Source organism: Scylla paramamosain, chromosome 2 (genome assembly GCF_035594125.1).
Source record: "Scylla paramamosain isolate STU-SP2022 chromosome 2, ASM3559412v1, whole genome shotgun sequence".
NCBI classification, from domain to species: domain Eukaryota; kingdom Metazoa; phylum Arthropoda; class Malacostraca; order Decapoda; family Portunidae; genus Scylla; species Scylla paramamosain.
The window spans coordinates 9,017,637-9,089,725 of NC_087152.1; the positions used below are offsets into that span (position 1 = coordinate 9,017,637).

The 72,089-nt window shown below is 41.1% G+C and overlaps 1 protein-coding gene across 1 annotated transcript; it reads right to left on the reverse strand.

Moving 5' to 3' along the window:
- Positions 1-46,486: 46,486 nt before the first annotated feature.
- LOC135106889 (myb-like protein H) lies at positions 46,487-51,640 on the reverse strand (the record flags this gene model as incomplete). Its single annotated transcript, XM_064016268.1, has 2 exons — positions 46,487-47,281; positions 51,547-51,640. Coding segments are annotated over 2 exons (450 nt in total), but the record flags the coding sequence as incomplete, so codon positions are not given.
- Between the last annotated feature and the right edge of the window lie 20,449 nt (positions 51,641-72,089).

The window sequence follows — 72,089 nt, forward strand, 5'->3', positions numbered from 1 at the left end:
TGCTAGAGATGGGATACCTTGCAGCGTGTCACTTCACCTGTGTACCGCCGGACAGGTAAATATTGAACAGCCTGGGAGACGGAGCCAGACACCTTGATTAACCCTTGTGGTGTCACTCGTACAGGTGTTTCTTCATTAATTATGTGGGTGAGGACTCTTTCTCTCTCTTTCTCTCGTGTGTGTGTGTGTGTGTGTGTGTGTGTGTGTGTGTGTGTGTGTGTGTGTGTGTGTGTGTGTGTGTGTGTGTGTGTGTGTGTGTGTTCTTTCTCGCTACATGCGAATCTCTTTGAATCTGTGAGTCGGGTACACCAAACCTGTTCCCTCGGGGCCACGAGCCTCATGTTTGTCGCCTGTTCGTTTGTCTTTGGTTCCTGTCTTTCCCTCCAACTTGTGTACTTACCTCCTCCTCCTCCTCCTCCTCCTCCTCCTCCTCCTCCTCCTCCTCCTCCTCCTCCTCCTCCTCCTCCTCCTCCTCCTCCTCCTCCTCCTCCTCCTCTCCTCTCCCCTCCTTTCCTTTACTTGCTTTCACCCATTTATTCCTGCACTTGCTTACTCTCTCTTTTGCTTTGAACTTTCCCCCTCTTCCAGCCAAACTGTTCCCCTCTCACTTCTCGCACCTCTAGTCCTCCTCCTCCTCCTCCTCCTCCTCCTTTTTGCTGGTTTCCTCTGACCTCTCCCTTCTACTGGTACTTCTCCTTCCCTTCCTCTCACTCTCCTCTCTCCATTATCCTGCGCCTCTCAGATTCAGGCGTGACCTGGCTTTCTACACGAGCCAACGGAGGCCAGGGTTAGATGAGAGACAGGCATTGGCACCTGACCCTTCCATCTGAGCCTGCCAGGGGACGTGAAGCTGTGAGGATGTGAGGTTATGAGGGTGTGAGGTTGCCTGCCATCGTTACGTGAAATGAAGGGAATAAAGTGAGAGTGTGATTCTTTGTGTCAAGTGAAGGGTGGGTGGTGGAGTGTGTAGGCGTTCTAGATCGTTATGTCCCTTATTCAGAAACGCTTTGCTCTCTCACCACGACTATTTTCAAAGGCCACAGAGATGATTAGCCTGGTTGTCAAGAGTGCTTCTCCTGGTAATAATGTAGAAATCTTGTTGATCTGTCACTAGAACCATGTAACTTCAACTAGAACCGCGTAACTTCAACTAGAGACTTTGGAACGTAGTGGAGGTGCGGCGCAGAAGTGTTTCAGAATGTGGTCCCACGTCAGAAGAGAGGGAGTGTTTGACGGCGGGGATTTTACGGCTGAAATGAAGGGAGCGTAAGTGGACTCGTTAGACGGAATCTGGGGAGCGAGAGTGGGCTTTGTCAGGTGAAGGGAGGGGAGTGCGAGGAGCGGATGCCGTAAAGTCAAATCAGGGAAGTGTTCGAGGGTCCTCATCCCCTACTCCACGCGGGCGGTGATAGGGTCTCCTTTGCTCCCTCCACCCACGTCCTCCCCGCCGCCCTAGATGTAGTAGATGTAGTAGTAATGAGACGAAGAGAGAAAGGGTAAAAAGAAGAAATACAGGACGGATTGAAGAAGGTGAAACTTGGAAGAGGAAAAAAAGAGATACCAATACCGAGAAGACAGGATGATGTAATGGTAGAAGCAGCAGGAGGAAGAAGAGGGGAATTGTGGTAAGAGGAGGAAGAAGAAAAAGCAGGACAGATTGAAGAAGCTGAATACGCAGGTATAGTAAGAAGAAGATAACGACGATAAAGACGCCGAGGAAGAAGAAGAAACATGGTGAATGAAAAATGAACATGAACATGAAAAATATATACTAAATAGAGAAAAAGAGAAAAAAAATATTGAGAATGAGGAAGTGGATGTGGAGGAAAGGAGATAAATGAAATGGATGATAAAAAACGGAAATAGAAGGTATACTAAATGGAGAGAAAGAAAAAAAGGATGACAACGGGGGAAGAGGAGGTGGAGGAAAGGAGGCGGAAGGGAATAAAATAGCGTGGTGGTCCCCTTTTGGAATCCGTGTCGTGCATTAGGCCCTCCCATAAGGGTAATTGCAGCTCGTATCTGTAATCTGATGAGACCTTAGTTCATTGCAATGTAGATTAAGGTGCATTAAGGGAAGGCCCCAGGAGTGTTGTAGTAGGCGACACCCCTGCAACAACACCAACGATGCATACTCTCTCTCTCTCTCTCTCTCTCTCTCTCTCTCTCTCTCTCTCTCTCTCTCTCTCTCTCTCTCTCTCTCTGTCAGTGGCTCTGGTGAAGGAAGGGGACAGTGTGTGCCACTATTAAGTAAGCCTCTGGTGGTGGTGGTGGTGGTGGTGGTGGTGGTGGTGTTTGAAATGAAATTATGGTAATGATTTAGTGATTGAGTGTTGTTGTTGTTGTTGTTGTTGTTGTTGTTGTGGTTATTATTATTATTGTTGTTGGTTGTGGTGATGGTGGTGGTAGTGATAGTAGTGTTGTTCATCATCATCATCATCATCATCATCATCATGACGACAACGATGACGAGGATCACGGTGATGATTGGTAAAAAACTTTGAAATCATGCACTTTGAAATATTAAAGGTAGGAGGACTCTCTCTCTCTCTCTCTCTCTCTCTCTCTCTCTCTCTCTCTCTCTCTCTCTCTCTCTCTCTCTCTCTCTCTCTCAACCTCGTGTTTAGCTTGTAACAACTGCAGTATTTTCCTGCTTTGTCCTGCCTCTCACCCCTGCCTGTCTCACCTCTCACGGCCCCCTTCCTGCCTCACTACTGTAAGCTTCTCTATTCCCTTGCTTCCTCCACTCCCCTGTCTCCTCCCCTTTACTCCCTTGCCTCCTCCCCATCTCCCTCCTCGGCCTCCTCCTCTGCGCCTATCACTGTTCGAGATGTGCGCATTCCTCTCCCTTTTCTACGAATGTAATTGAATTTATCGCCATCACTCCTGGGGCAAAGAAAAATGAACCCAAATGTGCTCTCTCGTTGTGTCTCTGTCCTTCCTCCGTCTTCTGTGTCTCCTTTCTCTCATTCCTCTCATTCTCTCTCATGTTTTTTTTTTTTACTGTCCATCTTGTTTTCATTCCTCGTTGCTACTTTTATGGCTTTTTTCCCTTTGCTATTCACCCGCAAACTTATTTTCTTTTCCTTTTTCTTTTATATTTTCATGTTTTTTTTTCTTTTTTTTTTACGATATTGCTAACTACATTTTATTAGTACCATTTTTTTTCTTATTTTCTCTTTTTTTATGTTCTTGTTCCACTTTTAATCGACATTTTATTATTAGCAGTAGTATTGTTAGCTTTCGTGCCCATGAGACAAAAAAGACTAGGGAAGAATCAGTAGAATATTCAAATCCAGCAAGATTGGAATGAGTGCACAGAGAAGGTTGTACTGTAAGGGAGTAGTGGCGCCGGCTGCATTGCATGAGGAAACACTGAACATGGGAGCAGAAGAAGAAAGGAGTAGCAGGAATGTAATGAAAAATAAGGTGCTTTTGGAACAGCTGTGGAATATTACGTATGAATCGAGTAAGGGATGAGGAAAGGTAATAATAACTACAACAACTACTACTGCTATTACTACTACTGCTACTACAAAACTGCCACTACTACTACTACTACTACTACTACTACTACTACTACTACTACTACTACTGCTGCTGCTGCTGCTGCTGCTGTTGCTACTACCAAAACTACTACTACCAGCTCCAGCTCTCTCTCTCTCTCTCTCTCTCTCTCTCTCTCTCTCTCTCTCTCTCTCTCTCTCTCTCTCTCTCTCTCTCTCTCTCTCTCTCTCTCTCTCTCTCTCTCTCTCTCTCTCTCTCTCTCTCTCTCTCTCTCTCTCTCTCTCTCTCTCTCTCGCATGCCAGAAGTGCACACTCGGTAAGTTTCATGATGCTGTTTACACTCGTTATGTTTGCTGGAACGCCTCACCTTCCCACTGAAGAGATTACATCACAAATAATAAGCAAATTCTTTATAAAACCCCGCCTCTGTAGAGCAAGTATGTATGAATGAGTCTACCGAGAGGAGCACTTCTAAACTAAAAGCCCATGAAATATAAAATAAACGACAAGTGTGTAATAAAATGGGGAAATGTATAAATAGTTAATGTATTCTGTGCCTGAACTCTACACAGGTGACTTAAAACACCTGTGCGAAATACTTGTTACAGTTACGTTTATATATTTACTGGGAAAGCTCTGTTTCATGTAAGATCTTTATTGGTATTGATAGAAGGTCTGTATTTTTAAACGTTTCGGCGCTTCTCCGTAACTTCTAAAAGGCTGTAGTGGAGGTTATTAGAACTTTCAAGTGTGTTTTCTTGATTCCAGGGATATTTTAAATAGTATTTTGCATTATTAATAAGAGAAAAAAACTTTCACAAGAACCCGAGTAATCATCTTTGTGGCGTTTGAAAATAGTTCTGGTAATAGAACAAGCTGTTTAAAAATACAGGCTTAACCAAGTCTTTCTTCAGTCCATATGTACGTTTTGGTCGTAACCTTAAGAGAGAAAATATCTTCATTGTAAATAGATACGATAGAGGTCAGTAGAAATAATGCAAGAAACCTTTGTGTCTAAGCCCCGTATTCTTTGGTGTTTTGTTTTTATTTAGGACTATTTTCAAAGGACACAGATAATTATTTGTCCTGATATTTTTTTCCCTCCCGTTATTGATGCAGTATACAAGAATCATATTTTGAAATGATACAGCCTTTCTTTCATAAGGACAGTTTTCTAAGGCCACACGGGTTACTAGTCTGGTTCTCATGTGTATTTTTCCAGTGATGGTGTAAAGTTTTGTAGAAGTATTACTACATGCATGAAAACACCACTGATAATAATAATAACTCTCTTTAGAGTCCGTTACAATTGTCGAGATAAGACGCCGAAACTTTTAAGAATACGGTCGTAAGTCTCTGGATCACGAGAGGGAAAAATTATGTATAACCTGTCGGGATGTGTAGGACATTTGAGTGAAATTAATTCTCGTGAGCGATATTCCGATAAAAAATATTTACGGGCATGTCCTTTAACTTAAGAAATAGTCTGTCGTGCGTCCGTGGATAGAAATATACTTTTAAAAAATGACACATTAATCCAGATTAATCCATCAGTCGTTTTACTCTGTAACCAAGATTACCTTGGTGTGATTGAAAAATGTATGTTGTATCCTCTTTCTATTCATCTATCTGTTTATCTATCTGTCTGTGGTTGAGTCTGTCTATCTATTTATCTGACACAATCGCCTTCGAACAAAGGGTTAAACGGAGACCATCAGTATATTTTTTTCGGACATTCGAAGACAGCTGTTTTAGAAAATGGCCAGCTTTCGAGATGACTTGAACTCAGGACCACACCTTATCACCAAGTACGAGCACAGACCACTGGGCCACCGCCACCCCATGAGGCAGATTGTAGGGAATTTAGTATTTCATATCTCTATTTATTGTTATTTTTTTCTATTTATCATTCTTTTCTTGCATGCGTTCTAGTTTATCCACCATTCCATTTTATTGTTTGGTCTTGTGTAGAAATGTGTAAAAATAGACTTCAAGAGATGTTTACCAAGCAGTCAGTCGCTTTAGTTGAGTCGCCAGTCTTTACCGAACATAGCCTTGATGTGGAAGGAAAATATGTTTTTCTATCCTCTTATGCTTACAAAGACATTTAAGAAGAGATCTTGCGACCAGGTTTCATACAAAGAAATATTTTCACTCGTGTGTTCGACGAGATTTGCATGATGTATGGCCAGTGAAAAGCAGCTTCCTTATGTCTCATTTCATCTTCAATTTTTGTTAATTTATTACACTGAAGTCAATTTCTGTTATTGCTATTGCGAAAATTATTTGTAGACGCCTGAAATTGCATAAGAATACAAACGTCAAAAAAAAATTTGACAAAAGTAAAGATGTTGTCGAACAAAGCATTTTATAAAACTAATCAAGGTGAATATTACGAAGGTTATTTTTTGATGCCTCAGATCTCTTAAGAATACAAAAAATCACAAAGATTAGGCAGCAGTGAAGTGGGTGTCATTGCAAAACAAAGCACTTTGTAAATTAAAAAATTCGAGAGATAACAAATTCATAAAGTTATTGTTGAATATATATACTTTTTATTTTTATTTTTTTTATTCTGCACTATGAAAAATAAAATGAGGACAAAATAATTACTAAACAATTTGGAAACAATTAGTTCCCTGACATTTATAATCAACTGGTTGCCTTAGTCTGGAATTTATTATCTGTATATTTGTATTGTTTTGATAATTTTGAAGTAGGTTATTTTTTTTTTCATATCTTCGTCTTCCTTGTTATCGTTCATTTCCTCCTTCTCCTCCTCCTCCTCCTCCTCCTCCTCCTCCTCCTCCTCCTCCTGTCCTCCTCTTCCTCCTCCTCCTCCTCCTCCTCCTCCTCCTCCTCCCTCCTCGCGCAACCCAACCTCTCCTCGCGCAACCCAACCTCTCCTCGCGCAACCCAACCTCTCCTCGCGCAACCCAACCTCCATGTGCAACACTATAAAAGCTTGCCTAATCAACGCTCGCAGCCTTAGAAATAAATTTTCAGATTTAGAAACCCTGGCAGCTGTAGAAAACTACCACATTATTGGTATTACTGAATCTTGGCTGAACTCTGCAAACAGAGACTTTCTTGCGGAATACAACTTGCCAGGTTATGAAATGTTCAGCAGTGAAAGAAAAAGACAGGATAGGTGGCGGTGTATTGCTGTATGTAAAAGCCAGTCTTCAGCCAACCATACTAAAAACCGAAAAGATTAACAATATAGATTCAGTCTTCTTGCATTTAAGAGTACGTTCTAAGAAAACTGCTATAGGTCTTATTTATAGGCCTCCGGTTCACAATGTTTCCTCCGATAAGAATTTACAAGATCAAATCACTGAAATAAGTAACACTTTTGATACAGTCATCTGTGGAGACTTCAATCTACCTGTTAACTCATGGGAAATCCACTTAACTCTCACTCTGGTCACGACTTGTATAATAATTTATTAGAATGTTCCCTAAAGCAACACGTTCAAGGACCCACACGAGGTGACAACATATTAGATCTTGTTCTTTCAACAAACGATGACTTAATATCTAACGTTAATATTGGTCCTGAATTTAGTACAAGTGACCACAAGATTGTCTCCTTTAACATCAACCTTCAAGCATATAAGGACATTGTTAGCAACGAAAAAGTTTTCATATATAAAAAAGGAGACTACGACAGACTCAGGTCAATTCTTTCTGTCGCAGATTGGAACGCTGAACTTGGCGAAAGTAACATTGAGGAATCATGGGCGAAATTTAAGTACATTTTAGAAGATGCTGTGAAGACATGTATCCCTATGCGTAAAAGACGTCCATGCAAGAGAAATAAACCTAAATGGTGGACAAACAAGATTGAGTCACAACTACTGCAGAAAAATCGTGCCTACCGTAAATATTTGTCCTCTCAGAATGAGGCTGATAAACTAGAATACGACAGACTCCGACGCGAATCAAAAAAGCTCATTAGACAGAGTAAGAAAAATCTAGAAATGTATATTGCAAGCATTGCTAAATCCAATCCCAAAGAATTTTACAGTTACGTTCGAAATAAAAAAGTCATTACATCTCACATTAATCACATTACACTAGATAACGGTAATTTTGTCACCGGAGAAACTCAGATCGCGGACACACTGAATGATTATTTTGCTTCAATTTTTACAGAGGAAAATACTCATACAATCCCCGAACCACTCCTTATGCTCCACAACATAACCCCCCTTAAGTGTCTGCGTTTTTCATGAAAACGAGATAATCAAAGTAATTGATAAGATGAAAACTGACAAAGCCCCCGGCCCAGATGGTATTGCACCACGTGTCTTGAAAGAAACTAAATTCCAAATTTGTAAGCCCCTTTCGTTGCTTTTCACCAAATCATTTAACTGCGGTAAGGTTCCCGAGGATTGGAAGTTAGCTAACGTTACCCCTATAGAAAAGAAAGGCGATAATTCACTTCAAGTAACTACAGACCTATCAGCCTTACATCTGTAGTATGTAAACTAATGGAAACAGTAATTCGCAATAATTTAGTGAACTTTCTAGAGGAAAATGATTTAATCAATGACTCGCAGCATGGCTTCCGAAACAGACGTTCTTGTCTAACTAATCTGCTTGATTTCTTTTATGATGTTTTCACCATGTACGACGAAACAAAGGCAGTAGATATAGTGTATCTAGATTTTCAAAAAGCTTTTGACAAAGTTCCCCATAAGCGGCTACTAGCTAAATTGAAGTCACATGGTATAAATGGAAAACTTCTCAATTGGCTTGAAGACTGGCTGTCTGAGAGAAAACAGCGCGTTGTTTTAAATGGTAAATTTTCAAACTGGCGAGAAGTTCTAAGTGGTGTACCACAGGGATCAGTGCTCGGCCCTGTTCTTTTCCTTATTTACGTTAATGATATCGATGAGGGTCTCACCTGCAAAGTATCTAAGTTCGCTGATGATACAAAAATAATGAATAAAGTAGTCACGTCTGAGGATAAAAGAAAATTACAATCTGATCTTGACCACTTAGCCACTTGGTCAGACAAGTGGCAGATGAGCTTCAATGTAGATAAATGTAAAGTGTTGCACATTGGTAATAACAACGATCACACTGATTACTTAATGAACGGTACCGAGCTTCTTAAGGTTAAGGAGGAAAAGGACTTGGGTGTTATAATTACCTCAGACCTCAAGTCAAGTAAACACTGCTCGGAAGTAGTTAAAACAGCAAATAAATTGGTTGGGTTTATTGGTAGGACTTTCGAATTCAAATCCAGAAGGGGTAATTCTCACATTGTTTAATACACTTGTCCGACCTCTACTTGAGTATTGCGTCCAGTTCTGGTCACCCCATTACAGGAAAGATATAGACAAGCTGGAGAGAGTCCAAAGAAGAGTTACCAAGTTGATCCCACGACTGCGGAACAAGCCTTATGAGGAGCGCTTGAGGGAACTCAACTTGTTCAGTTTAGAGAAACGGCGAATGCGAGGTGACTTAATTGAATTGTTTAAGATGTGTCGGGGCTTTGATAACGTAAATGTAAACAACTATCTCGTCATTGACAGTTCCAACACCACTCGAAATAATGGCTACAAGATTATAGGTAAGCGTTTCAGATCAGACGAGGCTAAGTATTATTTCTTTAATAGAATTGTAAATGTCTGGAACTCTCTCCCAGCACATATTGTCGATAGTAACACAATAGAAACTTTTAAACAAAGGTTGGACAATCACCTCGCAGCAACCCCTCATATAACGTACTTTGCGCCTACATAAAATGTTTTTTTTTTTTTTTAGTTAGTTAGTGTAGTGAATAGTATAATTTCTCTTTCATCCTTTCCTATCACATCTTAGCCTTTCCTCCTCCCTATACTCTCCTGTTTTTCCTTCCTTGATCTCTAGTGTCCTCCATCCTCTAACTCTTAGAATCTGTAGTGGTAGTGGTAGAATAGACACACAGACAGCCTCGTTAGGCCCAGTAGGGCTGTTGCTGTCTGTTCTTTCCTTTGTATTCCTTTGTATTCCTCCTCCTCCTCCTCTCTAACTTTTCCCTCCGAGACTTAATCGGCTTGATATTTTTATTTGTATTCTTTATCGCATGGCGTATAACATTTCATAAATTCCGGAGCTCTCTCTCTCTCCCCTTTACTGTGTTTGCAACAATAGGATCTTGTTCTGATCATTACTTTAACCATATATTTTTATGTATTCTTTGTGTAACTATGAAAATGTATTTGTGTTAGGACGTGTTTTTAATTAATATTCTTAAGTATACTAGTGGTAGTCACAGTATTACTATCATTATTATTATTATTATTATTAGTAGTAGTAGTAGTAGTAGTAATAGTAGTAGTAGTAGTAATAGTAGTAGTAGTAGAAGTAATAGTAGTAGTAGTAGTAGTAGTAGTAGTAGTAGTAGTAGTAGTAGTAGTAATGACGTGTATTCGATCGCACAATCACTTTTATGTTTTTTTTTTTTTTTTTTTTCATTTGCTGATATTCATGATTATAACGATGTCGTATTCGATCCCATAATCATTTTAGTACTTTCATTTTCCCGTCAAATATCCTGATGCAGTGATGTAGGGTATTTTCCCTTACTTCTATTCTTACTCCTCTTCCTCTTCCTCCCCTCTCCCAATCGCATTACCTGCCCGTGTTACCTGTCGCCCTCATAAGTAGCTTTTGAGTACCTGTCCCTCACGGCTACTTGAGAAAATCCTGTACTTTCCTTCACTTCTCACGACTTTCTCCTTTTCCTCCTTGTCCTTCTCCTCCCTTTTTTTTCTTTTTTCTTATTTACATCCGGTAAATTTTGTGTGTGTTCATTTTTCTCTCTTTTCCTATGTACTCCTCTTCCTTCCGTTTTTCCTTTCTTGTTCCTCCTCCTCCTCCTCCTCTTCTTTCTCTTGCTCCTATTCTGAACTCTGAATAATTTAACACTCTTCTCTTTCTTACTGACATGCAGAAGGCTTTCTCACACATTCCTCTCTCTCTCTCTCTCTCTCTCTCTCTCTCTCTCTCTCTCTCTCTCTCTCTCTCTCTCTCTCTCTCTCTCTCTCTCTCGACAAGAGACGAGACTTTTCTCCTCTCATTCTTTCCATTTTTTTTTTTTTTTGTCGGTTGGCCTTCAATTTTCCCCTTTTTCCCTCTCTCTCTTTCTCTTGGATTTTTTTCCTTTAATTTGTTCTCTCTCTCTTTTTCTTATGCTCTCACCTTTAGTTCTGACTCTTTGTAGTGTTTTTTCGTTCTTTTCCCCTTTTTCTGTTTTCTTTATTTTTTCTTCTTTTGCCCTTTTCACTTTTTCTTTCTTTTCTTTCGTTGTTTTCTTTTTTTTTCTTTCTTGACTTTTTCTTTTTTCCTTTCTTCTCTTTTGTCCTCTGCTCTCGTTTTCGTCATCATATTTTCTTCTTGAAATTTAATTTTCCTCCAGATCTCTTTAATATATTTCCATTGTTTTTTTTTTGTGTGTGCGTGTCTCAACTTTTGTATCTTTTCTTTATTTTCTCTTTTCATTTTCTTCGCTTTTGTTTCTCTCTTTCATAATTTAAACATTTCATTCTTCTGTGTTTCCTTTTGCACTGTTCCATACGGTACCATTTTTTCCCAAGCTTTTTTCGCTTTTCTTGTCACCTTTTTTATTAATCTCTTTCTTTCACCTGTTTCTTCCTTTCTTCACTTTTCTTTTTCTTTTCATAAAAATCCATCTGATCTTCATTTTTTTACTCTTCACTTTTCATATTCCCAGCTTCAACCCTCTTTTCATTCCTTCTTATTTTAATTTCCTTCCTTTATCCCCTTTTCCTCCTTGCATCCTTTACTACGTCCTCCTACTTTTTATTCTTCCTTTTTTTCTTTCCTCATCCCTCCCTAATTCTCTCTCTCTCTCTCTCTCTCTCTCTCTCTCTCTCTCTCTCTCTCTCTCTCTCTCTCTCTCTCTCTCTCTCTCTCTCTCTCTCTCTCTCTCTCCTTTCTTCATTATTCCTCATTATTCCTTTCTGTCCCCTCGTCTTCACTTCTTTCAATCATTTTTATCTTATCATTCTACCTCCCTTTATTCTATTTTCCCTTCTTATCTTCTAGTTCCGTCCTTTCTACCTCATCTACTTTCATCACTATTTCTTCACACCGTTAACCTTCCTTCCTCCCTCTCTTTATTCTCCATTCTCTTAGTTCCTTTCCATGTATTTCTCCTCCCCTCGCTCCCTTCCTCCTTTACTTCCTTCCTTCCTTCCCCAGCAATAATGGTGATGAAAAGTTCTCTTCCTTTCCTTTTCTTTGTTTTCTTTCCCTTCCCCTTACTTTTCCCTTTCATTTCATTTCCTTTTCTTGTTTTACCTTCCTTTCCCTTCCTTTCCCTTCCCTTTCCTATCCTTTCTTTTCCTTTATCTCCCATTCCCCTTCCTTTCCTTTTCTTTCCCTTTCCTTTCCCTCTACTTCCCTTACTTCTCTCCTTCCTACCGCACCTGCCTGAGTGAAGATGAAGCCACCAGCGTTGAGGGTAAAAATTATTTGCATTCAATCTTACACGATGAAGGAACGATGTGTGTGTAGGCGGAACAGAGAGAGAGAGAGAGAGAGAGAGAGAGAGAGAGAGAGAGAGAGAGAGAGAGAGAGAGAGAGTGTGTAGTGAGTGAGTGAGTGAGTGAGTGTGTGTGTGTGTGTGTGTGTGTGTGTGTGTGTGTGTGTGTGTGTGTGTGTGTGTGTGTGTGTGTGCATTGACCTGTTTTGGAAAAGTAAACACATAAACACACACACACACACACACACACACACACACACACACACACACACACACACACACACACACACACACACACACACACACACACAGGAGCATACAAAAGGTCTTTAGAATGTTTTGCAATGGAATTTTCGTCAAAGTATTTTGCTCAATTTTTGTATTTATTTTTCATATGAGTCAGTTTTCTTTTTTTTTTTCTTTGTTATGCTATTATTTTTAGCAAGTAATATTTCTTTGACTTCTTTCTTTTATGCGAGTGTGTAGGTGTGTTATATTTCATTCGTTATCGTATTTAGTATAAGTAAATAATAATTCTCACTTTGCAGTAATTATTTGTTCGTACTTGATGGATTTTTTTTTCTCTCTCTCTCTCCCTTTGTTTGTTGTGTTATATACGCATACTGATTAAAGTGACTGTACCTGTATGTATGTATACGAGTATATGTCTGTATGTATCTATGTACTTTTTCTTCATCCTCTCTCTTTATGTTTGCTCTGTTACATTTGGTAATTAATTTGACTTAATTTTTGTAGTTTTAATGTATGTATGTATGTATGTACTTGTATACTTTTCTTTATTTCCTCTCGGTTTTGTTCAATGAATTAACATGTACTCCAGCTTTTGCTCTACTCTTCATATACGTAGGTGTGTTTGTTTGCCTTGCCTTGTTATATTTGGTAATTCATTTCACTTTAACTGCATTATATGTGTGTGTGTGTGTGTGTGTGTGTGTGTGTGTGTGTGTGTGTGTGTGTGTGTGTGTAGGTACAAATGCATTTTTCTTTATTCTCTCTCTCTCTCTCTCTCTCTCTCTCTCTCTCTCTCTCTCTCTCTCTCTCTCTCTCTCTCTCTCTCTCTCTCTCTCTCTCTCTCTCTCTCTCTCTCTCTCTCTCTCTCTCTCCAGTTCTTTGTATTATCTTGTTCCACATGTTAAGAAACTGCTCTAGCTCTTATACCTTATCTCTTTATACATAGATGGATAATTAATCTCATTATTGTTACTTCTTTATGTATTTGTGTATTTTTTAAACCTCCATTTTTATTCGTTTCGTGGAGTAACAAGTGGTTTAGCTCCAGTTTTATTTTTCACGAACGTAGCTGAGTGTATTTTTTCTCTATTTCTCTTTTTCTCCTATTTTTTTCTGTTTTGCCTCAGTGTGGGCTTCGTGACCCGACTCCCGCTCATTATTCACCATTTTACTGGCGACCTTCGACCTCTCACGGTTAAGCAATGCACTGCTGGACGGGGCGGACCGATGAAAGGTCGTGTGTGTGTGTGTGTGTGTGTGTATCAGAGAAAGGTAAGAAAATGACTGAAAACTATTGCGTTGCTTTTCGAATCACGTTTTATTTTCTTTTTCTTTTTTTTTAGGTTTTCACTTGCCCTCTTTCTCCCTTTTTCATTCTCTCTCTCTCTCTCTCTCTCTCTCTCTCTCTCTCTCTCTCTCTCTCTCTCTCTCTCTCTCTCTCTCTCTCTCTCTCTCTCCAAACATGCAAAAATATTATCTATGTGATATTTTCCTTTTTTCCCGTACTTTTTCATGTGTGTGTGGAGAGAGAGAGAGAGAGAGAGAGAGAGAGAGAGAGAGAGAGAGAGAGAGAGAGAGAGAGAGAGAGAGAGAGAGAGAGAGAGAGAGAGAGAGAGAGAAACACGTGGCTGACTGAGCAGAACATCCCCACCAGTATCTCTCTCTCTCTCTCTCTCTCTCTCTCTCTCTCTCTCTCTCTCTCTCTCTCTCTCTCTCTCTCTCGCTCTCGGAAGCCGTGCCAACTCATGTCTCCCGTCGTGGAAATTTGCATATCGTCCCGTCCCTGCCTGGGGGTTTCATGCAGATTCCTAATACTTCACTAATCTGGTTGTCGCTACGCCCTGCCTGCCTCCTCTCGTTTTAAGGATCCCGAAGTCTTGTTCCTTCATGTTTTATGGGCCTCTCTGTGCGTCTTCCCACCTCTGTTCCATGTATACTTTTGTCTTTCGTCCCTACTTCGCTCCGTGTGTGTGTGTGTGTGTGTGTGTGTGTCTGTTTACTTGTGTTCGTCTATTTTTTTCTGATTTTTCTTTGTCTTCGTCTTTGTTTGGATCCGTGTCCGTGTGTCTATGTTGTTTTAATATTTCAGTCTCTCTCTCTGTGTGTGTGTGTGTGTGTGTGTGTGTGTGTGTGTGTGTGTGTGTGTGTGTGTGTGTGTGTGTGTGTGTGTGTGTGTGTGTGTTTCCTTTATTAAGTTTTGCTAATATTTTTCTCATTTATTTTGAAACTCGCTTGTTAGTTTATATTCCTTTCTCATTTTCCTAAAACTATTTCAACATCATTATTATTATTTACTGAGTTTGTGAATGAATATAATTTTTTTTCTCTGGTATTCCACGATATTGATTTAACAAAAACTTATTATTAGATTCTTGCAATAGATTTACATACCTTTCCATTACCTGCCCCCTCTCTCTCTCTCTCTCTCTCTCTCTCTCTCTCTCTCTCTCTCTCTCTCTCTCTCTCTCTCTCTCTCTCTCTCTCTCTCCCTCTCGGTCCATACTCTCGCTTATTAGTTTAGTCTCTTAGTTTTCCTTCCCGCGGGTGTGTGTATTATTTTTCCCTCTCCGGCGTGTTCTGCATCACTTTTATTTCCCTCCCGTGTATCCTTCTTTATGGAGAGGCGCGCCCTTGGGAATGTTGTTCATTACTCTCTCTCTCTCTCTCTCTCTCTCTCTCTCTCTCTCTCTCTCTCTCTCTCTCTCTCTCTCTGTTAGCGTCTCCTCATGTCTTTTGTTTTTTCTTTCGTTTTTTCTCCTGTTGCTCTTTTCTTTCTTTCTTGCTTTCTTTTTTTGTTTGTTTCTTGCGTGTTATATTTTTTTCTTTGCGCTTCCTTTTTTGTTGTTGTTGTTTTTTGTTGTATTCGTCGTAATTGTTCTTGTTCTTTTTGCTTATCGTCTCTTCTCCTCTTCTTCTTTCCTTCGTTATCTTAGTATTCTCATAATTTCCTTTCTCGTAATAAATTTCCTCTATACACTGTTCTCTCCTATCACCACCATCACTTCCTCCTTCTCATCCTACTCCTCCTCCTCCTCCTCCTCTTCTCTCTCCTTCTCTCTTATATAGTAATAGATAAACATGTTTCCATTTCAACCTTTCCTATCACATTCCGCTACTGTTTCTCCTTCTGTGCTGTGTGTTGCTCCTTCCTTGAATCTTGGCTGTCCTTTTCCCTGTAACTCATAGAATCTGTTGTGGTCAGTGGGGCTGTTGCTGTCAGTTTTTTTTTTATTTATGTTCCTTTGTGTTCCCCCCTCCTCCTCCTCCTCCTCCTCCTCCTCCTCCTCCTCCTCCTCCTCCTCCTCCTCCTCCTCCTCGTTCAAAGTCCATTTCTCCAGTCAGAATAATCCCTTTTCCAGGCAAGGGTAGAAGGGGATCCATTGCAACACGCCCTTCACTCACCCCTTGTCCCACCCCATCTCTCTCTCTCTCTCTCTCTCTCTCTCTCTCTCTCTCTCTCTCTCTCTCTCTCTCTCTCTCTCTCTCTCTCTCTCTCTCTCTCTCTTCACCTCCTAATCTCTCTCCTCCTCCTCCTCCTCCTCCTCCTCTTCCGTCACCCCTTTCCTAAGCCATCCCTTCTAATGGTTATTTCCGGCGCCTAGCCACCTCCCTCACCTCATCAGTCTTAATCGACATTCTCTCTCTCTCTCTCTCTCTCTCTCTCTCTCTCTCTCTCTCTCTCTCTCTCTCTCTCTCTCTCTCTCTCTCTCTCTCTCTCTCTCTCTCTCTCTCTCTCTCTCAGCATATGGATCAATCTTGTTTTGTGTGTTAGAACCTCTTAGAGAGAGAGAGAGAGAGAGAGAGAGAGAGAGAGAGAGAGAGAGAGAGAGAGAGAGAGAGAGAGAGAGAGAGAGAGAGAGTATTAAATAAGTACCCAAAGAAAGAAAAGCATGAAGGGCAGAAAGGAAAAGAAACAGTAACTCAAATACATACATGTAGAAAAATCTGAAGAAACAAAGGACGAAGCAAATCAGAGAAAGAGAAGAGAGGGAGGGAAAATAGCTGAGGAGGAGGAGGAGGAGGAGGAGGAAGGTGTAAGTGCCCCTGACTTCATTATAATGTTTGCTCACCCCACGAGCCCTGGCATCTTTCTCCCCACGCGTGCAAGCAAGCAAGAAGAGACCTGTTGCTTCTTCCCAGGCGTGCTTTCCCTCTCTCTCTCTCTCTCTCTCTCTCTCTCTCTCTCTCTCTCTCTCTCTCTCTCTCTCTCTCTCTCTCTCTCTCTCTCTCTCTCTCTCTCTCCTCCTCCCCTCCTCTCATTTTCCCTATATCCCAGTACTCCTCTTCTAACTCTCTCTCCTCATCCTCTCTTTGTTTTTGTTTGTTTTTTTTTTTCAAGCAGCTTTGCCTTTTTTTCTTTCTTTTTGGGTGTTGTTGTTGGTGATAGTGGTGATTGTGTTGTTGTTGCTGGTGATAGTGGTGATTGTGTTGTTGTTGTTGGTGGTGGTGGTGGTGATTTGTGTTGTTGTTGTTCTTGTTGTTGTTGTTATTCTGGTTCTTCTCCTTCATCTTTTCTATCAGTTATTTCAAATTTCTTTTCCTTAGGTACTTTTTTTTTATTTGTGGTCTTCTGTTTTGTCTGTCTGTCTGTCTGTATGTATGTATGTATGTATGTTTATCTATGTGTCGGATTTATATTCCCTATGCGTCTGTCTGGTATTTCCTTATCTGCCTCATTAGTGTTTGTCGTTATGTCCTTTTCTCTGTCTGTGCATCTGTCTGTCTGTCTGTCTGGCTCTCCTCTTGTCTGTGTATGTGTTATTAACCTTCCCTCCCCCCCACTCTCTCTCTCTCTCTCTCTCTCTCTCTCTCTCTCTCTCTCTCTCTCTCTCTCTCTCTCTCTCTCTCTCTCTCTCTCTCTCTCTCTCTCTCTCCACCCTTTTCATCCCTTATCCTTTATCAGCCTCTTTTGATGCCCCATTCCCCTCCAGTTGTCTCACCCACTCTTCCCTCTTCACTCTTCCTCTAACCCATTCATTGCTTATCTCCCATAATCCTCTCACCTCTCACCTCTCTCTCTCTCTCTCTCTCTCTCTCTCTCTCTCTCTCTCTCTCTCTCTCTCTCTCTCTCTCTCTCTCTCTCTCTCTCTCTCTGTCATTCCTCTGTTCCAGTCAATTTTATTCTATCCATTTCCTTCTTTACTCGCTCTTAACATTTTCCTCCATTTTCAGGTTCTCACTCTCCATCTGTTTAGCTTTCTCTGTTTCTCTCTCACTTGCCTTTCTGATTTTCTTTTTTGTTCGTTTTTTTCTTTATTTTCTCTTTCTTACCTTTATATATATATATATATATATATATATATATATATATATATATATATATATATATATATATATATATATATATATATATATATATATATATATATATATATATATATATATATATATATATATATATATATATATATTTTTTTTTTTTTTTTTTTTTTTTTTTTTTTTTTGTGTATATGTGGATATGCATGTAAAGTGACCATGCTGTTAATGATGATAACACCGATAACAACAACAACAACAACAACAACAACAACAACAACAACAACAACGACAACGAAAATTGATGAATTTGAAAAAGACAGTAAAATATACTATATTATTATTATTGTTATTATTATTATTATTATTATTATTATTATTATTATTATTATTATTAGTATTATTAGTATTATTATTATATTATCATCATCAAAATCATCATCATCACCATCACCATCACGACCATTATTATGAGGATTATTATAATTTAAAGATTTTTCATCGGTATCATAACATTCATCATTTCATTAGACTCACTATTAAAAGCAATTCCATATTTCCTCCACTACAGTCCTTTTCTTATATCTCTTCCATTAGCAAAGCCCAATATTTTTACTTCAACATTCTCTCCACGTCTTCTAATATTCTCACACCTTTTCCTTGACACTGATCTTGAAAATAGCAAAGGTAACGTTATGGGATGCCTTGATGAGGAAATCTTGGCTCTGGCACTCAGCTGGATTTTAAACACACACACACACACACACACACACACACACACACACACACACACACACACACACACACACACACACACATGATGTTGCCTCAGGTGGTACGGATGTGATTGAAGTCGTCGAGCATTTCCAATTTACGAGAGAGAGAGAGAGAGAGAGAGAGAGAGAGAGAGAGAGAGAGAGAGAGAGAGAGAGAGAGAGAGAGAGAGAGAGAGAGAGAGAGAGAGAGAGAAAACGCTTGCCTCTCCCATTTCTCCTCCTGGGTGTGGGTCAACTGCTAATCACCTGAGGCACGTGAGGTGGAAATACTGGTGGACGGAATTACCACAAGGACAGGTGTGTGTGTGTGTGTGTGTGTGTGTGTGTGAGTGTCAGCGTGTGCGTGTGAAGGAGAGAGACTATACCCCACGCCTCAAATTTACCTACCTACACGCACACCACACGCACACACAGACACACACACACACACACACACGCACACACAGACACACACACACACACGCACACACACACACCTGGGGACGCTCGGGGGGTAATTGGCTCCGGTGGTGTAATTAAACAACATTCGAGCTTGTTAATTAGTGGCCGCGAGCTGAGGTGTAATTTGCTTTAAAAGGTTCGTAAAGGGAGGAGTGGAGAGAGGCGAGAGGAGAGAGAGGAGAGAGGAGAGAGAGGAGAAAGAGGAGAGGAGAGAGGAGAGAGGAGAGGCAGGTATAGGGTTGGACCATCACCACCACCACCACCACCAGGAAACCTTTCAACGTGGTCCCGTAACTAATTTATCAGGGGAAATCAAATGGAAGTTCTGCTCCAGCCGCCGTGGTATTACGAGCTGGTGTTGGGATAAAAAGTGGTAATTAAATCACCCCCACACTCATAGACCACATTACGTTATGAATTGTGGAGGGGGTGTTGGGGTGGTGGAGGATGGGGTGACGTGTAGTAGGCTGGCTCCCTCTTTCTCTCACTCTCTCCCTCTCTAGTTCTACCTTTCACTCATATACTGGTTTGTTTTTGTATCAGTATCGCTGAAAGGGTTTGTTTCTCTCTCTCTCTCTCTCTCTCTCTCTCTCTCTCTCTCTCTCTCTCTCTCTCTCTCTCTCTCTCTCTCTCTCTCTCATAATAATAATAATAATAATGATAATGATAATAATGATAATGTAATACCTATGATAACTGCAGGTGATCACATAATGAGTCAAGGAAATATTTATTCATTTCAAGATGTTATCGTAAACAATCTATAGTGACTCATAATATTGCTGCTGTTTGTTGTTCTTTTATATTTTGTTATGCTTGTTTTTTTTTTATCTGTGTATGAGTGGGGAAAAAAATATTTATCAAAGGGAAGAAAAATTTTTAAAAATCTACGACGTTTTTAAAGAGAATATAGTACCCAGAGAGAGAGAGAGAGAGAGAGAGAGAGAGAGAGAGAGAGAGAGAGAGAGAGAGAGAGAGAGAGAGAATATAGCACAATATCCTGTTTATAAAATTCTCCTTTCTATAATTTGTTTTGCACGTGGCTCTAGTTCAAAATTAAAACTATACCTCCTCTCCCCACCCTCCCTCCCTTCCCCGTCCCTCATCCCCTCCTGCCCTCTTGCCCTTCTCTGCCCTTCTCTGCCCTTCTGGCCTTTCCTCCTGTCCTTCCCTCCCTCAATATTTTCTCTATTATTAATTGAGATTCCACTCCTTACTTCTTTCTTCTGTCTTTGGTAACCTGCGTCATTTCCTCCTCCTCCTCCTCCTCCTCCTCCTCCCCTTCTTTTTTTTTATTGTTGTATTTTTTTTTAATTCTTGTTCTTGTTTATCTTAATCCCATTTCTTTGTATTCTTCTCATCTTTTCTCTTCCTGCCCTTTCTCCTTCCTACTGTTCCTTCTCCGTTTATTTGCTCTTATCAGTCTCTTCTTACTTTCTTTTCTCCTATTTCTCCTCCAAACTTACTACTACTACTACTACTACTACTACTACTACCATCCATCAACACCACTACCGCCATCATTATCACCACCACCACCGTCAGCATTACTTTTCCTCCCTCGTCTCTTTCTCAACCACCACCACCACCACCACCACCACCAGGAATGCAGCACGGGGCCAATAGTAATACGCACGTAGGAGTAAGATGCAGCAGCCACTGTCCATTACCAGCCTCAGGTCTTCTCTGGATAGGAATAATAAAGCCTCTTCGCTGTTAATTAATGTGGTGCTTGGTTTTGCCCTTTGGCCTCTCGACTCCTCCCTGTTCTCCACCTCTCTCTCTCTCTCTCTCTCTCTCTCTCTCTCTCTCTCTCTCTCTCTCTCTCTCTCTCTCTCTCTCTCTCTCTCTTTCCCAGCATCCTCTCTCCATCTACTCCTCATATCCTCCGCTTTTCTCTCCACACCTCTACTCTTCCACCACCACCACCACCACCACCACCATCACTACTACCTCTCCTTATGGACTCAGCGTGAAAGTCAACCTTGTAAATTCCTATTAGTGAGACTTTCCTTCACTTAGACGCGATCATAAATGTCTCTAGAATCATTCGGGGAGCTCGCGAGGGCGGCTGAACATTGAGTGCGCAGCGGGAAGAGGGGAGCGGGAAGAGAGGTGTGTGTGGAGGAAGAGGAAAAGGAGAAGGCGAGACCAGGAAGAAGTGGGAGAGGGGAGTGTGGCAAGGAACGTATCAGGGTGTAATTCACGGCGCTGTAGGATTAGTACGAGTATTCCTGGTGCCTGGAAAAGGATGGAAAGGTGAGAGGGAGGGTGGTAGACAGAGAGGGAGGAAGAGAGAAGTGAGAATGAAGGATGCATAAGGAAGAGAAAGGAAGAAGAGGGACTGGAGAAATGGGATATGGAATGAAAAATTGAAGAAGAGGATAGCAGAGAGAGAGAGAGAGAGAAAGAGAGAGTGAGTCTTTACGTAGAAGGGTACAGGGCTCCTGCCAACGAGGAGACGTATATGTAACGTAAGGAAGAAGGTCCGAACACTATTCTGAATTCCTGTACCGTGAAGAACTCAAGCTGTGGTGGAAGAGGAGGAGGACGAGGACAAGGAGGAGGAGGAGAAAGAGGAGGAGGAGGAGGAGGAGGAGGAGGAGGGGGACAGAGAAGAGAGATGAAGGAAGGGGACTGAAAGAGGAAGGTAGGGTTGCTTGGAGCTTGGAAGTGACTGATGTGAACGAAAACTTGAGCTACAATACATGACAAAGTTTGGAATGGAGAAGAGAAATGAAAGGTACAGATGTGATAGGATGGCGGGGGTGATAACTGCAGGGAGGGGTGGCGAATAGGGTGATGAATAGGAATGCGGGGATAATAGATGGATGGGGGTGACGTGGGAGGTTGAGACATGCAGGAAGGGTAGATAGATAGGGTTAAAGAGTGAGGTGTGTGGTGAAGATAGATGAACAGAAGGGAAGGAGAAGGAACAAAAAGGTGAGAGTGGAATAGAGTAGAGAGGAGTAAACATTAGGGGATAAAATTGATAAAAAGACGTGAAGAGGAGCAGAAAGAGGAGGAGGATGAGAAGGAAAGCGGAAAGAAAGGAGGGACGGAAAAGAAAAAGAAGGAGGAGGAGGAAAAGAGATGAAAGACAAATTGAAAAGATGCCAGGATAAATAAGAGGGAAGGCAAATTGGAAAGGGGAAATGCGAGGAAGAAAGGGAAGGAATAGAGGCGAAAGAAAGGCAGCAAAAGAAGAAGGAAGTGAGGGATTTTTGCTGTTTCTCCCCAATTTTCCGCTCCCCCCGCCGCCTGGGGAGAGGGTGTCATTATCCCGCTCGGGGTTAAGAGGGTTTCTGAAAAAGCATCGCTCAAAACTTATTTCATGAAAACTCCTTCTTCGTCTGCGCTGATTTTTCGGTTCACTTTTCCTTGGTGCAGTCGTGTCATTATTATTATTATTATTATTATTATTATTATTATTATTATTATATTTTATTTAATTTCTCTCATTTCTTCTTCGTCTGTATGTATCCTGTTTTCTTTTTATTTTTGTATTCTTTCTTTTTTTACGTCATGATTATCTTCATTGTGTCTTTTGTTATCGTGGTTGTTATTTATTTATGTGTTTTGTTTATGTGTTCTGTCTCATCATTATTTTTCTTCTTTCTTGTTTTCTTTTGGAGTATTTTTGTGGCATTATTATTTTCATTGTCTCTTTTGTCATCGTGCTTATTATTATTTGTTTTGTTGTCTGTATTCGGTCTCGCTTTTATTATTTCTTTGTCTTTCTTTGGATGAGTTTCGTGACGTCATTATTGTCCTAATTATCTTTTTTTGTTATTGTAATTATCATTTTTTTCTTGGTATCCTGTCTCATCTTTCTTTTTTCTTTTCCTTTCTTTTTTTTGGGGAGGGAAGTAGAATTTTGTGATCATCTTTATCTACATTATCACTTCGATTATAATTATTAATATTTATACTCTTGTTATCTTTCCTTGTCTTTTTTGTTTCATTATTGTCATTGGTAGTTGTAGTAGTATAGTGAAAGAGGAGACAGAAGAAGAGGAGGAGGAAGAGGAAGATAGGACGGCCGTGGAGGGCAGATAGAGTTATGTAAAGTTTTTTTTTTTTCATTGTTGTCATCGATTTGTGGTGGTGTAGTGAAAGAGGAGATAGGAGAGGAGGTTGACGAGAAGGAAGAGGAGGAGAAAGAGGAAGACGATGGCGGCCGTGGAGGGAAGACAGAGGGAGTAATGTCCTTTAGCCTTCCATTTCCGCAGAGTAACTTGGGTCCCTGTTATTGGGTTTCCTCCTAACTTGGACTGTAGTTAAGTCATAATGGAGGGAAGTTTAATTTTGAAGTGGTGGTGGTGGTGGCGGCGGCGGCGGTGGGTCGCCTCCTCCCTCCCTTCTTTCTCATCTTGTCCTCTTCCTCAGCTGATTCTTCCTTCCTTTGTACATTAATTTGATTTAGTTTTTCTGTAATGTTTCTCTCACCATCTGTCTCTTCTCTTCTCTCCTCTCCTCTTCTCTTTTCTTCTCCTCTCCTCTCTCTCCTCTTTTCTTTTTTCTCTCCCTTTTCTTCTCTTCTCTTCTCTCTCCCACGTCTCTTTCACCGTCAGAGGTCAGTGTTGCGATCAGTGTAATACATGGATTGCTTCTTAAGGATTCAACACAGGCTTCTTCTCCCCCTGTAATTTGGGTGTACTTTGCGTCTGTTTCGTTTCTTCACGTGCCGTAACACACATGTCGGAGCAGAACGCGAGAAGGTTCATGCACTGTTTCCCCAAGCGTATCATTACATCTCATTATCATCGCAATGTTTCACTTCCTAGGTGTGGAAAATATATACAACCGCACCTTTAGGAGAGGGAACAGATTATCTGGTGTGGTATGCAGTCATTTCTTTTTCATGCTTGTAGTGTTTCTGCTCACTGTTCACGTTTCTTGTTGAGAATGTAGTACCCAGTATGGTTTAAACGCTTTGTTCTCTCATCAGGGCTATTCTCAAAGGACACAGAGGTGATTGTTCGGGTTCCTGTGGGTGGTTCTTTTCTTTTTTTCCTTTTTTTTCTTATCAGTGATGGAGAATACTTCGTTAGACTATCACTACAATCATGAAAACACTCCTAAAACCTCAACAACTTAATCTACAGAGTGTTAAAAGTTGTTGAGATCAGACGCTCAAACGATTGATAATACGAGCCTGTCTCTTGACGCTTTTATGGCACAGTGGTGTGGAATGTTAAAAAGAGAGACAGACGATCAGCATGTAGATAGAAGAAGAAAATGAAAACAACAACAACAACAACAACAAAAACAACAGCAGCAACGAGGAGGAGGACGAGGAGAAAAATTAGAGGTTGAAAAAGTTGAAACTGAAAAAAAAAAAAAATGAAATGTGAAATACTGAACGATGTAGGAATAGTTACTGGTGGTTTTCAAGGATGTGTCCACTGTTTTATTGATCGTTTAACAATTACTCTGCACCATTAGTGGAAAATAATAATAATGAAGAGTCTACTAGTAATTTCTGTAGCCTCCAATTTGGGTAATCCTACTTCCTATCCTTTGTTACCCTGGTCAGTGTCCCTCTCACATAAAATAAAATAAAAAAAATAGAAAATAAGTCCTGGTGAAATAAGACGTTTAAGAATGAAGGAATTTAGTTTATCGAAATGTTAAACTGATAACCAGTAACACTTTATGTTTGTATAGCAGAGAGGGATCTGTGTGTGTGTGTGTGTGTATGTGTGTCTGTGTGTCTGTGTGTGTGTGTGTGTGTGTGTGTGTGTGTGTGTGTGTGTGTGTGTGTGTGTGTGTGTGTGTGTGCCCCCCAATCTATCGCGCCAGGATGGCCTCGCCGCTCACACTGTAATGGCTGCACTAATCGGCACACATTAGGTAATTGAAAGTTTTAAGCAATGGAAGTTTTGTTTTGTGCCGTAATGTTGAATCGTTTATTGCCCCGCGGCGAAATAACATGTACTGTGCTGAGTGTAATTGTATTTGTTATTGTTATTGTCGTTGATGTGGTTGTTGTTTTTATTATTATTATTATTATTATTATTATTATTATTATTATTATTATTATTATCATTATTATCATTATTGTCATTGCTGCTGCTGCTGCTGCTGTTGTTGTTGTTGTTGTTGTTGTTGTTGTTGTTGTTGTTGTTGTTGCTGTTCATTATTATTTTATCATTATTACTGTTATCATTATAATTATTATTATGAAATGTCAACGTAACCAATATTTTGAGTAAAGACACTCAAATCAATCAGAAATATTTATTCAACACACACACACACACACACACACACACACACACACACACACACACACACACACACACACACACACACACACACACACACACACACACACACACACACACACCAGACACAGACACTCACAAATATAACGTAAATACGAGTCTTGATAATACTCCGAACAAAATATATGAAAAAAAAAACATTAAAATGCAAGAATAAATGTACACACTACAATAAATACGAACAAACAAGGCTCTTGTATAATCTTGCTTAATTACACGTATGTACTTAAATTACATACATACATACATACATATATACATACATACACACATACATACATAAATGCAAACAGATACACACACACACATACACACACACACATACACACACACACACACACCCACACACACACACACACATACCTGCATTTGATTATAATGAACAAACCTTGGTAATTCGTGTGCACTTTTGCCGTGTTATTGCTTCACGCGTAGATGTTAAGCGTTGTGTACACGCTAACATACACACCTGTTAATTAGAAATGCAGGTGTAATAATGAAGTGTTAATTAAATCACACACTTCATTCTTTACGTACACCCGTAGAGTCTGTAGGCGGCAGGTGAGAGAGAGAGAGAGAGAGAGAGAGAGAGAGAGAGAGAGAGAGAGAGAGAGAGAGAGAGAGAGAGAGAGAGAGAGAGAGAGATCTGGACGTAAGAAAGAAGAGAAACTGTTAGTAATTATAGGGAAACAGCAATTATATAGATAATAATAATAATAATAATAATAATAATAATAATAATAATAATGATAATAATAATAATAATAATAATAATAATAAAAACAATAATAATAAAGTAGTAGTAGTAGTAGTAGTAGTAGTAGTAGTAGTAGTAGTAGTAGTAGTAGTAGCAGCAGAAGTAGTAGTAGTAGTCATAGGAAGAAGAAAGACAAAAGTAATGTGGCAAGGAATAAAAAGTAAAAGGTGACTAGAAGAAGAAAAGAGGAAAGGAAAGAAAAATAGAAAAGAAAACATATTAGAAGGTGGAATGGAACAGGAGTAAGGAACACGAATGAAAACGAGACAGGAAGCTAAGGGGAGGAGAAGGAGGAAGAAGGGCAGAAGACTGAGGAGATTGAGGAACTGGAGGAGGAAGAGGAGGAGGAGGTGGAGGAAGAGGAGGAGGAGGAGGGAGCAATACAGGTCATGGGCGTGAGATTCCTAGAAGATAATCAAGTCAGCCTTCCATTCGTGCCATCCATCACCAGGCTTGTTCACCACCACCACCACCACTGCCAGAGAGAGAGAGAGAGAGAGAGAGAGAGAGAGATTGACTGACTGACTGACTGACTGACTGACTAGACTGACTAACTAACTGAATGACAGATATGAGAGAAGGAAACGAATGAAACAGTGTAAATTTATGAAGGTACTTTTTATATATTTGAACGGAACGTGAATTATTTGTTAGTTTGCATCTTTATAGGCATATTTTTGTTTATTTGAATATTAATGAGAGTAATTTATATTTTTGCAGGTAAGAGATTAAAGTGCGCCACAGACAACAACTCATCACTACAGTATGTAAGTAATCTGTGTGTGTGTGTGTGTGTGTGTGTGTGTGTGTGTGTGTGTGTGTGTGTGTGTGTGTGTGTGTGTGTCTATTCATTGTTTTAAAAGAATCTGAGGCCATGTCAGTTTCAAATTAATCTTCTCCTCCTCCTCCTCCTCCTCTTTTTACTCTTTGTCTTCTTTCTCCTCCTCCTCTTCCTCCTCTTCCTTCTGCTCTTCCTTCTCCTCCTCCTGCTCTTCCTCCTCCTCTACTCATGACATCCATATGGCGTAATTCTGACATTTCCTATACGATAGTCACTAGATTCTTAAATGATCTGCTGTCTTTTGTTTGTCTATCTGTTTGTCTGTCTGTTAGCCAGTCAGTCAGTCAGCCTGTCAATCAGTCAGTCTGTCAGTCAGTGTATCAGTCAATCAGTTGATCAGTCACTGTATCTGTGTCTGTTTGTCAGTCTGTGTTTATGTGTGTATTGTATGTGTATGTACGAGTATGTATGTATGTATGTATGTATGTATGTATGTATGTATCTCTCTCTCTCTCTCTCTCTCTCTCTCTCTCTCTCTCTCTCTCTCTCTCTCTCTCTCTCTCTCTCTCTCTCTCTCTCTCTCTCTCTCTCTCTCTCTCTCTCTCTCTCTCTTGTAAGCATGATACAATTTTTCCCTTCTCTGTGGTGCGGCGATGAGCTGCACCGACGCCTCTCCCTGGTGATGGGCTTTGCCTGATGTAATTAATAGCAGCTTTTTCCCCTCTAGTTCTGATTAATAATAAAGGATAGGCACTTTCCGCGGCGGCCCGGCAAAGAGGCGATTTTTTTTTCTTTTGTAGGTCGTGCAAAATTATTCTGTGCAATTTCGCATATTAATTTCGGACAGAGAGAGAGAGAGAGAGAGAGAGAGAGAGAGAGAGAGAGAGAGAGAGAGAGAGAGAGAGAGAGAGAGTCTATTTCATATTTTCTCCTACCATTTTCATCATCTCTTCTCGGTCAGGTGGTCAGAAACTGGTAATTAATATTATGGTAATGAGAGATTCATTATTTTCACCAAACCCCGTATTGTTGTAATGTAGGAGGAGCACGGCAGTATAATGAAAAGCATAATGACCACGGGTAATGCCATGCAACAACATTCTGTGTATTGCAGGTGTGGTTGTATACACTTTTTATATATACATAAAAAATACCACTACTTTTTACTTCTGTTACCTCCACCGTCACTTCTACCACCACTATGATTACTACTGCTACTGCTATTACTACTACTACTACTACTACTACTACTACTACTACTACTACTACTACTTCTGCTACTACTGATAGTGCCTAGTCATCAACAACAATATTAATAACAAAACAACAATAACAGCAACTATAACAACAACAACAACAACTAAAACAGCAACAACTACAACAACAACAACACAACCGGAGAGGATTTTGTGGAACCTCATTCCTGCCTTTTATTTATTATTTTTTTCACATATTTTTTCCCACGCCATAAACTTTTCGTCCATGCATTTTTTTTCATCGAGTGGAAGCGCAATGTATATTTATAAATAGATTCTGACTATCAGTGGCGGGAAAGGCTCTGTTTCTTTATACATATTTGCATACCTGTTTTCCGCGACTTTGATTTGAGAGAGAGAGAGAGAGAGAGAGAGAGAGAGAGAGAGAGAGAGAGAGAGAGAGAGAGAGAGAGAGAGAGAGAGAGAGAGGTGGGGGGAAGGAACCACTACCAGCTAGACAGACAAACATCAAGGGAGGGAGGGAGGGAGGAAGGGAGGAAGGGGAAAGGGAGGGAGAGGTACTGACAGACAGACAGACAATGAATATTCAGGGTGAGATCAGTGAGGGTGGTGGTAGGTATTGTCTCTCTCTCTCTCTCTCTCTCTCTCTCTCTCTCTCTCTCTCTCTCTCTCTCTCTCTCTCTCTCTCTCTGTTTGCCCGCTCCTCGCCCGTTCTCAGGTAAAGCAAACACCGCCATGCTCTGAGGGAAAAGGAGCCTGATTTTCAAAGTTTGCATTAAAAACAGACTTGTTTAAACGTCTCTGGTGTGTCAGTGGGGTTTTATCTCTCTCTCTCTCTCTCTCTCTCTCTCTCTCTCTCTCTCTCTCTCTCTCTCTCTCTCTCTCTCTCTCTCTCTCTCTCTCTCTTATCCCTCGTGTTTTTTCCTTAATTTCGTTCTGTTATCTATTTATTTATTCCTTTCTGTTGCTCTCAGTTTCCATTTTTTCAGTTTAATTGTCTTTCATTACGTTGTTTTATCTTTTTTTTTTTTTTAGTATATTTTAATTTCCTTACTTGTAGCGTAGATAGTTTCTCTCTAGTGCTACAGTTAGTGTTATGTTATTAAGCTTATGAACCTTGCTGGAAAGTGATAGACTGTTCAAAGTTTTAAATTCATTTGCGTTTATTAGTTTAAATTTTTTTTGTCTATACCTATATTATTATTGCCTTCTGTTCTCCTCCATCTTTTTTAATATGATATGGGTGTTTTATTAGAGAGAGAGAGAGAGAGAGAGAGAGAGAGAGAGAGAGAGAGAGAGAGAGAGAGAGAGAGAGAGAGAGAGAGAGAGAGAGAGAGAGAGAGAGATTTGGTTTTATCGGCCTCATAATGTTGAATGGAAGCAATTAAGTGTCGGCCATATATTTCATGTTGCTTATGTGGTTGTCACGGTGCTGCATATTCTCTCTCTCTCTCTCTCTCTCTCTCTCTCTCTCTCTCTCTCTCTCTCTCTCTCTCTCTCTCTCTCTCTCTCTCTCTCTCTCTCTCTCTCTCTCTCGTTTCCTTCCTTCCCCCTCTTCACGTTTGCCCGCGTGTTCGAAATAATATCTAAGTGTCAGAAGAGAGATTACAGAAGGATGTTTCTCCCCCTCCCCCTTCTGAGACACAAAATTGTCATGTGTTTCCTGTATCCTATTCTGTTCTGTCCTTTCTTATGTTTATCTTCTTCCGCCACACCTTTCACTTCTCCCCGTAACTTTCACCTGTCACACATACGTAGTTACTCAGCCTGCCGCCTCAGCTTTCGTATTCATGTGGTCTTATTTTCTATGTGCTCTTCCTGTCGTGTTGTGGTGCAGGTTCATTGCTAGCATGTTCTTGTCATGTTGAAGTTTGCATACTGGAGGAGGTTTGGCATATCTAGTCACTAGTGTGTTTTCGTCTTAAAGTTTTCACTATATGATTATCTCTCTCTCTCTCTCTCTCTCTCTCTCTCTCTCTCTCTCTCTCTCTCTCTCTCTCTCTCTCTCTCTCTCTCTCTCTCTCTCTCTCTCATAAGGACCTACTACAAATATTAACTTTTCAAACATTGATTTTCGTACTTTCCTTTAAACATTTACGAGAAAATGATTCCTCTATTTTTTCTTTTTTTCTGTCCATACATACAAAATTCTACAGTACTATGAATTTGCAACCTTTTAAATTTAAATACAATTTTTTAACTTGCCTCTAAATGGTTATCTAATGTGGCAGTGATAAAATCATTCCCGTATTTATATATATGTATATATATATATATATATATATATATATATATATATATATATATATATATATATATATATATATATATATATATATATATATATATATATATATATATATATATATATATATATATATATATATATATATATATATATATATATATATATATATATATATATATATATATATATATATATATATATATATATATATATATATATATAAACAAACCTACGTACAGTACTATAAATCTATAATTTTATAAGCACATTTTTTTATTTTTTTATTACTGACCCCTATACATATATTTCTATAACGCAAAAACTACCAAAACCAACCTCGCATTCTCCATTTATTCCTTTCCTTTCCCCATTCAGCCAAACTTCCACAGTACCATGAACGTGAACAAAGCACAACCACAACAGTACAAAGCGAGCATCAAGTTTACCAAATCACACGCCTTACAATCCTTCCACTCATCCCCTGTAGTAAGCTGCTCAAGTTACGGTCACAAGAATCAGCGAACATGTGTATTATTCTTCATCCATTGTGGTCCAGACAGCCACGGAAGGGTAATGTAGGTGTAAGTCTAATAATTTCTCCATGAGCGTAAGTCACGTCAGGTTAGAGCGTTGGCCTTTCATGGCGTGCGATTTACGATTATGCTTTCACGCCTCATCCACTGTTAGATCACGTCGCGAGGGAGAGAGGGGAGGAATATGTACGTAAATAGCGATGTGGAAGAGGGAGAATGAGATCACTACCAGAAGGAGATGCTTGGGTGAGAAACAGGACGTGCTGCATGAGGGGTTTCTTGTATCGTGTTTCAGTACAATGGAAGTGATGATAATGTAATAGTGTAGTGATAGTACTGATAATAGTAGCAATAACCTTATTTCACCTTGATGCATTGGTATCTTATTATAAAAAGCAACAACAATAAACAAGGATTAAAAAAGGTGTTTTAATAATATAGTAAGAAGAATCATATCTATCCTTTTACACTAGTATCAATATATATATATATATATATATATATATATATATATATATATATATATATATATATATATATATATATATATATATATATATATATATATATATATATATATATATATATATATATATATATATATATATATATATATATATATATATAAAGAATACGGATGTTGCTTAATAATATTGCCTATAAATAAGGTAACAGACAACCAAATCATGATCACCCCTTTAGCTCAGTATTGAATATCATAAACATTTCTCTCGGGTCATCAATCACAAATTAACTCAAACATTGATAAAGGACAATTCAGCCGTGAACCATGAATCAATCCACACAGAAAACAATTAACTATTAAAACCACAAAACATAACATACCAATAAGCTTAGTTTTTATACAAGAGAACTTTTGATCATACGAGAAGAAAATATAAGAGAAATGAGAGAGAGAGAGAGAGAGAGAGAGAGAGAGAGAGAGAGAGAGAGAGAGAGAGAGAGAGAGAGAGAGAGAGAGAGAGAGAGAGAGAGGTGGGGAAGGGAAGTGGCGTGCTTAATAGGCTTACAGACCAGACAGGAGGCGAAAAGAGATGAGACAGAAAAGTTTGTAGGTGGAACTTAGCAGATGTTGGCACAGTGCCGTGAATCATGGAGGAGGGAACGCCTTTGTGCAGCTGTGGACCTGTAATTGGTGGTGGTGGTGGTGGTGGTGGTGGTATGTAGAAAATTGTTGCTTGGGTAGAGAACGGGGATAGATACAGAAGAACCGCTTTACCTACAGCAAAAATAGTAGTAGTAATTGTAGTACTAGTAGTGGTAGTAGTAGTAGTAGTAGTAGTAGTAGCAATTTGGTAGTAGTAGTAGTAGTAGTAGTAGTAGTAGTAGTAACGACATGTAAAAAAAAATTTTGTTTGCGTAGAGAGAAGGAAATAGTGACGAATGCGAAGGACAGCTTTACCTACTGCCATAATGGTAGTAGTAGTAGTAGTAGCAGTAGCAGCAGTAGTAGTAGTAGTAGTAGTAGTAGCAGTAGTAGTAGTAGTAGTAGTAGTAGTAGTAGTAGTAGCACTAGTAATAGTAGTAGTAGTACCTTCACTAAAGTCTTAACGACCACATCTCCAGCATTCCTTCTAAGTCTACCCTGGAAATGACTGACTTGAAAAGGGAAAGAGGAAAGGAAGGAGGAGAGGAAGGAAGGAAGGAAGGAAGGAAAGAGAGGAAAAGGATGGATTTAGTGGAGAAGGAACGAGCTTACGGTGCGAGACAAGGCTGGCTTAATGGTGCTGGCTAGTCCTTAAGTGGTAAGTGGAAAAGAATGTATGGGGAGGGATTAGCCTGTATGTGGGTGTTGGTGGGTGGGTGTGTATGGATGTGACAAGAGCAAGCTGATGGGAGGACAGGGAGTGGACGAGGCGAGTGATGGGCTTTGTTGGGTGGAGATAAGGGGGAGATGAATAGAAAGAAATGGAGTACTACTTAAAAGCATCTTCACGTCTTCATCTTGTCTCGGGTGAAGATGAAATAGAAGGAAGGAATACTTAGACATGAGAGAAGCATTAACTAGAGTGATAAGGATCCTTTTAACTGATTATTTTTCATATTTAACGCTCTCTCTCTCTCTCTCTCTCTCTCTCTCTCTCTCTCTCTCTCTCTCTCTCTCTCTCTCTCTCTCTCTCTCTCTCTCTCTCTCTCTCTCTCGCAAATCCCTAATCCCTAAACACAAAAACTGCCCCTTTACATCACATTCCCAACATATTTTACGAAGAGTTATCACGAAAACCATAAACTTTCACGCATCACGGAATCCTTTGGTTGCCATGTTTACGTTGTATATAGACGCGAGATGTGCTACGCCCTAACAGTTTTTTTTTATATTATTATTATTCTCCTTTTTTTCAACTTTTTTTTTTTTTTGGTAGGAAGGGAGAAAATAAGATGTGGGTCGGGAGTCTTGCCAGGGGGAATCGATCAAGCCGTCGCCTTTGAAGTATAATGAAGACTCCGGGACGCCTCGCTGGAGCCAGACAGTAATTGCCAATATCAAAAATTTCATTAAAGCCCAGGTAGAAGACCCTTTGAGTTGGGAACAGAGAAAAAGGACGAGGAGGAGCAGGAGGAGCAGCAGGAGGAGGATGAGAATGAGGCTTAAGGAGTGAAGGGGGAAAGGAGAGGAGGAGGATGGGTAAAGATAGATAGATTGGGAGGTAAAGGGGGTAGGTAGGCGTAAGTGGATGAATAGATAGAGAGAAAGATAGGTGGTTGCTGATAAATATATTGATATACCGATAGACTGATAGATAAATAGACAGGTAATAGATATATAGATCGATATGTAAATCAGTGGATAAGAGATAGGTAGATAGATAGATAGATACTCTGACGCAAAGACAGACAGACACAGACAGACAGATAGATAGATAGATGGAAAGATAGATATAGAAATAGATATGGATGATACTGGAAAATATTCATAGGTAAAGTGATAGATAGACGTACAGACAGACGTGTATGTATAAACAGGTAAACAGATGGTTAAATAGATAGATACTGGTTACGCGTTAATGGAATTGAAAATGAAGTGACGGCAGCAAACAAACACGTGTTTCGTAATTAATTTTCCGGATGCTCGACATTTATCATCCAATTCACAAATGTGTTTTCAAATTATTAAACCCCAAAAACAACAAAATGAAAAAAAAAATATTAGAGAAATGTGCATGCTGCTGCTACGCTTATGTGAAAATTTCATGTTATCTTTTAATCTCCGTGATTATACCATTTTTTGTATTGTTCTGATGATTTTGTTATTGTTGTTGTTGTTGTTGTGGTGGTGGTGGTGGTGGTGTTGATGTTATCCACTTGTTATAGCTGTTGCTTTTTTGCTGCCACTGAAAATATTGAGAAGTAGAGAGAGAGAGAGAGAGAGAGAGAGAGAGAGAGAGAGAGAGAGAGAGAGAGAGAGAGAGAGAGAGAGAGAGAGAGAGAGAGAGAGAGAATTTTTCATTCCTTTCCGTGTTTTTTAGATCTTTCGTAGATAAACACACACACACACACACACACACACACACACGAAGGTAATACTCCCTAACACAAACATAACATTTGTGCAGAGTAGATCATTGCACCTAGGGAGGAGGAGCAGGACGAGGACTCGCAACAGACCTTGACCTGCCTGCCTCCTGCACCCGCCAGCCGGAGTGGAGTTCCCCAAGGGAGTGTGGTTGTGCTGGGAGGGACGTAACATTTCCTGTCGTGTCCGCCGTTGTGTGCCAGGGTCGACATTTGCACTCGTTAATGCGTTCCTTTATCGCCTTACACACGCCAGATGCCCCGGGAACCATCACTTTAGATAGACACTTCTCGCAAATTATTCCTATTTTTGTCTTCACTTATGGTAGAAAATGTTTGGGGTAAATATGTGTCTCGTAAACCTTTTTCCATTCTTTACCCACTTTGTCTTTTAAGTTCGTTCTTTATCTTGGCTCTTTTTTTTTTCATTTTCTTTCATCTCTTTCTCAATAGTATTCATACAAACATTCCTTTCCTTCATAAAATTAAATAATTTCTTTTATTCCATACGTTTTATTATTCATCCAGTTCATCTCCTGACTCCAGTTTCTCATTGTTCGTTTTCATATTTTTCTACCTCACTTTAAAATGCTAAAATTTGCTCTGTTTGATATGTCTTTTTTTCACCCTGCCCTCCACACTCACTTTATTTTTTTTATTCCTACATTATTTTCCTCCACATTCGTTTGCTTTCATTCCCCTCTGTTCACATAACACTTTCTTAACCTATTTTATATATTTCTCCATTCTGTCTCTTTCCATACCTCAATTTTTTTTTATACCTGAATTGTTTTTTTCTTCATATTATTTTACCTTCATTGTTCATTTTTCACACAACACAAATATGTCCTCATTTCATTATTTCTTTACATTTTCCACCCTGTCCCTCTCCGCACTTTCATCTTTACACCTACATTGCTTTATTTTTTTCATATTCTTTAACCTCCATCTTTCTTTTTATCACACGGCACTGTGTCACCTTATAAGGTTAAAACATAATGACCCACTATATATATTTTGTCCTTTAGTCACCTCGTTGTTCTGTGCACATTCATTTTTTCACCTAGATTATGATTTTTTTTTTCATATTCCTTTATACCTTCATCTTTCGTTATTCACCCTACAACAACAACAACAACAGCAACTAAAACAACAAGAACAACATTAAAAACTTCCCTTTCCCTAATTCTCTCTTCATCTCCCACCCACAGGCTCCTCTCATCACAACCATTCATCATCCCCCGGCGTTCTTTTCACTCATCCACCTATTCCTTCCCTGCCCATCACCCCTCCCTGCCTCCCTCGTCCCGTGATGTTCCCCTTTCTCACTATTTTTACCTGTCAGTCTCCCTCCGTCCCCCCCTGCTGAGCCACACAACTGCTGGGAATCATTTAAGGCAGCGACACATCCATTTTCTTCCTCCTGCTAATGGTGGTAATTATGACTCTCCAGATCACCTCTTTTGGGAGACGTGATGGAGTGAGTAGTAGTAGTGGTAGTGGTGGTGGTGGTGGTAGTGGTAGTGGTAGTACTAGTAGTAGTAGCAGTAGTAGTAGTAGTAGTAGTAGTAGTAGTAGTAGTAGTAGTAGTAGTTAGTAATAGTAGTAGCACTGGTAGCAATGGTAGCAGTGATACTAAGAGTAGTAGTAGCAGTGGTAGTGATAGTGGTGGTGATGGTGGTGGTGGTGGTGGTGTGTGTGTGTGTGTGTGTGTGTGTGTGTGTGTGTCTATCATGTTACTTTTTAACTAATGATGTATGTGAAAAGTCTCTCTCTCTCTCTCTCTCTCTCTCTCTCTCTCTCTCTCTCTCTCTCTCTCTCTCTCTCTCTCTCTCTCTCTCTCTCTCTCTCTCTCTCTCTCTCTCTCTCTCTCAGCTTTCAAGGAGTAGTTAAATACGCAGAAATTTGCCACTCTGCTGCTAAAACACTCACGTTAGTTTATGTGGGAATAATCTTTTGTAATACTGTTATAACATATGTAAAACTTTCATTATTTCTCTGATTATCTGTAGTAGATATACGTGAAGAGCGAGCGAGAGAGAGAGAGAGAGAGAGAGAGAGAGAGAGAGAGAGAGAGAGAGAGAGAGAGAGAGAGAGAGAGAGAGAGAGAGAGAGAGAGAAAATGTGGTTGTATATACTTGTATGAGTTTAAGTTTTTCTTCTTTTTGGCAGCTTATTATTATCATTATTATTATTATTATTATTATTATTATTATTATTATTATTATTATTATTTTTATTATTGTTGTTATTATTATTATTATTATTATTATTATTATTATTATTCATAATTTGGATTCCTTTACTTTTATTTTCGTTCGCCTCTAGTTTTACTTTTGTATATATTTTTCATTTTTTTATTATTGTTTCTACTGTTCCTTTTTATTCTTATTTTCTAATATTCTATTATTTTATTACTAGTCTTTTTAACATTTCGTTTCCTAATGTTCCTATTTTTCAAAGATTTTTATTCACTTTTAAGTACAATTCGGCTTTCTTTATACTTCTCAAAATTTTCTATTCCATGTGGTCGCTGAAGCGTTGGTCTGGCAGCGGGTCCTCCTCCTTCACCCACTTACTCTTATTGGCGTCCAGAGGAAGTATTCAAATCATGGCGATTCTGAAGGAAGAAATTGTGTGTGGTGGTCCGCCAAACCCATTACTTAGCGGCGCTCGTGAAAGGAGGGAATGCCGGGAGCGACTATATGGTGGATGGCGCTATCTGCACAACTCACGGGGAATACATATGTAGAAGATAGATTGTAGTACGTACGAGAGGTTGTATTAGGATATGTCAGGCTTAGTACTGTGATTTTGGCTGCTCTTGTATTATTTGTCTGCATTTCCTCGAGTCATCTGCTGTTTTTTTTTTTTCCATGTTTTGGCTCGTTTATGAAAGATATAACGGAATATCCATTGTTTGGCCTTATTACCTGTCAATATTCCTCGTATCATGTTACTCAGTATTTTTTTCTTTTTTTTTCTTTTACGTTCTCTTTCACTTACGAAAAAATACAATCGGACTTCCATTATTCAGGATTGTAAATTTACTTTATTCTGAATTATCTTTACGTAGAATCTGATGCTAAAATCCAATCGGCTTGAACTGCTTCCTGCTTCGCATCTGAGCTAGCTAGATAGGTAGTATAAAGCAACCATCACACCGACAATTTTTAGATCAACTCAGCAATCCTAAGCAGAAAAATAGAATCCTCATGGAACTATCGAACAGCTGACAGGCCACAGTTGGTTGATTAAAGGCGAGGCCGTGGTGATGGCGACATTCCCCTCCAAGTCCTGCTAATGTCTTGCCATTCTCGTCACAAATCGTCGTGGGTTTAAAAAATCACGCACGTAGTGGACATTTAGCCCCTGGTTGATTGCGACGTCAATCAAATACAGTCCCGGAAGGGCAGCTGCGGCCACGAGAACCGTCTGTGTTTTCGCCTTACCTTAAAATTTATAGGAAAAATAATAGTAAATAGTTAAATGAATAGATAAAAGATACGATTAGATCCATGTCAGTGTTTGAAACGTGTGTTATGAGGGTGGGGATGAGTGGGTGTCTGTGTCCGTGTCTGCGTGCGTGTGTGTGTCTGTGTGTGCACGTGCTCCCGCTTCGTGACTAGACGTAGCTCTCTGGTGTGTGGCTGGCTGGCTGGAGGGAGGAAGGCAGTGACACCCTAAGTGGGTCTTCGCGTGCTGGGAAGTTGACGGGGCCTGTCACCGCACGGCCAATTACCGCCATTCGACCACCACCACCACCACCACCACCACCAAAACCACCAACACTACCACAGCCATCATTAGCAACACCACCACAAACACCACCACTACCAACACCAGCACCACCTCCACCAGCACCACCATCATCATCATCATTATCAACACAACCACCAAAACCTCCATCACCATCAAAACCCCCACCACCAACTACACCACAACAATGACCACCACCACCACAACCTCCACCACCACCACCACCACTACAACCAACACCACCACCACCACTACAACCAGCACCAACACCACCAACAACAATTAAAACAACCTAATAGGCCCCTATACACAAAAAAAAAAAATCAGGGAGAAAGCAAAGACAAAATTCAAGAAGATGAGGACGACGACAAGAATGACGATGATGGAGGGGAAATAAAAAGAAAAAAAGTAGGAGCATGGGAGAAGTGGGAGAGGAGAGGGGGGAGAGTGTTGCTTGACGCTCACAACACTCCTGCAAGCGTCCAGGATTCAGGCGTGCTTGTGTTTTACTGACACAGACGCGGATATTCGAAGTAGTGAACGCTGATTGGTTATTATAAAGTACTGAGAGGCTATTGATTGGCGGAATGAATTAGAATGGAGGAGGGAGGAGAAAGATGATGAAGAGGAGGAGGTGGTGAAAGTAATGGAGGAGGATGAGGAGGACAAGGAGAATGAAGATGAAAAAGAACAACAACAACAACAACAACAACAACAACAACAACAACAACAACAAAATGAAGATTGCAAATAACTACAAATAAAACCAAGCAACAACAAAAACAGGCATTTTAACCCTTGCCAGACTGTATGAGATCTGTACCAGTAATGAGGTACAGAGCAGACACAGCACAATAGAGCAGAAGACAGAACAGTAAAAGAGAAGGAGAAGGAATAGAAGTACGAGGAGATGTAGACAGAGGAGGGGAAGGGAGCAGCAGGCAGAAGGAAAGTGAGTCGGAAACTAGTGTACATAGGTAGATGAGGTGCACGGCTGTACGTAAACCAGCTCTCATGTGTTCTTCCACGTCGCTGAATGTGTGCACACGTGTACAAACACATCCATATTCATTCCTGATCATGGGAGTGGAGGTGCATGTGGTACGAACGAAGGGGTGCTCTCTCTCTCTCTCTCTCTCTCTCTCTCTCTCTCTCTCTCTCTCTCTCTCTCTCTCTCTCTCTCTCTCTCTCTCTCTCTCTCTCTCTCTCTCTCTCTCGCTCTCTCTCAGTACATTAACCCTCACCACACGCATCATTAATGACTCTCAAGGTCTTTAACTTAAAACTACATGAAACTAAAAGTAAAACCACAAGGGAAATCTCCAACTCCTCCTCCTCCTCCTCTTCCCACACCCAGGTTCTGTTTTCTTTCTTTTTTTTTCGAGGATAAGGTTGATTTTTTCCTTTTCTTAGGTTTATTTAGGATGGTTGGCGAGTGGTTCTATTGTATTGCTCTTTCTTTTCTTATTTTGTTTTATTTTTTTGTTTTGTTTTGGTTCTGTATTTTGTCTAAGTTTGTCTCTGTTTTCCGTACCTCGTATTTTTTAAAGGGTGTGATGGTAGTAAACGTAATAGTGGCCGTAACACGCACGTTCAGACAGAAACAGTTAATAGTCTTTCCCATTCTAAGAACATGAGTCAGGGAAATGAAGGTTAGAATGACAATAAAATGGTTTGAGATGAAGAATAAATAATTTTTTTTTTTTCATTAGAACAAAATCGAATAAGTGCAAGAGAGATCAAGGCCAAAATAAGAATGAAGAAGTAGTATAAATAAAAATGTACTAAACTCTTTCCCATACTAAGAACAAGATAAACAAAACCAAAAGAGATGAGGAGCAGAATGCGAATGAGACAAAAAATAAATAAATAAAAATCTTTCCCATGATAAGAACAACAACAACAAGAACAAGAGCAACAAAAGTAAAGACCAGAATGAGAATGAAAAGTTTTAAATGCCCTGTCTTTCCTCCTCCTCCCACAATCTTCCTCCCCCAGTAACCTTCCTCCCCTCTCTCATGCTGACCAAGGAAGAGGGAAAAATATCAATATAATAAAAGATAGGACTCCTGTTTTGTACTATTATGAAATTAGTGTGTATAAGATCCTGATTGGCATTCCCAGCGCTCCACCCTCGTTATTTTTGCTTGCTCATGACTCACACGAGAAGAAAAGAGAAATGATGTTTAGTCACCCATGAGTTAGTTATGAGTCGTGTTGCTAGTGCTGTTGATGATTGTGAGATTGAATGAGTAGATGAGTAAGAAGTGCTGAGAATAATGATAATGCTAATAGTACAAGGAGTGAATGGCAATGATGAGAATGTGAGGAGGAGGAGAAAGAGGATAGTAATAATAATAACAATAATAATAATAATAATAATAATAATAATAATAATAATGATAATAATAATAATAATAATGGCAACAATAATAATAAATTGTATGCAAGCAAACTAGTTTGTTGCCGAACGTGCGTCCACCGTGGGAGAGAGAGAGAGAGAGAGAGAGAGAGAGAGAGAGAGAGAGAGAGAGAGAGAGAGAGAGAGAGAGAGAGAGAGAGAGAGAGAGGTGGGAACGTTGGGGGACCTTGTTGATGGATGATTTGTAGAAAAGGTAAATGAACAGGAGTAGTAGTAGTGGTAGTAGTAGTAGTAGTAGTAGGAGGAGTAGGAAGAGGAAGAGGAGGAGGAGGAGGAGGAGGAGGAGGAGGAGGAGGAGGAGGAAGAGGAGGAGGAGGAAGAGGAGGAGAAGCAAGAGGAAGAAAAAAATAAGGAAATTGGGTTTCTGTTAGGTCTTTAAAGAACTGCTGTTAAATGTACACACACACACACACACACACACACACACACACACACACACACACACACACACACACACACACACACACACACACACTAAAAGAGAAAAAACATACATACACAACCAATAGAAAACATCATCATTACCAGCATGTATTTGGGTGTGTGTGCGCGGGCGTATACGAATGTATGTGCGTACGTACGTATAAATATGTGTGTGGCTAGACAGAGAAGAGAAGGGGGTGCGGGTGTTGGAGAGAGATGGGGGGATAGGGGCAGGGATGGTGGTGAGTAAGGGAGGGGGGTAGGGGAGTGGGGTGAGGAGATCCAGACGATGAATAATGTATGTCCCGTTCAAACAAGTCCACGAGGATCCGCCTGCCGCGTCTTGCCCCGAATGCCGGAGAGGGAGCGAGCAGGAGAGGGCCGAGGGTGACGGGACTGCGGGGCGGGAGGTCGCGCTCATCCGTCGTCTGTCCTAATGCGTGGCTGGATTGTTGCCGAGCGTGCGTCCACCGTGGGAGAGAGAGAGAGAGAGAGAGAGAGAGAGAGAGAGAGAGAGAGAGAGAGAGAGAGAGAGAGGTGGGGATGGGAACGGTGGGGAGCCTTGTTGATGGATGATTTGTAGAAAAGGTAAATGAACAGGAGTGGTGGTAGTAGTAGTAGTAGTAGTAGTAGTAGTAGTAGTAGTAGTAGTAGTGGTAGTAGTAGTGGTAGTAGTAGTGATAGGAGGAGGAGTAGGAGGAGGAGAAGCAAGAGGAAGATAAAAAAGGAAATTGGGTTTCTGTTAGGTCTTTAAAGAACTGCAGTTAAATGTACACACACACACACACACACACACACACACACACACACACACACACACACACACACACACACACACACACACACACTTTAAGTCCCAGAGTGCTATTTAGCCCAACAGATCAGCTATCAATCCTCATCTAATTTACGCGGGATCCTCTTTGGTCGTGTCGTAATTTATGAACCTCCTCCCTTCTCCCTTTAAAGCGCGCACGCATCCATCATCACGCCTGTCTTGGGATGACTGGAGCTGTTAAGGTGACTCGAGTTGCTTGTTTTCATCTAAAGCTGTATTTAAAAGGAAGGTAAGAAAAAATAACTCTCAAATAGGGTGCTGGGTGCGTGGAATAAACTCTTTGATTAGGTTCTCGGTGTTGAGTCAATAGGAAGCATATATTAAAGAAATTTATGGATGAGGATGATAGGCGAACTTAGGTTTGGGATGAGAAGAAATTGATTTTCAAATACCGTGGTTGATGGCTGGAATATACTTAGTTATTAAGTTGTTAGAGCAAAGTTAATGCGGAGTGTATGATATGAGACAGATTTGTGGCAGGTGAACGTACTTAGAGAACAGGAAGAAATTGGTTCTCAAATAAAGTGAGTAGTGGATGCCTGGAATAGGAGGAGCTAGTGCATAGTCAATAGGGAACTTTAATGGAAGATTTAGACAAATATGTGGTAGGTGGACATAGGTATAAAACAGACGGAAATTACTTCTCAAACAGAGTGAGTAGTGAAGACGAGTAGACGGAGACAGAGCAGAGCCAGTAGGGAACTTTAAGGAAAAAATTAAAAAGATTTATTAATAGGGACGACTGATGATTATAGTCTATGTGAGTATCCGCCACGTGTAAGCTTGATGACCCCTTGCAGCTTCCCTTATGTTCTCAGGTTTCGAATATTTGAAATAGGAGATGTTCTGCCGGCAGATGAAGGAGGGGGATCCAATAATAAGCCTGGAAAACTGGAAAATTAATAGAGTAGGGTAGGGAAACTTTTAATTTCACGGGGGAGAATTACAGGAAAAGTGTTGTGATATGATTCTTCATAGAAAACAAAAAAAAAAAAAAAAAAAAAATATGCAAGATGAATCAGCAGCACTTCTCTGGCCATCGCGAATTGTTACAGGAAAACAGACCGAAGAAATACAACAGTATTCAGATAATAACACGAATTGAAAACGTAGAAGAAAAAAATAAAACGGACTATTCACTAAATTATGAAGGAAGGGAGAAGAAAGGAAAGGGAAGATACTGGTGAACGGAACGGAGGTAAGGGAAGCAAGGAGAGAGAAATTAAGTTGGAGGAGGCGGAGGGGAAGATGGCCTACGGTTTAACGACCTGTTGGGGAGGGAAAGGGGAAGGGTGAGGAGTTGTACGGATGTTGGGAGGCTTGGAAGGGATGGGAAGGGAAGGGGGAGGAGGAGAGCGGGTCTTTCTGGAGATCTTGCTCTAGTATCCCCCCTTCCTCTCTCCTTCCTCCTTAACCTCCTCCTTCCTACTCTCCCCTGAAGCAGCAGAGACGCCCCCCGTGGTTAACAAGGGTGTTTTGGTGGATGGGTGAAACAAAAAATCTGTTGAAAAATTGTACAGTGTAGTCTCACAAAAGAAGGTGAAAGGAGGCGCTGTGAGGTTATATTTGGTACTGTGATGTGGTGCGGTGTGCGGTGTTATGTGGTGCTGTTATGTACTATGGGATGCGTGGTTTATGATGTGGTATGGTGTGATGTGTTGTGTACCCTGAGACATAACCGCGTGAGTGAGATATATAACTGCTAATAGTATGCATTTTAAAGGAAAATATTAATTTATTGAAGAAAGCAAAACAAGACAGCACACAGGACGCTTACTTGCTTTATTGGCAGAGAAATGAAAAATACAAATAAAAGAAACTTGATAGGGTTGCAATGAAAATTTAAAGTCAGGGTCACGTACGAAAATTAATGTTTTCCCTGGAAATATTGAAAGCAAGGCAGTTTTCAGGACAAGACAGAAAAGTGGAGTGGTTGAGAGCGTCGTGGGGGCGTGAGTGGAAGCCTCTCTGTATTCATAAGTCTCTTTACTTGCCCCACAAAGTGACACAAGGTTATTTTTAGTGTGCCAGTGAAGAGGAGAGTGGAAGCATAAATACACTGACTGACTATAGTAATAATGGTAATAATAATAATAATAATAATAATAATAATAATAATAATAATAATAATAATAATAATAATAATAATAATAATAATAATAATAACAATAACTGTATATTTAACACAGGTGTCAGTGAGGGAGCTTCATCACATGCCTCAGTTAGTACAGTGCAAAATCATTGTTACCCGAAATGTTTGAAGCTGCCTGATGCAGAAAGGGAGGGAACTTGTCAATAAAAGATGTGAGAAACAAGAATATTTTATTTGTTCATATCATTGTTTGGCAAGTGCAAAATCAATTTTTCCATTATTGCTTCCTGCTCTCCAGTGCAGAAGGAATAGATAACTTGCCAAAAGATAACAAAATGATTGTTATGATTTATCTCTGGTTATTGTTTAGGAAATGTAAAATCAGTACTACCTATAATGCATACAACTGTCCAACACAGTATATAACAAAATCGTATGTCAAAAGATATCAAGGAGACAAGAATGTTTTGTCTCTTCATATCGGTGCTCGGGAAATGTTATTCTCGTGTTGCAGTCTATATATCTCGTTTTCATTCCCTGCTTTTAACTTTTCCGAAAACTGACTGCACTTCAATAAAGTCAAGCGTTGCCTGCAGCGTGGCGGCGAGTGTCCGTGTGCTGCCGGCCCACTCCATGGTTTTTATTCATTTATCTATTTTTATATTCTCCGGGTGAGCCTCGCCGCTGATCGCCCGGTAATGGACAAGTAATCGCTAAATGAAATAATAGAGAGAGAGAGAGAGAGAGAGAGAGAGAGAGAGAGAGAGAGAGAGAGAGAGAGAGAGAGAGAGCGCACACCATCCCACCCACCTGCCCACCCACTGAACCCCTGGCCTCCCCACACATACACGTACGTACACACACAATGGTTTCAACGGCGCTACCACCACCACCACCACCACCACCACCACTACCACCACCACCACCACCACTACCACCACCATCACACGCCCCTGTCCATGCACGCGCTCACGGCTGCGGGAAATTGGGAAGTTAATGCCTGTTATCCCTGGCAATCTGCGACGCGGCGGGCATACGGGCGATGGATCAGGCCGCGGGTATTCATTTGCGGTCGTCGGGCAAAGCTAAATGGAAGAGCATTTAACGGGCGCGTGAGGATACAGGCGAGGGACTGACTACGTACATGCATTGCTTTCCAGCGTCCGCCTCACCATCCCAGGCACTGTCGCCGCCACTGAAGGGAGGAGGGACATGGGACTAGGTTGAGTATGGTGTGTATGGTGAGGCAAAATTCAGCTTCATGGCTTCCTGCGACTAACACCACAACCACCACTTTTGTTGTATACCTGTCTTTTTCTAAATGATAAAGAACAAGACTGACTGGAAACTGGAAACTGGAAAATTCTCTCTTTCTCTCGTATATACTGAACATTCATTAGCGTCATCATATGGACTTTTATTTTATTTATTTATTTTATTTATTCATTTATTATTTATTTATTTGTTATTTGTTTTATTTTATTTATTTTTTATTATTATTTTTATTTATTTATTTATTTTTTTTTGAGGGGCGAGACGAGACAGTGATTAGAAAGTGTAGATGGAGTTTATTGTGTCCTTTACTATCACCATCGTCACCGTAACCGTCACTGTAAGCCAAAAGCATGTTCACTGAAAGTATCACTTTCAACACCATCATTATCACATTATCACAATGATGATTTTGAAGGAGAAATGGATGGATAGTGCCTTAAACCTGCTCTTTATCATCATCATCCACAATTACACCATCTGTCCCCACCACGGTGTCACGAGAAACCACCACCACATCGAAGCCAGTCACCATTACACCACATACACCTTTCTACACTACTACACCACCAAGTACCATTATTACCACCACATCATCATCTTTCTACACCACAATACAATACCATAAACATAATAACCATCACCACCTCTACTACACCGAGTCTCCATACCGCTACACCACTACCACCACCACCAAAACCATCACCACCTGTGTCTGGAGGAGGGGAAGGAGAAGGAAAAGGGAAGGTCAGGGTGCCGTGACCCCAACCAACGGGGCTTTTGTTTTTAATTTAATTTGGTTGGTGGTCAGACTGTGTGAGACCGGTCAGAGGAGGAGGTCAGAGGAGGTGGAGGAGGAGGAGAAGGAGGAGGAGGAAGAAGAAGAAGAAGAAGAAGAAGAAGAAGAAGAAGAAGAAGAAGAAGAAGAAGAAGAAGAAGAAGAAGAAGAAGAAGAAGAGAAGGAAGAGGAGGAAGAGACGAAAAAAGGTTTTGGCATCTTGTCTATCTGTCTGTCTGTTTGTTTGTCTTTCTGCTTCATTATTTGTATATCGTAACTCTTTTTATGTTCGACTGTTTCTCTTACTAACACTCTCTCTCTCTCTCTCTCTCTCTCTCTCTCTCTCTCTCTCTCTCTCTCTCTCTCTCTCTCTCTCTCTCTCTCTCTCTCTCTCTCTCTCTCTCTCTTTCAGTCTTTTTCTTACTGGATTTTAGAGTTTGCTTTCCATAATTTGCTAGGTCATTCTTTTATTATCTGTTCCTCCGGCCTTTTTTTTTTTTTTTTTTATACAAGTAGAGCAGCGTCGGTTCTGGACAGAAAGAATGAGGGAAAAATAAGTCTGTTAACTGCAGCATCCATAAGAAGGCGAGACAGTAGGAGAGATCAAAATCAAGGCTAGTTTAGTGTATGAAATATCTTGTTATTTCTCTCTTGAAGTGGTTAATGTCAGAGAGAGAGAGAGAGAGAGAGAGAGAGAGAGAGAGAGAGAGAGAGAGAGAGAGAGAGAGAGAGAGAGAGAGAGGAGTTAGAGAGAGAGAGAGAGAGAGAGAGAACAAAAAAAAGAAAACACGCAGAGAAATTCCAGAGTTTACCAATAAAAGGCATGACGTTATCTGCTGTTTTCTATAATATTATGCACTATTTTTTTTTTATCATTTATATCCTGTACAGTTTCTAAGCTCTGTTCACTTCATACAATTGCATTTTTATAAGTCTATGTATACTGGAGTTAACGTAATAAACTATTCATAGCTATGCATACTATACCTTGTTCTTATAGTGTGTGTGTGTGTGTGTGTGTGTGTGTGTGTGTGTGTGTGTGTGTGTGTGTGTGTGTGTGTCTGTGGCAGAGGTCAGAGAGTAAGGGACGGGCCGGAGGGCAGTGACTCGAGCAGCAGGGAACAGGGCGGAGATGGGACATGGACCGAAAGAGGAGAGAGAGAGAGAGAGAGAGAGAGAGAGAGAGAGAGAGAGAGAGAGAGAGAGAGAGAGAGAGAGAGAGAGAGAATCAAGAATAGTGATAATTCAATTAGTAGTTGTAAGAATGGTAGGGATAGTAGTAGTAGTAGTAGTAGTAGTAGCAGTAGTAGTAGTAGTTGTTGTTGTTGTTGTTATTGTTGTTGTAAGAGAAGAAGGGGAAGCAAGAGAAAGAGGAGAATGATAATGAGAAGGAGAAGGTGGAGGAAAAGGAGGAGGAGGAAAAAGAGGAGGAGGAGGAGGAGGAGGAGGAGGAGGGCACCAACATCTCATAATTCACATCACTGCGGTTTTGCCCTCCCTCTCTGACCTGTACCCTCCTCCTCTTCCTCCTCCTCCTCCTCCTCCTCCTCCTCCTCCTCCTCCTCCTCCTCCTCCTCCTCCTCCTTCCTTCCTTGACCACACACACTAGGTTCGCACGGCAGCAGCAGCATCAAGTGTGTCTTTGCCATTCCCCGCATGATCTGCCAAGCCTCCTGCACCCGTCGTGTGCGTTTGCCTTCGTTACTTTTCGTTATGATGGCGTTGATGGTGGTGGTGGTGGTGAAGGTGGTGGTGGTGAATACTCGAAAGAGATAAGCCAGGAAAAAGAAAGAAGAAGCTTAGGAAGAACACAAAGGAAGATGCAACAACAGCATGCCTGTAGGTCCTTAGAATGATGTTTGCGATGAATACTGGGAAGAGGAAAGCCAGCAGAAAAAAATAGAAGGGAACACAAAGGAAGCGAAAGCACTAACAGCAGCAGATTTGTAGATCCTTAGAGTGTTGTTGGTGGTTATTGCTGGGAAGAGGAAGTCTACAGTAGGAGGATGAGAGATAAGAGAAAGGAAAGGAGGGAAGGTGAAGCATAAAAAAAATAAGAGCAGGAGGTAAAAAGACGGAGAGGGAAGAGTAAGAGGTAGGAGGAGGAAGATGACGGACAGATATATGAGAAGGAGGAGGAGGAGGAGGAGGTGGCGGAGCAGGAGTATGAGAAGTAAGAGTAGGAGGAGGAGGAGGAGGAGGAGGAGGAGGAGGAGCTGCGTCCCTGTAATGATGAGGAGGAAAGGGGTGCTAATAACCTGATGTTGATGACATATTCACCCAGGAAATAGCGGTGTTCATTTCGTGGATGAAAAAGATATGAAAAAATAGTAGATGCCTCGCGTTATTTATATGCAAAACACACAATCTGGCTAGAGTATTAACCTACCTACCTACACCTACCTACCTACTACCTTCCCTGCTCCTGCCCCACGCGACACAAGCTCTCTCTCTCTCTCTCTCTCTCTCTCTCTCTCTCTCTCTCTCTCTCTCTCTCTCTCTCTCTTGAGGAAAAACACTTTATAATACTCAAATGATTGTGGTGAAGAAGAAGAAGAGGAAGGGAAAGGTGGAAGAAAAAGCAATATTCCAAAGCTCTCTTTTCTGCAACGTGATGATATTCTGATGCTATTCTTTGAAGCTTTGAGTCATGAGAGTGAGGGAGAGGAAGAGAGAGAGAGTGTGGAAAGGGAGGACGAGGAGGAGGGGGGAAAAGATGAAACACAGACTGGCATTTTATTCTAGTGTTTACCAGGAAGTGAAGCGAAAGAATAGTCGGAGCTTAACTATTTCACGAGGCTGGATGATGGGCGGGCGGACACTAATACTCGTGTAACGTGGTGTGGGGAGGACGGTTGTTTTTCTGTATTGAGACTACGGAAGCAGCGAGCACCTGTGTGAAAATATGGAGAGTCGGGAGGGAGTTATATTTAAAACCGAAGCAGACACAAGCTAAACACAGCGGTCTCAAACATGTGGCAGGTATCATTGCGAATTTCAAGACACTTATCCTCGTAATTTTGGATTTTCATACGTAACTGTGTTTTTGGTTTGGCGTCCCCAGTGAATGTGTCACTTTGAATGAGGCACTTCTTGTGATTTTGGATATTCTTTTTTGATAACTCCTTTGGGATTGCCATTTTCAGTGGACCTTTTCTTTTCTTTGTTTTTCTTCTTTATTCTTTTTATTGCCACTGACCAAATCCCCTCTTGCACATGGAAAAAAAACAACCAGGAGGAGGAAAAGGAACAGAAGAGTACCTTACCAAGAGAGGCAGGAGCATAGAAAAACCTCGCGTGCACCTCTAATACTCCCAGAGACATGGAGTGGCCAGCCCCCTCATCACCGCGACACTGTCACTAAACACATCGACTCCACACTCTTTACTAGCCCGGAGTGATCCAGTGCGGTGCCTTTTGCGTCACGATGCAATTGCTGAGTCAATAAAGTGGAGAGAAAAAGATCAGAGTGACACTAAAAGCGGTTCTGGTGATATTTACACGTGGCTGTGAGTAGCGGGGGAGTGTGTGTGTGTGTGTGTGTGTGTGTGTGTGTGTGTGTGTGTGTGTGTGTGTGTGTGTGTGTAGCCAAGCGAGTGTTACGTATTGCAAGGATTAGCAGTAGTGGATTTGCTAGGGTAGTACTTTAGATCCTGAGAGGGAGGAAAGGGGAGCAATGGAGGAAAGTAAGAGGTGTAATGAGAAGGAAAAGGGGGAAGAGAGGTCGGGAGATTTGAGTGGGGTTCTGTAAAAGGTGGTAAGGAGGCATGTTTCCTACTCCTGTGGCCTCGTGTCTTTGTGTACCATTCTCATTTTTTTCTTTCCTTCCTTATTTCCTCCCTTATTTCCTCCTTTCCTCCTTTTCTTCCTTCTTTTTCGTCTTTTTTTCCTCTCATCTTTTTTTCTCCATGAAGCCCTGCTATATCCTCCCTTTCTTCCTTCCTTCCTTCCTTCCTTCCTCGCTCTCTCTCTTCCTTCATCATTTCTTCCTTTTCCTCACATTTTTTTTTCCAAGAGGATCGTTGATATCCTTTCTTTCTCCCTTCTTCCTACCTTCCCTCCTCCTGTTTTCCCTTTTCTTCCTCCCTCCTTTCCTCTCTTATTACCTCGTCCCTCCTCCTTCCTCCCTGTACCATCCATGAGGCCTCCCGCTTGATACCTCGCCCACCGTCGCCTCACAGACAACTAACTAACTCTCTGTAGAGCAATTTTCGCGCCACTAAAAATGTGCTCTGGTGGAATTGCAGTTTACAGCTTGACGCAGAAGGACGTCCCCCCATTCTCTCTCTCTCTCTCTCTCTCTCTCTCTCTCTCTCTCTCTCTCTCTCTCTCTCTCTGGGCCTGTTTTTTTTTTCAATGTTGTTATTAATTTATTATGTTGTGATGCTCAGGGTGTTTTGTTATTAATGGTTTTGTTTTACAGATGTATTACTCATGATGTGTTGCTAATGGTGCTTTGCCAATGATGTGTTATTAATGTTGCTGTGTTATTAATACTGTGTTAAATTATGCTGTTATTAATGCTCTTGTGTTACTGATGACTCTGTGCTGGTAATAATGATACTTAATAATAATCTGTGTCGTTAGTGCTGTGTTTTTAGTGTTATGTTGTCAATGATTTTAACCCTTTCCCTGCTGGTCAGTCTTTCCCATAACCAAGTACAGTTTTTAAAAGTTTTATTTTTTTTACTACTGTCTCATAAAAACGTACTTCTGAAACTTAGCAAGGATGAAATTAACCTCTTATTCATGTTTTTTCTTTTTTTCATGTCCGTCCATACGATTTATTATGGTAATCTAAATGTTAATAAAAGAAGACCATCGCTGTGTCACTACCAATGCCGAGCTACTGATAATGTGTTAATAATTCTTTTGTTGTTAATGATATGCTGTCCTACCTCTTATATTATGGTCTTATATCTATGCTGTGATGTTCTTATGCTGTTATATCCTCTATGTAACCGCTGTGATGTTCCCCCTTCATCTCTGTGCTGTGGTGGTGGTGATGGTGGTGATAGTGGTGCTGCTGGAGGTCTCTGTCTGCTGCAGTGAAGGAGGGAATCTGTGACCCGCTTTTAGCTTCTCCCGAGCGTTAATTTGTGGAATTATTGAAGAATGAGACAAAAGGTTTTCTTAAGGTTTTATTGGATCTTACACTGAGTCCATTAATGAGAGGAAGATGAAGTTAGAGAAGAAAAAAAAGAATAGGAGGATGAGGTGGAGTTGGACGAGGAGGAAGACGAGGAGGAAGAGGAAGAAGAATAAGAAAAGGAAAAGGAAAAAGAAGAAACAAAAGAACAAGAACAAGAACAACAAGGGAAAAGAACAAGGACAAGGAAAAAAGCAAAGGCAGAAGGAAAGAAAGACACCAAGAAGGAAAGAAAAACATTCAGGAAAAAATAAAATAAAGAAAAGATAAAAGAGAAAAAGAAATCATAAAAAAAGAAAGAAAAAAAGAAACAGAAAAAGAAAAGAATGAACAACTAAACTAAATCTATATAGAAGAACGGACGTTTAAAAGGAATCAAGAAATACTTTACGTGGTCGATGACAGAGAGAGAGAGAGAGAGAGAGAGAGAGAGAGAGAGAGAGAGAGAGAGAGAGAGAGAGAGAGTGAGAGTGAAAAACTTCTTCGCTGATTAGGACGAGGAAAGTTGATATGGATAGGGAATTAGCAGCGGCTTCGTCAGTGGCATTTTAGAACTGAACTAACGGGAGTATACCATTTTTTTGCCTCCCATTTTCTTTTCTCTCTCTCTCTCTCTCTCTCTCTCTCTCTCTCTCTCTCTCTCTCTCTCTCTCTCTCTCTCTCTCTCTCTCTCTCTCATTTGATCTCTGTATATCATTTGTTATCTTCAGTATTTTAATTATTTGTTCTTTGTTGTTGTTGTTGTTGTTGTTGTTGTTGTTGTTGTTGTTGTTGTTGTTGTTGTTGTTGTTGCTCTTCTTCTTCTTCTTCTTCTTCTTCTTCTTCTTCTTCGTCTTCGTCATCGTCTTCGTCTTCGTCTTCGTCTTCGTCTTCGTCTTCGTCTTCTTCTTCTTCTTCTTCTACCACCGCTACTATCAATCTCTCTCTCTCTCTCTCTCTCTCTCTCTCTCTCTCTCTCTCTCTCTCTCTCTCTCTCTCTCTCTCTCTCTCTCTCTCTCTCTCTTCCGCCATCTGTAAATAGCACCTTAACACCCCAGTGTAATCCAGGGCAGATAATGGCTTTGTTTCCCCCACGTGTGCATTCTTTCTTCGTCCCGCCGGATTACTTCAGGCCATTGAGAGAGAGAGAGAGAGAGAGAGAGAGAGAGAGAGAGAGAGAGAGAGAGAGAGAGAGAGAGAGAGAGAGAGAGAGAGAGAGAGAGGGTCAGTCAGTCAGTCAGTCAGTCAGTCAGGGGGAAAAGTCAGATAGGCAAAAATAGCAAGAAAATTGAGTGTTGATAGTGAAGACGATTACTCGGCGATGAACGGGAGATAAGGAGGAGCGAGGCGAGGCAAGGAGGAGGCAATTCTGTCAGCGAGGCATTAGTTTGAGGGCCGTGAAAGGCAAGAAGGGAAGGAGGGCCATTACTTCTGACGGCGCTGGAGTGCCCCCGAGTGACCTGCCGCCGCCCTGGAGAAGAAAGGGGAGGAGGGAGACGAAGGTAGAGGAAGGGAGCACCAAAGTTCTGGCTGCCAAGGTTGAGGGAGGTTAAGTAAGGAGGGAAGGAGTTAGGGAAGGTGAGGAAGAGGGTGAGGGTTCCACTAAAGGTAGGTAGACAGGTAAGGCTAAGGAGGAAGAGGAGGAGGAGTGAAGGGTACGTCCGTTTAAGCGCTCCGTTTGGCTCCTCAGGATATTGTTCGTGATGATGATGTTTGTGTGTGCTTTTCTATCCTTCGCCGCCTGTTCACCTGTGGGTGGCAGTGTAATAAGCAGTGAGTGAGAGTGTAAGGTTCGGTCCCTGTTTTTGTTGTTGTGAGGGTGGTGGTGACGGGAGGGAAATATGGTGGTTGTAGTGAGATGATGGTGTAGTGATGATGGCTGGGTAGTGGTGAGATCGTGGCAGTGTGGTGTGAGATGAAGGTGTGGCTTAGTGGTGATAATGGTGTGGGTTTGAATTGTGGTTATGCAGCGCTGGTATCCTAGAAGATACTGATGTGAAGGTGGCGAGGCAGTGTGGTGGTGGTGGTGGTGGTGGTGGTGATGGTGGTGGTGATGGTGGTGGTGGTATTTGTCTCCTCTACGGCGGCAGAAGACACAGCGGGTCGTCAGGCTGCTGCTCCCACGGTATTGTTTCTGTCGGGAGAGAATCACGGAGGCTTAAGGTCTTTGGAGGACGTGAAAGAAGATAAACTATTATTAAAGAAAATACTGATTGTATTTTGTGGGTGCAATAAAAGTGGATCAGCGAAGGACTCAACCACAATAAATTCAACAACAAAAAGTTTGAAATAAAAAATCTAAGTACTTGGACTACTTTTGAGACCGTCACCGGGGAGTAGAGTGCGGGCAGGGAGCGGGAAGATAGGGAGTGCACGACAAGGCATGACGTGGCGGGCGGGAGGCGAGGACTGGCGTGGTGGGCAGCTGTGCCATGACTGCGTGCTTGCAGAAGATGCCTCCTGCACCACGCTGCAGGAGGCTCCGAGGGGCGGCACTGGCGGCTGCCTGACAGTGTCCCGCTGCCCACTGTGGAAGAAGGACGCGCCCTCGGGGACGTGGTCCCCTCACCGCTCTTCTGCCCTCTCTCCCTCATTGCATCTTGCCTCCTCACCCCCTCTACCCCCGGCGCTGCGCTGCCGTCTGGCCAGCGTGCTGCAGTGCTCACCCTCACCAGGAATATGACTCTCCCAGCACCCTTCCCCTTGGGGGCTGGATGTGGCCTGGTGGGCGGCGGGGAGCGAGCTGACCTGGCCCCGCCCCTCACTGCTCAGGCCACGCCCCTCAGCACGCCCTCGTCAGCAGGGGACCAATGAGCGCCGCTGTAGGAAAGCCACGCCTCACACTGGCGTCGATGACAATGACTATTTAAAGGTAAGGAAAGTAGGCGTGTGAAACTTGTATTCAGTGAAGAATAAAGTTTGGATTTCCGATCCTCAGGAATACTAACAAGGGCGCCGCCGCCTGCCGCCGTAACGATTTTCATGGATTTAGATCGCGCCGTGCATGGGCGGCGGCAGGTGGCGAGCCGCTCATGACCCGCCGCCGCCCCGGCCACCTCACCACGACTGCTGTGCTGTGACCGCTGTGGAGCCCTCACGGAGTGTGTTAGGGCTGGTACTGTGTGTGCTACGTGTGCTTGAGAGAGAGAGAGAGAGAGAGAGAGAGAGAGAGAGAGAGAGAGAGAGAGAGAGAGAGAGAGAGAGAGAGAGAGAGAAATTTAAATATTAGCCAAAGTCATCTAAATATTCCATTATTTATTCCTGTGCGGCCACCTCACCACGACTGCTGTGCTGTGACCGCTGTGGAGCCCTCACGGAGTGTGTTAGGGCTGGTACTGTGTGTGCTACGTGTGCTTGAGAGAGAGAGAGAGAGAGAGAGAGAGAGAGAGAGAGAGAGAGAGAGAGAGAGAGAGAGAGAGAGAGAAATTTAAATATTAGCCAAAGTCATCTAAATATTCCATTATTTATTCCTGTGCGAAGTGGAATCAAGTGTTGAAATTCACACACACACACACACACACACACACACACACACACACACACACACACACACACACACATCTATAAATCATTATCATTATTACTACTACTAGTATTAATGTTCATATGGTTATATTTTTATTATTATTATTATTATTATTATTATTATTATTATTATTATTATTATTATTATTTTGTAGTGGAAGAAGTAGTGGTAGTAGTATCATTGTCATCGTCATAGTCATCATCATAATCATGATTGTCATCATAATTAGTTTTATAGTTTTCTTACATTTGAAAATTAGTAAAAAAAAAGGAAAACGATAAAAATTAGTTAGTTTGTAAGGTAGTTATTCTTACACACTTAAATCATTACTCTAGAGTATCTCTCTCTCTCTCTCTCTCTCTCTCTCTCTCTCTCTCTCTCTCTCTCTCTCTCTCTCTCTCTCTCTCTCTCTCTCTCTCTCTCTCTCTCTCTCTCTCTCAATGTAACATTGATAGTTGTACTTTGATATATCACTTAAGGGAAGAGTAGTAGTAGTAGTAGTAATAGTAATTGTAGTAGTAATTATCGTTAGTAGTAGTACTAGTCTATTAATCAGGCCTTATTTCATAATATACAATAAGCTGTTTGTTCATCACATAACTAACAAAAAAATACCATTTTATCTAATTGCACATTATAAAATCTTACGTTTACTGGGTTCATGAATCAGTAGCAGCAGCAGCAGCAGCAGCAGCAGTAGCAGCAGCAGCAGCAGCAGCAGCAGCAGCAGCAGCAGCAGCAGTAGCAGCAGAAGCAGCAGCAGCAGCAACAGCAGCAGCAGCAGTAGTAGTAGTACCAGTAAAAGTAGTGATTGTAAAGGTGGTGGTGGTGGTGGAAAAATACGAGGGTGGCGTTGGTGGTGGTGGTGGTGGAGGGCAGTAGGGGTGATGGGGAGGAAGGCAGAGGGCGAGAGATGGTTTTAGTCCGATGAACCTGTTCTTTGTGCGGGTGAGCAAGTGAGGCGGGCAGCGGGCGAACTCAATATGGTAAATGGAATCACTGGTATTATGTATGAGGTGGAGGAAAAGAGAGGAGGAGTAGGAGAAAGAAGAAGAGGAAGAAAAAGGGGATGAAAGTACGAGAAGATTAAGGAGTTACTGGTGATGAAAAAGGGTATAGAAGAAGAAAGAGGAGGAGGAGGAGGAGGACATAAAGGAAAGAAGAATAGATAGAAAAGATAGAAGTGATGGAGGAGGAGAAAAAAAAAGAAGCAAGGGAAGAGAGGGAAAGGGTATGGGAAAGGAAATGTCGATCTGAGAAAGAATTGCTTACTTTTCCCACCTATTCCTCTCCCCCTCCTCCTCCTCCTCCTCCTCCTCCTCCTCCTCCTCCTCCTCTTCCTCTTCCTCTTCCTCCTCTTCCTCCTCCTCCTCCTCCTCCTCCTCCTCTTCCTCTCCCTCTTCCTCCTCCTCCCCACGCTGGCCATAGTTTAAGAGGTATTGTTGAGAACACTAGTACATACATTGCGGTGTGGGGAGGGGGGCTATTTTTCAGCTCATTAATACTATCATTAGTAATAGTGATGGTGATATTAATATTAGGCTGGTTGTAGTAGTAGTAGTAGTAGTAGTAGTAGTAGTAGTAGTAGTAGTAGTAGTAGTAGTAGTAGTAGTAGTAGTTGTTGTTGTTGTTGTTGTTGTTGTTGTTGATGTTGTTGTAATAGTAGTAGTAGTAGTATAATATTTAGTCAGACAAGATAAAAATATTGATTTGCCTATATTTATTGATTTTATCTACTTATAATTTTATTTTTATTAATATTTTGGTTACTTGTTCTTTCGAGTACAATTTCCTAATTTTTAATATGTACAACTATTAAACTGTTATGTATTTATCGATTTATTTTTATTTTACTATTTTCCTTCTTATTTTTTGGTCTTTGATTCCCCCCACCCCCCTTCCATGCATGAGGTCTTTAGGTTCGAGAATGGTAAATGATGCGCCTGAATTTTCATTAGTCGCGTGTGTGGGGAGTCCGTGCTGGCCTTCCCTCTACTCCCATGATGGATGCCGCCGCTGTGCTTCAGGTCCGAGTGTTAGTTATGGGGCCAAGTTGTTGCATTATTCATTTCTTTCCTCCATCACACATCTTTTCACACACACACACACACACACACACACACACACACACACACACACACACACACACACACTCCTCCTCCTCCTCCTCCTCCTCCTCCTCCTCCTCCTCCTCCTCCTCCTCCTCCTCCTCCTCCTCCTCCTCCTCCTCCTTCTCGCCCTCTCTCACCTCTTCTTTCCTCTCCTTGTCAGAGCTGGACAGTGAAGGAAGAGGAGCTAAAGTGAAGTGGGACAAAACTCTTGAAGGAACTAAGCATAAGACACTCCAGTCAAAGGAAAGAACATTGACGGGGAAGCGACAGGGAAAGAGTGTTGGCGGCTGTCGGAGAAAGAATTAAGTTGTTCTGATTTGAGTCGTCATAATTCCTTCTTTAAATCACATTGTTGTATTTTTAGATCAAATCGAGAGCTTCCTTTTTCTTCTCTATCTTCTTAATCTAAAAGGAGAATGAAAAGAGGGGAGAAGGAAAAGGGGATCCTGACAGTCGGTCACTCCTGGCACCTCATTCTCAATCCACTTCTTTTTCTTCCTCAGTTCTTTTTTCCCCAGTCCGCCCCTCGGTCCGGCGCCACGGCACTCGGCGAGATAAGGACGTTCCGGGGCAGGCAGTCACGTTTTCTTTCCTTCTCTTTTTCTTCAGTGTGGAGAGGAGGGTGGGTGAGGTCCGGCCTTGAAGACGAGACAATTTGCAGAGGGTCGAGAGGCGGTCAAAAACTTCACTGACTATATTACGTGGACTGAAAGCAAGATTGATGGCGAGGGCAAGCTTGGATGGGTTAAAACACTTCTATACCCTCCTAAGCGTCCCTCTGCCCGCCTCACCCAGTCGCTCCACGTTCGCTGGTCTGCTGCCGCATTATAGTAATCGTAAAACCCGCCGTCGGTGTTCTTGGCTGGAGGGAAAACATCAACAACGCAACTCGCCTCAGAATCTTCATTTCTTTGTTGTTTCCCTGCGATGGATGAGTTTCAAGTCCGTATAATTAGTCTCACATTTTATTCTCGCCTCCGTGATTCCCCCGTCACTGTGCGGGTCGTGGCCACTGACCCGGGTCCGAGACATCTCCTCGCGTGCACTTCCTCGTGTACCTGATTAACGAAATATCCTTGCATGAGGCGTCCCGGGGCGGCGCGGAGTCGGGTCGCTGGAAGGAGGGATCAGAGGGCACAGTCTGGCCCCGCACTCGATGACAGGCTCCAAAATGTATCACTGGTAATGACAACAGCGACGGAAAACAGCATGAACTATCTATCCACCCGCCCCGGAGTCAGTGTGGAGGCGCGGAGGAGAGGCCGGGGGAGGATGTGGTGTGTCCTGCGCGGCGTCACTGGCCAGCCCTGCGCATTGTGATTCACGAACGCGAGATAAAGGTGGCAGGCAGCGACCTACAGTATTGCCTGCTAGGGACGAGGAGGACGCGGGAGGGCAGAGGCAGGAGAGTGAGGGCGTGTGAGGGTGTGAGGGTGTGTGGCGGCGGGTGGGCAAGAAAGTATGGGATGCACAGGGGAGGGAAAGAGGGAGTCTGGCTGTGAGTTGTATACTTGTGAAATTTAAGGGTCGGGTGTGTGAGGGGCGTGACGGACAACCCTGGTTATGTCCGACCCCGCACGCAGGTGTACGTACGTATGTGTGTGTGTGTGTGTGTGTGTGTGTGTGTGTGTGTGTGTAGTATTGTGAGGGAAGGGTCATGTAATTGAAGTAGTTATTTCCATCCTTCCTTCCTTCTATGTTTTCCTCCTCTTAACAAACCCGCACTGCACGTCTCCTTCCCCGCTGCTCGTCCTCGTGCTGCCCCATCCACTTCATATACATGGAAGCAAATATAATAGTAAACAAAGGGGAGAGACCCTACGCGGCGCTAACCAGGTGTCGCGAGGGCGTCTGCAGGTGACCGGAAAGTGGAGGGGGACACAAGAGGTGGAAGGAGGAACGAAGGAGGGAGGAGAGAGACAGACTGGGGAAGAGGAGTGGGAGGTGAGAGACCATTCGTTCCCTTCTCCCTCTCCCTTTCTCACTTTCCTCTCTATTCTATTCCAGCTCTTTCTTCTCTCTTCTCTCCTCTCTCCTCTCTCTTACTCTTCTCTCTATTCTAACTCATTCCTCTCTTCACTCTGCTCTTTCTTCCTCTCTATTATTTTCTATCCAGCTTTCTCCTCTCTCTCTCTCTCTCTCTCTCTCTCTCTCTCTCTCTCTCTCTCTCTCTCTCTCTCTCTCTCTCTCTCTCTCTCTCTCTCTCTTCTTCTTCTTCTTCTTCTTCTTCTTCTTCTTCTTCTTCTTCTTCTTCTTCTTCTTCTTCTTCTTCTTCTTCTTCTTACTCAGCCAACAGGGACATTACAGCGGCGACTTCACACACCCACCCACCCACACACACACACACACACACACACACACACACACACACACACACACACACACACACACACACACACACACACACACACACACACACACACACACACACACACACACACACACACACACACACACCACTATTTCAGAACAAAGCCTATTATTTCTCCTGCCGTTACAGACAGAACACGTTAAAGTCAATGACTTAAAACCTTTTTTTTTTTCAATAAAGTGTGTAATAAGTTAACGTACGTAGTGCACGGGGTATAATTTTCTTGATGGTGTTTAGAATTTGCTTTTATCGCCCTTAAGTTTTATCTCCGTTTATTTGGTTTAGTGATCCTTTATTCTTAACCCTCCCTTTCTCTCTCCTTCCCTCCTTCCCCCTGCGTCCCTCGTTCCCTCTAGCCCCGCCCCACCCGACCCGACCCGACCCAGCCCCGCCCCGCCCAGCCCTCCCATAAACAAGAACGTGCTCTGCGCCGATATTTACCGCCGCCGTAAATACTCCGATAGTCACGATTTTGCTTGAGTATATAAATTAATGTAAACACAATATTTAGGGCCCCTCGATCCCATGAGCCGAGAATTACAGCACTACACATACGTACTCTCTCTCTCTCTCTCTCTCTCTCTCTCTCTCTCTCTCTCTCTCTCTCTCTCTCTCTCTCTCTCTCTCTCTCTCTTTTCCTTTATTCTCTACCTATATCCATTCCTTCATCTCTCTCTCAACTTCTTTTGATTTCCTTCCTATCCAGACCAGCTTTTCTTCTCTTCTTTATTTTCTTCTTTATATCTTAATTTTAAGCCCTTCAGACTATCCCTTCTCTACCTATTTCCCTCCTTACATTACTCTTTCTTTCTCTTTTAACTCTCCTTTTCCAGGCCACCATTTTTCTTTCTCTCTCTCTTCTTTCTTTATTCTCCTTCCCTATTTTATCTTCTAAACTAGCTCTTCTTTTCCTCTTTCTCTTGCATTACCCTCATTTCCTCTTTTAAACATCTTTCTTCCTCTTTTCCTCTTACTTTACCCTCTCTCCCTCTTTCTCTTCCTCCTTTTTGCTTACCCTTTTTCCCTATTTTAACTTCCAAACTAACCCCTTCTCTTCCTCTTTCTTCTCATCCTCCTCCTCCTTCACCTCATGATTTATTGCTTCATTCCTCGCCTTCCTCATTTTGTTTCTCCCGTATATAGGTTCACTGGAGGCAGGTGAGGTATGGGGTGGCGGCGGCGGTAGCCTCAACTTAAGCCAACATGCAGATCCCTGGTCACGCGCCTGTTCTGTGCCTTCGCTACACTGAAAGAGAGAGAGAGAGAGAGAGAGAGAGAGAGAGAGAGAGAGAGAGAGAGAGAGAGAGAGAGAGAGAGAGAGAGAAGGGTGGGTTCAAGTATACGCCGCCTTCTGCTGACTGACTGACTCCTCCTCCTCCTCCTCCTCCTCCTCCCTGCCTGAGAAGTTCGTGGGAAACTTTTTTTTGTGTGTGTATTTTTGAGCGCGAAGTGATGCACATGTTTAGGAGTGGTTCAGTGTGTGGTATGTGTGTGTGGAGTGGGTGAGAGAGAGAGAGAGAGAGAGAGAGAGAGAGAGAGAGAGAGAGAGAGAGAGAGAGAGAGAGAGAGAGAGAGAGAGAGAGAGAGAGAGAGGTGGTTGAGTGTGGGTGTTATGATTTGTGAGTGGTTAGATTTGGGTGCGTATCAATATTATATACTAAACTCCACTGTGCAAGTTATAGGTGTGTGCATGTGTGTGTGTGTGTGTGTGTGTGTGTGTGTGTGTGTGTGTGTGTGTGTGTGTGTGTGTGTGTGTGTGTGTGTGTGTGTGTGTGTGTGTGTGTGTGTGTGTGTGTGGGCTGATTTTCGACGCGATGAAGAGGACGTGTCGCTTATTATGAGCCGGGTCCTCAGGGACGCTGCCCGGGCCAATTCTGTGTTCGTGTTTGTTTTTTATTTTGTCTGTCCCCAGCGAGCCGCCGCCGCATACAGGCACGTGTCGAGCGGAAGCGCAAGTGTTTATGAGATGTGTCTGCATGTATTCTTTCCTATAGCGGCATTAGCCAACACCATGAACATCATGCCCGCCGCCCATGCACCCTGCTGCTGCTCACGGGGGACCCGTCGCTCAATATGTGCTCGTGTTTTGTGCTGGAAAATATTTTTACAAAACTACAATTGCTTCTATGGATGAGTGTGGCAGTTTTGTGTTTCGGCGCCTCACAGTCTTGCATGTGTTGGCATGTTCCCGTACTTAGGACCTTGTTGAAGGAGATAAAATGGCTTGGATTTTGGAAAAGTAACTTTTGATTTCTTATTTGTTACACACACACACACACACGTATATATATATATATATATATATATATATATATATATATATATATATATATATATATATATATATATATATATATATATATATATATATATATATATATTCAGATTAGAGCTTACCTTTAGCCATTGTATCAGAGAAAAGAATACTTTTGTGCCGTGCCGCCCCTCTCCCTCCCCCTGCAGCCATTCACAAGTCAGTTAATCTGTCAGACATTCCGTTAAGCCAATCGCACAGTCAATAAAGCCAGTCAGACCATCGCACGCCGCCTCCCGCCATGCTAGGCGCGAAGGTGAGTGGCTGTTGCTGCTGCTGCTGGTGGTGTTAGTGCTGCAGGTCTAGTGAGCTCAGGTCAAGGACAGTGATCTCATGTCACCAAATACTTTTTTTTTTTTTTTTTCCTGTGTCTTTCCATAAATGAGGGTGATGCTTCAAAAATGTGTGTTTTTGTCTGCTTCGTTACTTCATATTTCTGGCTCACAAATGAAAGGCAAAAATTGTGCTTTTCTGTTTTGTTCAACATTCGCGTGAGTTTCATTCTGGCTTGATGCAGACCCGCAGGCCACCCAGACTGAAGTGCGGCGCGCTCACACACACAAGCACACGCACGCACTCACGTACTTACTCACATATGCATGGACAAATAAGCTCGTGCACACAAACATATGCGAACGCAATATTGGATGAAGATTCGATACAGTAATTTATATCAAATTAAATGTGTTTTCCTTCATTTGATATTAATATTAAATAACAAAAGTTATTCCGTTCTGTGAAAAAAAACACTTGTTATAATTTTTTACATGAAATATTCTGCTTGGTAAACAAAACACAATTTCCACATACTTTTTAGGACTCGTGGTGAAAATAACAAGAGAAAAAACTTTGGCTTCCAAAACTGCTCCGCCAACAGTGACTAGGATAGTTTTCTCCTGCTTCTCTTCAGCTTTACGGTGACCAGCTCCTCCTCCTCCTCCTCCTCCTCCTCCTCCTCCTCCTCCTCCTCCTCCTCCTCCTCTCCCCTTCCTCCGCTTCCTCCGCTTGCTCTGCTTCCTCTCCCTCCTCCTCCTCCTCCTCCTCCTCCTCCTCCTCCTTCTCTTCCTCCTCCTCCTCCTCTACCACCACCACCATCACCCTTTCCTCTTCTAATCCTACTCCTCCTCCCTCTATCTAGGTAAAAGTATCACAAAGAAACCTATCCCCACTGCCTCACCAAACACACATACCAGGTGAGTGTTGCGGCACCGGCGTGTGTCTGCCTCAGTGTGTACAGGAGCAGTAATCATGCTCTCTTCCTCCTGCAGGTAAGGGTGTGGGAGCCGCTCACCTGCCTGCCGGTAAGGTTGTCTGCGTGACCTCTCCCATTAGTGTGTGTGTGTGTGTGTGTGTGTGAGAATAAGTGTGGGAAGAGGGAAGAGGGTGTTGGTGAGTGGTGGTAGTAGAATGGTGGAATTGATAAGTTGGTCGTTGTGTTATTAATGGTGATAATGATGATGATACTAATGGTGGTGATGATGATGATGATGATGATGATGATGATGTCGCTGTTTTATGGAAGAACGGTTGTTGCCAAGGGAAACAGACAAAAAATAGATAAAATAGATAAAAATGAAATAAAATCACAAAATGCCAAACACCAAAGGAGACAGTGAAAGTAATGATGATGATGATGATGATAATGGTGAAGATAACAACAGTAATTAATAACAGAGGATCATGTCTGTCATTATAGTGGTGATTAATCCATTCATAATGAGGAACATGATAAGTGGGATCATATTCATTGCTGTCACAGTTGGCGTTTGGATCATCTCGGTGGTGACTCACGTTTGTGGCCTGCTGGTGATCCTGCTGGCAATCACTGCACCATTATGTATTAGGGAGACCGGCCCAGGGCAAATAAATAAATAAATAAATAAAAATGAAATAAAATAAAATAAAAATAACAAAAGTTCTCATGATGCCGTTTGAAAAAAAAAAAAAATGAATAGAACTGAGTGAAATAGGAAGGAGTTATTCCTATATTAATCATAACACCATCTGCACACTAACCTGCTTTCTATTGGTGGGTGAGTGGGTAACACTTTTGATTAATTAACTCCCGACTCCAACCTTCTTTCTCTAAGCTTAGCTTTCTTCATTATTCTTCTTTCTCTAAGCTTAGCTTTCTTCATTATGAATAAATGAATAGATAAATAGACAAACAGAAAAAAATACATAAAGAAGATTGTTGCATGATGTGTTTGTTATAAAAGAAATAATAAGCAAGATAATGTTTTTAATAGTGACCAGTAATAATAGTAATAATAATAATAATAATAATAATAATAATAATAATAATAATAATAATAATAATAATAATAATAATAAATCCCCAAATAATAATAAAAGAAAAGAAAATAGCATGAATTTCTTCCTTTCCCATTATTCCGAGTTCCATACAGTGAATTCCAATTTTATTCCTCGGAAATCCAACCTTCCTGTCCCCCACCTCATGCCTCTGTTGCATAAGGGAAAGGAACAAATACGAAATTCTAGTTGAGATGAATACTGAACACTTAACTCAAACTCACACCTGTCAGCAAACTTCTTCTAATTCAGATAAACATTGTATTTGAACATGTTTCAGTGTATAGGTGCAGCTTTCACTCCCTGCTCTTGTGTCTCTGTGATGTCTAAAGAATAATTCCAGTCCACAGTCAATAGAAAAAAAAAAAGTGTGAAAAAACAATACATTGGGAATTTCCTTTTATATATGTTGTAAAAAGATTCACTGGATTCATTTCTTTCCCGTTTTTATTGTATAGATACATTAAAACCCTTGGGTCTGTGTGTATATTTATTTTAGAAGTGAACTAGAGAGAGATGGATATACAAGATACGTAGGTAAAAAATTTAACACTGATGTAGTGTTATCTAACCCTCTAATATTTTATCCATCCGCCCATTTTTTTCCCCTAAAGGTTAAAATAATTGGCTTGTGAATATATTCTTTTAGTTGGATGGACTAGATCGATGAATAAACAAACGTAGATAAAAATCAAAACAATAATGTAACGTTATCTAGCTCTCGAATCACTAATCCATCCAGTAGCCAGTCCCTCTGTTTTCCACACTATTTAAAACCATCGCTCTTTGTGATTGTATTCATTTAAGGGAAATTGAATAGATGGATTAAACTGAATATTACTAATGCTAGAATGCTATAATGCTGTACTACCAAGACTGAAAACTAAGAATATACATAAGAGATATGTTGGAGATTAAGAACAAATATCACGGAGTTACATTATGTAGCAGTCTCACTCCTAGCCTGTCCAATTATAATAGATAGATATATATATACAAGGTACAAGAATAAAAGAATATTATAGTAAACAAGTTACTAGAAAATAGATAAAAATGTAACACTATTATAATCTCCTTCCCTTCACATATTTTTCCTTTGTTATTAAAAAAAAAAAAAAAGTTTAGAGAAGCAGTGCAGATAGATAAATAAACATACAGGCAGATAAGAAAACAAAAGCTTTGAGTTACGAAATATAACTTGGCTGAGTAGAATACAGAGATGAAATAGATATACAAGAAAATAAAAATATAAAAAAGAAAACATAGAGTTATGTAATATAGTTTCTTATTCTCTCACTTGTAACAGACCAAAAAAAATCATTGAGGTATGTAATCTCGCTTGGACAAGTGAGATAGCTAGATGAAATAAATATAAATATACAGGACAGACAAGAAAGCAAAAAAATATATGGCACAGCATTACATAATCCAGTTTGAACAAATAAAATAGAAAGGTAAAATAAATATAAAAGAAAACGAAAGAAAGAAAAAAATGTATGGCACAGCATTACGTAATCCAGCTCAGTAATCCCTCAGCCTTCCGTCCAGTCCCTCTTTTCCCGGCGCGTGACGTCACAGAGGGGCAGAGAGAACACCCAATCCATTAGTCAGTCGTGATTGGCTGGGGAAAAAAAGACACAAGCCGCTGAGCAATCAATCCGCAGTCGTGATTTGGTGAGAAAGAAGCCCTGCCATCCATTCTGTCCTCGTGATTGCACGTGCAGAGAAGGTGACCTCGCCCGTTTCATTTTCCACATATTCATCTCCATTTCCTTCCTCCTCTTTTTTTTTTTTTCAGCTCCCAATTTTCCTCTGTCCGGGTCTGTGTGTGTGTGTGTGTGTGTGTGTGTGTGTGTGTGTGTGTGTGTGTGTGTGTGTGTGTGTGTGTGTGCGCGCACGCCTCTCTCTCTCTCTCTCTCTCTCTCTCTCTCTCTCTCTCTCTCTCTCTCTCTCTCTCTCTCTCTCTCTCTCTCTCTCTCTCTCTCTCTCTCTCTCTCTCTGAAACAGAACATACATCAGAGAGAGAGAGAGAGAGAGAGAGAGAGAGAGAGAGAGAGAGAGACTGTTTGTGCCATGATTTAGTATATAAAAGCTAAGTATTTATGACCGTAAGCCTTTCATTGTCGTAATATCAATAATAATAATGATGCGGCGAGCCACCACCACCAGAAAGGAAGGGAAGAGACGAGAAAGAATATAAACACACAAAAATAATAACAAAGAAACATTACAGTGGACAAAATTTACTGCCAGGACGCATTATATTACTCCCTTTTTTTCTGTTCTTACGTCTTATTCCTTGCATTTTATCTTTCTTTTCCTTCCTTTCTTCTCGAACGGACTCCACTTATCATTATTATCTTTATTTTACCTCCCTCTCCCCCCTTCTTTCTCTCTCTCTCCCTCTCCTCTTCCTCCCCCTCCTACTTATCCTGCTGCACCTCCACTTGTTCTTTCTCCTCCTCCTCCTCCTCCTCCTCCTCCTCCTCCTCCTCCTCCTCCTTCTCCGGGTCCAGTAATCACACTAGGGTTGGGAAGATATATACATGTTAGGGTTTCAAAGATAGTTTCGCCACTTTTCTCATTCTGTCCATTTTTCAGGTGTGCTTTAGGGAGGACGAAGTGGAGGAGGAGGGGAAGACTGGTGGTGGTGGTGGTGGTAGGAGAGAGCTGGAGTCGTGGTGGTGGTGGCTGGGGAAGGCTGGGGAGGGCTGGGGAAGAGGGAGAAACCATTACTTATCGACGCAGTGTTTGCAGTCCATCGCCCCACAAAATACAACATAAAGTTTCTTGCATCCCGACCTCATTTTTCAGCGCACTCGTTACCCGCGCTGGTGTGTGTGTGTTTGTGTGTGTGTGTGTGTGTGTGTGAGAGAGAGAGAGAGAGAGAGAGAGAGAGAGAGAGAGAGAGAGAGAGAGAGAGAGAGAGAGAGAGAGATAGCGTTTTAGTTTGGTGTTTCATAAAGAGAGCATGAACTTTTCTCGGCTTTCTGCATCGATAACACTTGAACATACGAGAGAGAGAGAGAGAGAGAGAGAGAGAGAGAGAGAGAGAGAGAGAGAGAGAGAGAGAGAGAGAGAGAGAGAGAGAGAGAGAGAGAGAGAGAGATGGCTGAAACTCAGAATAGTTGAGAGAATTCGCAGGAAAGGAAAAAAAAAAAAACACGCGGTTTTTTTTTTTTTATCTTTTTTGTTAATTTCACAGTGCATCTTATTTTTCTGACATATTTCAACATTAACTTATTCACTTAATGCGGGTCGTTCCTGTCTCTCTTTTTCTGCTCTTGCACTAAGTAACACTATTACAGGAATTGCCTTCAGTGTTTATTTATTTATTTATTTTTTTTATTTATCTTATCTTTTCTTCCTATGTCCTTTTATTATTAAGCTTGTTTTCATATTTTTCTTATCTCTATTTGTTCTTTTACCTTCTCTATTTATTTATTTTTCTATTTTGTCTAGGCTGTTCTGTTCTTGCTGTTGTTTTTGTTTAATTTCTTTTCCATCTATTCGTATTTATTCCATCATTTTACCATATCTTTATTCAGCACTTTCATTTATATAAGTTCATCCATATATTTTATTTTGTTTTGCTGGCTCAGTGTTTTTGCTGTTGTAGATTTGCATTTCATTTATTTTTTGTTCCATTTGTTCATATTTATTTCATCACTGTGCCCTTATCTTTATTCACAATTTATATTCATTCATTTTCATTCATATTTTTACGCTTGAAATTCTTCTTGCACCGTTCGTGCCATTTATTTCCAGCCCTTGCGAATAGCCTGCATTTATCTAATTACGTATTCATTTCCTTTTAAGTTTTATCAAAATAATTGCTCGCATCTACAACACTCCCTTTGTTGGTGTTATTTTTTCTCCTACTTTCTTCCTTCCTTCCTTCCTTCCTTCTTTCTCTCCTCCTCTCCTTCCTTCCTTCCTTCCATCTCCATCCTATATATAATTACAGTCATATCTAAACAGCAATAATGATATGTACAGTAATGACCTTTTATTTATTTATCTTTTTTACCTTCCCTGTCTCCTTTGTAACATAATATTATATACATACACACACACACACACACTTCCCTTTTGAGGAACTGGAGCTTCAACTACTCAGATAAAAGTGAAGGGATAACTGTAATTATTATTTTCCCAAGCAGTCTTATCTCCCCCACCTGTCATGGAGGATTACGAGAACAAATATTGAAGGAAAGTGATGTGTATTGGGCAGACTGAATATTTCCCAGGCGGAGAGAGTGAAAAATGTGTGTGTGTGGGGAGGGGGAGAGTAGGGTAGGTGTGTGTGCTGGTTGGGTGGAGAGAGAGAGAGAGAGAGAGAGAGAGAGAGAGAGAGAGAGAGAGAGAGAGAGAGAGAGAGAGAGAGAGAGAGAATGGTGGGGGCACGAAACCAGATCAAGATAAGAAAGTGTGAGGCGGAAACGTCACGGCAGATGAAGAAAGAGGCAGAGAGAGAGAGAGAGAGAGAGAGAGAGAGAGAGAGAGAGAGAGAGAGAGAGAGAGAGAGAGAGAATGGGGGGGGGGGGTGCGTGATGAGCCGGCCAGCACCACGAGGCGTCACTAATCATATATCTTTTATAGAAACTAATTGCTACCACACCCAAGATAATCCTGCCACGTCACTCAGCCACAGATTAATCCTGTCCAGATAGTGAGGGTGAGGGAGAGGTGGAGAGATAGTGAGGCAGGGAGAGAGGGAGAGGTTGGATGGGTGAGGGAGAGGGAGGGTACGTGAATAGAGAGGGAAAGAAAAGAATAAAAGTTGATGAGAATGAAAAAGTAATAGAAAGATTGTAAGAGAGAGATGAAGAGAAAAAAAATAATACACGAGAGAGGAAAGGAGGGTGAGGAATATACGATGAAAATGAATATGATGGTGGTGAACAATAATGGGTGAAAAATCATAAGGGAGAGAGGGAAGTGGAACATTGAGGAGAGGAAAGGAGGGCAAAGAGTTAACGATGATGAGAGAGTGAGTGAGGAATGGTGAAAAAAATAACAAGATAATGGGGGAGAGAGGGAACACTACAAAGAGAAAAGGTGAGAAAAGAATTAACGATGATAAGAGGAGATGAAAAATGGTAGAAATTCATAAAAACAGAGAGTGAAAGAGAAAGAGAGGGAGAGAAAACTAAAGAGAGAGGAAAAGAGTATTAGGAGTAAACAGAGATAAGTAAAAAATAAAATCAGACAGTGAGTGAGAGGGAAAGAGGAGCGAAAATTGGAGAGGGAAAGAGTATTGAGAGTAAGCAATGATGAAAGTGAGAAATTGCTTAGGAATTGTAAAAACAAAAGTGAATACTCAGGTTTACGTATTTTTCATATATATATATATATATATATATATATATATATATATATATATATATATATATATATATATATATATATATATATATATATATATATATATATATATATATATATTTTTTATTTTTTTCAGAATTATAGAAAAGGTCATTGTATGTAAGTCAAGATTTGTTCGTAAAAAGAAAAAAATATATAAAGTAGAAATAATGTAATTAAAAGGAGGGAAAGTTAAAGTTATGTTGTGAAAATAGCAGATAAATATAGATAGATAGATAGATAGATAGATAGATAGATAGATAGATAGATAAAATTGCAAATGAGTATATTCCAATGGGTATATTCAAATAACTCAGTCATTGCGTAATTTCAACCTTCAAGTATTCCGGGTACTCTCTCCTCATCAAAGACTCAAACTACAACTCAAGAGGCAGGGACGGAAAGGAAGGCACGGCGCGGCGGGGAGGTGGCAATGAATGAGTGATGGTGCTGATTCGCTCGTACATTAATTACCTCACCAAAATAAGTGCGGGAGTGGAAAGTCTCGTGAAATACAAATTACTGTTCTGGGTAAGGGGGAAGTGATGATGTATTGGAGAGGAGGAGGTAAAGATTGAAAACAGATGTGTCAGTGAAATGAAGATAAACAAAGAGTGATGTATATAGAAAAAAAGTCTATTTGGGTTGTACAAATAATACTTTATGCTTATGTATTAGTTTGTTTTGTACTTAAATGAGACTAGCTAATGACAGACAGACATAATAAAAAAAAAAGGTTAAATAACCTGCAACAGAAAGTGTAGAGTGTACAAATATAACAAATTACATAACTTGGCCCAAAAAAAAAAAAAAAAAGATATGAAAACGCAGAAATGAGATAATATTATGGACTAAACTAAATATAATGTACCCTTAAGGCAAGGGAATTAGAAAGATTCGTCTTACTAACTCTGATTGGTAGGGAAAAAAATATTGCAAGTTGACCTTAACAATGAGAAAAGAGGATAGAAAAAAATAAACGTTTTTGTGAATGGAACTCAGAAAAAAATAAGTACTAGAAAGAAGAAAGAAAATAATTATATTCCCTGCTGACTTTCTTGTTCTCGGTTGTGAGAGAGTGGTTGATTTTTAAGACACTGGAAAGAAGACAAATTAAGTACTGCTATGAAAGGAGATGAATAGAATGAATACCTGAGATAAAGTAATGAGGAAAGTATTGTTGTTCTTCACCTTTGCTTCTTACTTGCCGGCCGAATAGTGTGGTTCATTTGTAATACATAGGACAGAAAACTTAAATCAGATACCTTTATGAATGGAGCTAAGCAAATGAATACTAGAGATGAAGTAAGGAAAGTACTGATGTCCCCTCACCTTTGCTTCTTACTTCCTGGCCGAGTCACGTGGTATACTTATTAACTTCATACAGCCACATCTAAAGTGATATACAATATTTAGTGAGTCGAATAACAACCACGTTCATGTTTAGTTCCAAGAATTCTCATTTCCGCCCTCCTTCATTCAAATATGATGATTTCTTTTCCTTTTTTTTTCAGCAACAAATTACCGTGTGTAATTCTCGCTCGGCAAAAAATTCAGACAATTTATAAAAGAAAGTTGATTTTTCTCCATTAAGTTGAATTATATAAAAGGTTTTAAATTGCCGTGGAAAATTCCTTAATACTTCCGTCCGTCCGTCCGTCAGTGTGTCCGTCAGTGTGTGTGTGTGTGTGTGTGTGTGTGTGTGTGTGTGTGTGTGTGCTTGCGTGAGATACAGATGGGACGGCAGATATAAAGTTTATGTGATGAAAGCAGGAAGAAACCATTGAGAGAGAGAGAGAGAGAGAGAGAGAGAGAGAGAGAGAGAGAGAGAGAGAGAGAGAGAGAGAGAGAGAGAGAGAGAGAGAGAAATCAAAGCTCCCGTTGCATGTTCCCCGAGGCACCACATCCGACGGGAACGAGGAAAAAAAAAAAGAAAAAAACCGTATCGTACAATTTAATCCGGAGAAAAGTGAATGCATTGAAGAATTTTTTTTTTATCTTTTCCTTACAACACAGACCAAAACAAACTGTGCAACCTGTTTGTGGAAAGGTGCATTTATCTAGTAGTAGTAGTAGTAGTAGTAGTAGTAGTAGTAGTAGTAGTAGTAGTAGTAGTGATAGTAGTGGTAATAGTAGAAGCAGTTCGTTTTTTTCTAACATGGTTGTCAGTAGAATGTTATTTATATTTCTATCCATATACAGGGAGTAACAAAGAGAATCAAAGTTATTAGTTTTAACAAGATTACTTGCCTCAGTAGACTACTGCTCCACCTGCCACCAATCCCCCCTCCGGCACACCAGCGATAGGAAAGAAAAAAAAGTGAGATTGATAGCATACCTGTTACAAAGAAGGGAAAATATTATATATAGAGAGAAAAAAAAAATTCACTATACACATGATCTTTTATTCTTTTACTCACTCCTTGCAATTGAAGGAGGAGGAGGAGGAGGAGAAGGAGGAGGAGGAGGAAGAGCAAGAGTAGAGGTGGATGGAAGAGAAATACAAAAGAATGCAAAGGTAAAACGGAAACCAACATCCCTACTCTGCCTAACGAAGCTGTGTGTGTGTTATGTACTATACCACTACAGATTCTATGAGTTAGAGTCTAAAGGGTTGTATGGTTCAAGGAAAGAACACCACGCAGCATGGAGAAACGGTCATAGAATTTGATAGGAAAAGTTGAAAGAGAAACATGTTACTCAATATAATACTATTTGCAAAAGAAAACAATAAAGAAAAAAGAAAGGCGAGGATAGGCGAGGCAATACACAGGAGGAGGAAGAAGAAAGAGGATAACATGGATAGGCAAAACAATACACTGGAAGAGGAAGAGGAGGAGAATAAGCAAAGCAGTACGCACAAAGAGGAGGCTAAATGGGAGGAGAAGAAGGACAGGGCGAGGCAATACGCACGAAGAAGGGGGAAAAAAAGGATAGGCAAGAGAATAACTTGTTACGTAGACGAGAGCCCAGGCACACCTTTTCTTCCTCCTGCAGGTAATTAGTAATGTAATTTGGCCAGGGAACAAGTGTCTCGCTCTCTTCCCAAGTGGAAAGTAATCTCTCCATATTTTTCACGATTTTCAAGGAGGGAGGAAAAATGGGAAGAAGGAAGGAAGTATGAACGGGCACTGAGGGAGAAAGGGAAGACATGTGAAAAATAGGATAGATGAAGGAGAAGGAATAGACAAGATGATAATGTGAGGATAGGTTACGAGTTTGGAAGAAAGAGGGTGATAGATAAATAGATAGATAGATAGATAGAGAATTGAGGAGGCAGTAG